Source organism: Megalobrama amblycephala, linkage group LG3, assembly GCF_018812025.1.
Source record: "Megalobrama amblycephala isolate DHTTF-2021 linkage group LG3, ASM1881202v1, whole genome shotgun sequence".
NCBI classification, from domain to species: domain Eukaryota; kingdom Metazoa; phylum Chordata; class Actinopteri; order Cypriniformes; family Xenocyprididae; genus Megalobrama; species Megalobrama amblycephala.
The window spans coordinates 784,440-853,955 of record NC_063046.1 but is presented as its reverse complement, the minus strand read 5'-3'; the positions used below and the strand labels follow the sequence as shown (position 1 = coordinate 853,955).

The following is a 69,516-nucleotide window of genomic DNA, read 5'->3' as shown; positions in this document are numbered from 1 at the left end:
AGGAAGCTTCGGAGAGTTATGAATCTTTTGTGTCGAATCATGATTCGGATCACGTGTCAAACCGCCAAACTGCTGAAATCACGTGACTTTGGCGCTCCGAACCACTGATTCGACACACTGATTCATAACGCTCCGAAGCTTCCTGAAGCAGTGTTTTGAAATCGGCCATCACTATATAAGTCGTTATTTTGTTTTTTTGGCGCACCACAAATATTCTCTTCGCTTTATAATATTAATATTGAACCACTGTACTCACATGAACTGATTTAAATATGTTTTTAGTACATTAATGGATCTTGAGAGAGGAAATGTCATTGCTGGCTATGCAGTAATTAATTACATTATTTTCACTTTTGGGTGAACTAACCCTTTAATCCTTCTGGCTTCTTTAGACGGCTCCTGGAGGAGAAATCCGAATGGTCCCTTGCGGAACACAACACGGATTCTTCCTGGGAAGAACAGCACTTTCTTCTGCATCTTGATCTACCAATAAAGGAAAAATAGAATTTTGAGTTTCATTTAAGAAGATACTTCAAGAACAAATAGCTTAAATTGCTTAAAAAAAAAACTAAACAGTGTTTTTTGCAGACAGTTTCCTGTGATGGGTAGGTTTAGGGGTAGGGATAGTGTAGGGGGAGAGAATATACAGTTTGTACAGTATAAAAACCACATATACAAGTGTGTGTTTGTAAGTGAGTGAGTGATTGTAGTGAAAGCCTACTATAATGGTAATAGCATTGTCCTGATAAAAGCTTAATTCTTAATTACTTTTAATTCATGGTTGAGTCTTGGTAGTCAAGCTATTTTGGTCAGTGGAGTGTATAATTTGTCAGACAGTAAGACAGTATCTGAAAAAACAAAACAAAAAAAACAATATAGTAATTGATAGTAAATATTATAGTATTTTTGAACCATAATATAGTAAAGTACTTAAAGTACTTAATTTGTGGTAATTCTGTAGTTGCTGTGGTAATATAACAACTATAGTAAACAAATTACTTTACCCAATACTACTAAGGTTTTCTACAACTATAGTACTACAATTCACTACAGTTTACTGTGGCAAAAAAAAAAAAAGTATTCTAGCCTACAGTATTATTTAAGTATAGTACAGTATTATTTAGTTAATCAGTTCACTATAGTTAATACTACAGTATGCTTTGTAGTATGGTTCAAAACACTATAGTAATAACTATAGTATTTTTTCATGTGAGCGTTGTTAACAAGTTATCAACACATTACTAATGAAATATATGCTATGCATTGCTTATTTAACTTCACGATATGAAAAGCATTCACATTAATGTAAAAAAAACAACAACCGTGTTCATTCATTATTTACGTTAGCCAAACGATTTATGCTGAGGTTATGTATTAACACAAGATCGCCAGAAACAAGATTATTTAACCTCATGGCATGAAAACTATATGAATATATAAAACGATCATTCATAACTTTGCGTGCAAATCATCCTATGACGATATGATTGTAAATAAAAGCTTTGGTAACGATCAATATACCTCAGAGAGCAAAGCTGGCTTTTTCAGTCAACATCGAATGCGATTTCAGCATTAAGGTAGGCTATTATGCACACATAAAGTAACTTACCTTTGATAGATGTGCTGAATACAACGAACGAGGCAGATCTCCACTGTACCAAAGAGCTCAGAACCCAAGAGGTGACACTCTGATAATTTTTGGGTAACAGCCACTAGATGGCGCTCCGGTAGCGCGGCCGCCATTATGGGGTGAAAATACTAACTGGACCATAGAATACTTCACATCTTACACACCCAAAATCGGTGAATTTCACTGCCTAATCAGAAGCACAATAGAACAGTTTTTTTGTTTTGTTTTGTTTTTTTATTAAGTCACCAGTACATTGTATGGCTCCTACAGTAAATGTTGCATTGTCTTATGTTTTATTTTACCAGTTGTGGAATCCAACCATTCATCCATCTAAGGTAACGTAGTTAGCCTACTTTATTGAGTATTTCCATTTTATGCAACTTTACACATTTATTAATAGTAAATTAATAATTAATACATTTAAGATCATCACGTTTGCAGCGAACAATATATTTCAGACCTAGTAATAGTAATAATATCTAGGTCTGAATTCAAATAAGCTATATTGTTCGTTTTAATGGCTCACACTACAGACATAATGATCTTATAATACATGATGCATTGCTGTGTCCATTATCCCATAATTCACACTTTTGGACACTTTTGCTTCAACGGACATTAGACAACACTGCAAAATCGTCCAACATTCCCAATTTTTCTGATGCATGTCCTTAATTTAATTTCATATGTTGGTAATAATTCAGTGTTTATAAGCCTTTTAAAGAATTTTAACCCAAACTGACTGGGTTTGAGCAAATGTTTTGTGAAAAAAGTGGAAGAACACAAAGGGGCGGTTTCCCGGACAGAGATTAAGCCTAGTCCTAGAATAAAATGGCCCTTTAAACCAGATTAACAGAAATCTGCTTTCTCTGTCATGGTTTAAAATAGTCCTAGACTTACTCTAGTCCAGAGGTTAATAAACTGATTTCCTGGAGGAAGACTAGAGCTACTCCAGGACAAAATTGAGGCTTAAATTAAACCTACCAGGAGGCAGGTTTAAAAGCTAACCTAACAGTCTTACTTTCTGTCTCTACAGTTATCTTAGTTTGATGTGTAGTAGGTAGCAGATTAAATGGGTTTGCCAAACGGTTTGAGAAGCATTTAGGCTTTCTAACCAAAATAAAACAGAAATAGAGAAAGCAACAGGCACACTGGGTTCCCGCTTATTCTGTAACATTTGACAAAGTCACTGTTATCATAGCGGGGACCCGACACACATCACTGAGAGCTGTTATCGGTTGTTTTTGGTTCACCTAGAACAGATGGAGGATGACGTGGGCCCTGGCGTTGTGGCAGGGGCCGAAGAGCTCTTGCAGGAGGAGGGGGAGGGCGAGCTGGGCCCACAGGCTTTAGTGGTTGCGGGGTTCGCCGCTTTTTTGTTGATATCTAAAGTCGTCCTTGGGTGCTGAATCTTGGAGCAGTTCTAACACGTCACTGTCTCTCGGTGAGCTCTGTGGGCAGGGCTCAGTCAGGATTGTGTCCGTGAGCAGTGGTTGTTGTGGCTGCGTGTTGTTATCATTGTCCTTGTAGGATGTGTCAACCGCATGTCCATTCAGGTGCTGAAATGAAGTCATGTGGTCAGTTTTACTCTGTCCAGGTGTGTTTGAGCCATTCAGGTTAAGTGGATTTGCACACGCTGCTGAAGAATGATGGAGGGAGAAGTAGATATTGTCCTTTAGCACTCTTGAGCCCAGTTTGTTTGGGAGCAGGCCATCATGAGTGAACAGTTGTCTCTGACTCCAGAAAAGATTGAAGTTGTTGATGAAATTCAGTCCCTTTATGTTGCAGTTGTTGTTTTTTGCAGCCATGTGTTAAGCCCAAGCAACCATGTAAATCTATTTGTTGCTCTTGCTGGGAGTGGTCCACTGATGAACGACTGAACTTTTAGTCTTCTAAGCATTTCAAAAAGTTAATTGAAATCCTTTTTAAGGAGTTCTGACTGCTCTTCCCGAAAATCATTCTTCTCCACATGAATGATTAGACGATTTGCAGTCTTATATTTCATCAGAATATTCTTAAGTGTTTACATCAGAAACTGTTGCTTGTGGAAGTGTAGTTGTACATGTAGTTGTATCCCTGCTGCTAATGTTTCTGATTATGGAGTCACCCACTATCAGAGTCCTGGGCTCGGCTGCTCTAAGAGCTGAGTGCCACTGTCTGCTCGACCTTGAGCGGCAGTTAGCATCAGTGTTAGCTGCTGGCTGATTTGATAAGTGTCTGATCATGTTTGGGGATTCCTCACCCACATACATCACATCTGGAGATTCCTCACCCATATTCATTAACACTTCAAATCTGTTCTCCAGATGTATTAGCAGTGGTAGGGAACCAGTGTTTGGGGATGCTACTGCATTAATATGTGATACTCGTGACAATCTGATGTCTCGAGTGCCTTTGGGTCTCGCTCCCTGTCTGTGCCATCGGTTAGTATGTTGATCAGTTACGGCACTCAGTATGGCCTGTTTAGGTGCACTAGATTCATGGGACTCACCGACTGTGTGTTGAGGACGTCCATGATGAAGCTCTGTTGTGTGTTCCGTCTGGTTTGGTAGTCCCACAAGTAACTTTGTTTCAAGAACTGCAATCCTTTGTAGACGTCTGTGGCAGTTTGTGCAGCAGATAGATTCTTCAACCAGAAGAGGCATATTATTTTACTTTATTTACTCTAACGTCAGTTGCTAGAGCATCTCTTGAGATCAGAGGAGTGAGGTTTACTTACACACAGCAACTAGTAGCTGGCGTCCGTTACACTCACTCCCCTAAACCTCACTCCCATTCGGGTCACAGCACCAATGTAACCCCTCTACTCAGGTCCTACTCGCTCTGCTCTGCACGGGCCTCGAACCTGGATCTCCAGCGTGGGAGTCGGAACGCTCTATCAAGGAGGCTAAAGGCTGCAACCTCCATTACAATTGCATGGACAGAGAAAACAGATAATATAAGTGTCTACAATATGCACAGTTCCAATGAATGATAAATGAAATTAAGAATGTCATTATACTGAATGTACGAAGGACACTGCTGAAATAACCACAACACTAGCACCACTGAAATAAGAGCGCGCGGTCAGATCAATCAGATGCGCATTAAAGTTGGGTTCGTTACTATAGCAACAGTAGACACACGGCGTGTTGTCTTTCAGAATCATCATGCAGAAAATGTTCTGTATAAAAAGAACAAAGAGGTCTTTTCTTACTATTCTGTAAAGAAAGGTTAGTTTAGGATTAGTTAGGAAAGTGCATGATATTCTAGGGTAGTCTCTCCATGTAAGCATTAGCATGTTTAATAACACTTTAATAAGATTGTGTAGCCATTAACACTATCCTAACAATACCTTTTAAAGCCTTTTAAATGCCAATTGTTATAGTATATTTAAATAAAGTTATGTACCATCATTAAGAACTAACTTGAACTTACAATTTTTTTCTTTTTTGCCCTTACTCTCTGTCCTCCTGAAGGCCGCTGTTTAATTTGCACCCTGACTAAGACATTTTGGGGGGGAAGCATTTCAATAACCACATGAATGCATATAAAATAAAGAATCAAATCAAACTCATCGAATCACACCAAACTGTAATGTGATTAGTCTCGAATCGCATCGTTCTAAATCTGCAAAAACTCATTCTTGAATCAAATCGAACACCTATGAATCGTGAATCGAGCTTAAAAAATACTTCTAAGCAATTTTCGTTGCAGAGCTTCAGTGTTTATGTCTGAACGCAGGCTCACGCATATGTCATGCTGCTCACATGACCAGAGCTGGCCAATACTGAGACCAATTTGTTGAATAAAGTCATTATTTTTGTTTTGTTTTGCACAAAAAGTATTCTTGTTGCTTCGTAATATTAAGGTTGAACCACTGTAGTCACATTGATGGTTTTAATGATATCTTTTAGTACCTTTCTGGACCTCAAAAGGTGCAATGTCATTGGTGCCTATATGTGGATCAGATACCCTCGGATTTCATCAAAAATATCTTCATTTGTGTTCCGAAGGTCTTGCAGGTTTGGGACAACATGAGGGTGAGTAATTAATGACAGAATTAAAACCATACATAATTTTGCACCCTACAATATGTGGTAACTTACAATTAACCAATTAACAGGTTTTTAGTGTAGAATTTTCAAGATTTTGTTCAGTAAAAATTGCAAATAGTGTGGGTATCGCATTCAGCATTTAATTTTCTCTGCCATCTTTAAGCCCCAGGTATACTTCACTTTCCGCGCCCGCGCATCTTTCAAAGTACACTAAACAAGGATGCGCGTGGATGACAGAGTTCGACACATGCGCAGTGCAATTCTTTCTATATTACCAGACAACCGAACATTGGCTGGGCAGGATCGGAGAAGAAAAATAGTGCAGCCACCTTTGCAACATAGTTCAGAATATACACCAAGAGAACAGGAATCAAAAACGATGGAGAAGGCATGCTTTTGAGTTTACCTGTCTTATTTTTGAATCGTTCTTTACACACTCTTCTTCGACGATTGCACATTGTGCTCAGTACTGTGCTGTCTGCCTCGATTGATTGCTCCTGTCTGCCTCGCTGCTCAGAGTGGTTTGCGGGCTACTGTATGCAGGCCACCAGGACATTATACAGACTTTATCAAAGAATTTGCTGATTTTCTATCGGAGTTAGTACTAGCTGCAGATAAAGTCCTTGTTGTTGGTGATTTTAATATCCATGTAGATAATGAAAACGACGCATTGGGATTGGCATTTGCAGACATTCTAAACTCTATTGGTGTTAGACAACATGTGTCAGGACCCACTCATTGTCATAATCATACTTTAGATCTAATATTGTCACATGGAATCGATATTAATGCTGTTGAAATTCTGCAGCAGAGTGACATCTCAGATCATTATCTAGTCTCGTGCATACTACATTTAGTCAAAGCAGCTAAACTGCCTCCCTGCCATAAATATGGTAGAACCATCACTTCTACCACTAAAGATCACTTTATAAATAATCTTCCTGGGGTCTCATTTATAAAACGTGCCAGTTCCCAAGCAAAGGTTGTGATATATAAAAACAAACTTGACGGGAGAATGTGCGCACCTTTAAGCAAACTTTGAGCCGTGCGTACGCACATTCTGGAGACAAAAGTGATATGAATTGAGATAGTAGATGTGTTACTTTCGATCACTTTTCCAGTGACACACTGTTTTAATGACAGCGAGGAGCGCTGGGAGCACAATAATTCCTCTTTAAACTAAACTGCAGATGGTATGACAAAATATTTTAGCGAGAACGATGATCAATGCACACTTAACTTCGATATTATGGAAGACACTGCTGGTCGAACGGTCCGTTGTCCAGTTTGAATAGGTCCAATAATAAGGTGTTGATGTCGTGTGAAGGATCTTCAAACAATTACCATTTGAAGGATATAATATGAGGAAACGACTGCAATAAATAAGTAGGCCGATCTGTTTCCACTAAAAATAGCCTATAAACTTCCTAAAAGATGTGTTCACCTTATCAGCAAAACTGTATAAATTTGAATTGTTTAAAACTATTAAAATACTATTTGGCCAGTGGAAATGAATGAATCAGCTCTATTCTAAAACCTTTATCTTAAGTATTTTATATAATTTAGTTTTTATCGATATTTTGATATATTTATTCTAAAACATAAAGAGGATATTGGATGATCTTTATCAATATAATGTGGCACAAATGGCATTTATAATCCATATCTAATATTTTCCATTGTCTTGTACCTTTGATGGCATGGTGTCACGTGGATGGGAATATGTATGGAAATGATATGCAGATGAGGTTATGCATAGTAAAACTAGGCGTCATAAGCTCCATATATGGTGATTTCGGGGAGGAGACACGGTGGAGATGCACGTACGCACAATCTTCTGCTGACTGGGATTTATAAAGGGATTTGTGCGCAGGTTCTGGCGTACGCATGGTTTTATAAATCTGATTTTTTTTGTGCGTACGCAGAATCTAGCTTTTGCACGTACGTACAATTTTAGTAGGGATCCTACGCACAGTTTTATAAATGAGACCCCTGATCAGTTTCATCACCTTAGCATACCAGACAGCTTAGAAGACCTCGATGTTGCAACAGAAACTATTGCCTCTGTCTTTTCCAGCACATTAGACTCAGTTGCTCCTTTGCGTTTAAAAAAGATTAAGGAAATTAATCCAATGCCATGGTACAATGAGCACACTCAGGCCCTAAAAATAGCAGCCAGACAAAATGGAACGCAGCTGGAAGAAAACAAAACTAGAAGTATTTCGCATTTCGTGGAGAGAGAGAATGATTGAGTACAGAAAGGCCTTAAAAACTGCTAGATCTGTCTATTTTTCAAAACTTTTAGAAGAAAATAAGCACAACATTAGGTATTTATTTGATACAGTGGCTAAATTAACAAGAAATAAAGCTTCTGATGTTTCCAAAGAGCACAGCAGTAACGACTTTATGAATTTCTTTACTTGCAAGATTGACAATATTAGAGAGAAAATTATAACCATGCAACCGTCTACTACAGTATCGCATCAGACAGTGCATTGTAGTGTCCCTGAGGAAAAATTCAATTCATTTACTGCTTTAGGAGAGGAAGAATTGTCTAAACTTGTTAAATCATCAAAATCAACATGTATGTTAGACCCTATACCAACTAAGCTATTGAAAGAGATGCTTCCAGAGGTCATAGATCCTCTTCTTAATATCGTCAATTCATCTTTATCACTAGGATACGTACCAAAATTTTTTAAGTTGGCTATTATTAAACCTCTTATTAAAAAAAACACAACTTGATCCTAGAGAATTAATCAATTACAGGCTGATCTCGAATCTTCCTTTTCTGTCAAAAATACTAGAAAAGGCAGTTTCATCACAACTATGTTCATTTTTAGAAAGAAATATTGTCTGTGAGGATTTCCAGTCAGGATTTAGACTGTACCATAGTACTGAGACTGCTCTCATTAGAGTTACTAATGATTTGCTCTTATCATCAGATCGTGGTTGTATCTCTCTATTAGTGTTACTGGATCTTAGTGCTGCATTTGACACTATTGATCACAATATTCTTTTAAATAGACTCGAAAACTATGTTGGCATTAGTGGAATCGCATTGTCATGGTTCAAATCATACTTATCTGACCGTTATCAATTCGTAGTAGTAAACGAAGAGAGGTCAAATCAGTCACAAGTTCAATATGGAGTACCGCAAGGCTCAGTACTAGGACCGTTGCTTTTCACTCTGTACCTGCTACCCTTGGGAGATATCATTAGGAAGCATGGCGTTAGTTTTCATTGTTACGCTGATGATACTCAGCTCTATATTTCTTCGCGCCCTGACGAAAATCACCAATTCACAAAATTAATGGAATGTATAGCTGATATAAAAAATTGGATGACCAGTAATTTCCTACTACTAAATTCAGAAAAAAACAGAGATTCTAATCTTTGGACCAAAAACTTCTTCACATAATAACCTAGAATACTGTCTAACACTTGATGGCTGCTCTGTTAAGTCTTTGTCGTCAGCTAGGAACCTGGGTGTGCTCTTTGATACCAATCTTTCATTTGAAGACCATGTTACTAGCATCTGCAAAACCGCATTCTTCCATCTTAAAAATATATCTAAATTACGACATATGCTCTCAATGAAAAACACAGAACAGTTAGTTAATGCGTTCATGACCTCAAGGCTAGATTACTGTAACGCTTTACTGTGTGGTTGTTCTGCTTGCCTGATAAATAAACTACAGCTTGTACAAAATGCAGCAGCTAGAGTTCTTACTAGAACTAGGAAGTATGACCATATTAGCCCAGTTCTGTCAACACTGCATTGGCTTCCTGTTAAACATCGTGTAGATTTTAAAATCTTGCTAATTACTTACAAAGTACTAAATGGTTTAGCTCCCCGAGTGAGCTCTTAAAGCATTATAGTCCTTCACGTCTATTGCGATCTCAGAATTCAGGCCAAATGATAATACCTAGAATATAAAAATCAACTGTAGGCGGTAGATCCTTCTCTTATTTGGCACCTAAACTCTGGAACAACCTTCCTAGCATTGTTCGGGAAGCAGACACACTCTGTCAGTTTAAATCTAGACTAAAAACGCATCTCTTTACCCTGGCATACACATAAATTTATATTTTCAAATCCGTTAAAGGATTATTAGGCTGCATAAATTAGGTCAACCGGAACCGGGAACACTTCCGATAACGCCAGATGTACTCGTTAAGAATACAAGAATGGCATCTACACTAATATTAGTCTTTCTGTTTATTCCGAGGTTTACCGTAGTCAACCAGATCCGGGCCGTATCCAGGTGAGACCGAGGACCGGCACCTTGACACGACCACAACGCAGCCCTGAAGTATCAGCAGAGATCGAGCCAACTAGATCATCCACTGTGAAGCCCTCATCGACAAAACAACCAGTGGCGCAGCTCCTCAACAACCGTTCATACCGGCGTGATGAATATGATCCTTAACTGGATGGAACTGAAATAAATACTTTGAATGTTGCGATCATATCAGACTTATGATAGCAATCTGAATCGTAACAAAGCACTCTTCGCCAGAGGAGAACTGGCCCCCCGACTAAGCCTGCTTTCTCCCAAGGTTTTTTTTCTCCATTTTAACACCTATTTGCCACCTGATGTCACCTGTAGAAGTTTGGGTTCCTTGCCGCTGTCGCCTTTGGCTTGCTTAGTTGGGGACACTTGACATTTGACTTGACATTTGATATTCAACAGTGCTTTGATCTGCCTGCATTGACACTATTCTATAAGAGCTGCTGTGCAGCTAAAATTATGTACCAGTTATCACTGTAAAGCTGCTTTGACACAATCTGCATTGTAAAAAGTGCTAAATAAATAAAGGTGACTTGACTTGACACTGTTCTTCAATGATTGCATTGTGCTCAGTACTGTGTGTATTGCCACCTAGTGGACTCTTTTTTTCCTGCTTGCGCATGCGCTGTTGCACGCGCACTGTCCACGTGGTCTTGAAATTTGGGCTGCTCGTGGACGTGGTGTGCGGTCAACCAGACCTTAACAATTCAGATTCGGAGGCATCTACAATCACAGACACCTTGTCAAACATGTCTTCAATAACAACAGGTCTGACAAACTCACCATCACAAAACAACATCAGCAGAGAAATAAAGGTTAATAAGTCAGAAAAAAGGCACCATTGTTTTTCTCTTAAACACACAGCAAGTACCAATGTTTAAAACTATTACCTTTAATCACCCACTGGTAAAACAAGTCACAATCATGACCACAGCGCCAAGACCATGAAACAGTCACACAAAACTACTTAAATGTGAAGTGTGCAATTCAGAGAGCTTATTTTTTGCTCTTTTTGTACATGACAAATGCAGTACAGCCAAGAGCAGAACTGTTAAAACAGAAAGAGATTGAGCATTTAAGCAATAAACTAGCTGAAATGTTTTAGTGGTTACCGAAAACACAGGAAGACTATGCCAATTATTTCAACATCATACAGATCATATGACTAAGTGCCTAAAGCAACCAAAAAAAAAAAAAAAAAAAAAACTGAAACAAAAAATAAGTGAAACGGGAAACACATTTTTAAGAACTGGTTTAATGTTGCATGAAGACTAACATTCATTTCAACAATATATCATATATGATAGTTTGTATCATATGTAGATACATTCTAATATATTTATTATTTACAGCACTGTTGTAGTGAAATTTTATATATAATATATATATATAAACCTGTCATGCAACACAGACAATGTAAAACTTTTCTATTTTCTACATCTCACCTTTGTTGTAACTTGTGTAATACACTGTAAATAAAATAATTTTTCAAAGTTGTAAATAAAACATTACTGGAGTATGTTTGACAAGAAAAGCACTTTATTTTACAGTACGTGCATTTTCCTGGTACATATATAGTAATTATGTTGTACATACAAGTAAAAGAGTGGTAACACAAGGTACTTACCTGACATGTATGTACATGGAAACTAATAAGTAACTACTAATATGGTATCTACTTTGTACCTATAGACAAGTGTTATTACTTATTATGTACTTACTAGTGGTATATATATGGTAACTATGTTGTACTTGCGGACAAGTGTGTAACAGATACTTACTTGCAGTGTGTGCATGTTAAGAACAGTGCAAAATACTCACCAAATAGTGTTGTTTTCTCACTGATGCCATTTAAAAAAAAAATAAAAAATTCTCAAGTAATTGTTTTGCTGCACTGTGTGTACTTTATGTAGTTTTTTATTAACTGTTAATGCTAAATTGCTCTCCACAACAATGTATTTTACAGTCCTTACTAGTTAATATGCTTAAAGGCAGGGTAGGTAAGAAATTTTGTTCCAAATTTGTTTAAACTTTCTATATATACACATGCATAATTAAAATGTAAGAACTCTGATAAAAAGAGTATAAAAATCGAGTGACTCTAGACCGTTTAATCTGTATTAAACACAGCTCATTATTTCCATCCGGGACGAAACATAGGATTGGCTTAGGCGGCTGTCACTCTCTCGCAACCATGGCAACCACCACCTTTTGCCACACATGACCTGCCCACTTGCGCGCGCACGTTTGATTTGGGGAATTCATGGCATGGATCCTAGGAATACCAAAACAATGGCAGAGAAACAGCAAGCAAAATTCACAGTACCGGCCTATGCAGTTAGTGAAGGCAAACCAGGCAAAAAAAGGAAGACAGTAACAGTACAAGAAAAGGCAATGAACAAAAAGTCTTTGGATAAACAAAGAAATAAAACGCGAGTTAATATCGGCGTGGCTCTCCAGCGATGGCGAGAACTGAGGGAACTCAAGGGGCTGAAAAGTGACTCCTTGATGGCTTTATTTCTGCTGGACAGGTAAATCTTTCTTTTTGTATTTTGATCATACATATTTTTTTGTTTATTTGTTCATGAAGCATGTGTCATTAGCACACGTAGCTGTGTAATATAGCTAACATAACATTACTTAGCGAGCCGTAGTAGAGACGATAAATAATCTATAGGCCTAGCTCAAGATGATAGCTATAGTGTTGAATTGTGCATAATTTTGCTTTAGATAACTAAATACATGTTTAACAGATAGTAGGCCTAACGTTACTCCGCATCTAGGAACTTTTCTTAGAACTATATTTACCCTCTGTCTAACTCTTTTACCATGTTCACCTATAAGTTTACCTGCACGTTTTTTTTCGCCTTTGTTTTGTTTTTATATTCTCTACCTATGTTTACTGATGTCTTTATCTTGTATCTGTGTGTGTCGTACACACTTTGTTGTATGTGTGTGTTATTATTTTGTGTCTGCAATGCAGTTGTGAGTTGATATTTGAGTGTATGTTACTCTGTTTATCTGTAGAACAACGTATACGTTATGAATCTTACACGAAATTCATCTTCATCACAGTGTAAATGATGGTAATGGAAAAACGTGTATCATGCAACCTGTTTTTAGCTTTGCCTTATAGATAACTAACTCGTTAGCGAATTAAATTATGTTTATCTTCATAATTATAAAGTTATTTTTATTACATGTGATTCTGACATGATGTCACTACATGCACTGTGCTCCTTCCTCTCCGCTCGTCTCAGGTAAATAATGCGTCTTCCAGCTCAGTGGTCGGAGTCGCACGTTCATGCGTTTTGGGGGCGTGGCTTTGGAAGGAGCCCAGAAGGGAGGGGGTGGAGTGAATGGAAATAATGAGCTGTCTTTAAAACAGTCGTGAGAGGTCTACAGACACTCGATTTTTATACTTTCTTTTTCAGAGTACTTACATTTTAAATATGTATTGATATATAAATAAAGTTTAAACAAATTTTGAAAAAAAAGTTTTTTATACATTTTTTACCTACCCTGCCTTTAAGTTTATTATTACAAAGGTTAAAGAGCTGGTAATTCCTATGCAATGCTTATGTACAAGGGTTCACTTTATTGTACAGTCCTAATTCCATGTACTTACTATAAATGTACTAGTGAATATACCAGTTAGTTAATGCGTAAGTTGCACATTACTTCTTGAGTACTGGATGATATACTATTGCGGTTCAACTTGCCTAATCTTTACTGGACAATGATTCACTTAACCGACTGGTATTTTGAAGACAGACATACATACCCTAATAATTATGTGTATGATGACAGATCAGTAACACTACAACTGTACTTGGTATACTCAGTTGTCATTTGTCAAAAGCCTTGCTTAAAAAGACTACTTGATAAGTATTAACACTAAGAAGTGCTGTATAGTTAATGCAGTGTATCATTTTGGTAAGCAAATTTGCTTCACGCTGATTAAGTAAGTGTCCATTATGTGTTCACATTTGTCTGTGAGTACAACATGTACATAAGCATAGTAATGTGTCTGTTAGTTACCATATACAGACACTATAAGTAAGCGCCTGTTATAACCCAACACTTGTCTATAGGTACAAAGTAGTTACCATGTATGTACCATTGGAATGTACAGCAGTGTTTTTTATTAGTTTTCATGTAGATACATGTCAGGTAAGTACCTTGTGTCACCAGTATTTTACCTGTATGTACAACATTACTATATATGTACCAGGACAGTACATGTACTGTAAAATAAAGTGCTACTGAAAAGGCTGTTAATTCAATGTGTTATTTGCGGTTTCTTTGTAATTATCTGTAAAATTGACTTAATTTACTAATTTCTTTATTTTATTTAAGTAAATCCAACATCCTTTTTTTCAATTTCTTGTGATTTTCCTAATTTGTAAAGTGCTTTGGATAAAAGCATCCACTAAATGAATAAATGTACAGTATGTCCGATGAAATCTTTGTTCATATAAAAAGCACACTCTACATTCCTTCAGCAGATAGATGGAGAGATATGCAAATATCTCACATGTAAGTTGTAGACATGAAGGGTTTGAGGATCAAAAGAATGAGTTAACATACCTGTGGAACAACTTTGAAGAATCAAAATCTGTCTTCTGGGAAAAACTCACATGAATATGATGGCTTGATAATATTATTATGAAAACCTGCACAACAGCTTTGCATGAGTTGTGATCTCAGTTATTCATCTCGACAACAAAACCACATGACCGGATGAATTCATACAGCAGTAATACTCTTCTTATACTCTCTTTCTTATGATTCCAAATTCTACATAACTTGATTTTACACCATCTTGGATTTTTCTTGTTTTTCTCCCCTTTTTCCTCTTCCCTTGTTTCTTCGTATCGCAACCAGCTCCTTCCGCCCTAATGAGGAATGATTTGCCAAAAAGTAAAAATTCTGCCATCATGTCATTCCAAACTCTCATATTGTACAATTTCTTCTTCAGTGTTCTTCAGTGTCAGTGTCTTCAGTGCAATAAATGCTCACAGACTTGGAAACACATATTTGACATTTTGAAATAGGTATTACATTACATGATTACTTAAATAATGTTGATCAGCAAATAGAACATACACAGCTCTTTAAAAGTGATAACACAGCTTACAATATTATGTAGTCTGTTTTATAAGTTTAATCATTTGATCTAAAGAACCTGCAAATAACTTAACAACGCAACACACCCTGATCACCTGCTCTTCCAATGAAATATATTTGTGAAACTGCATGCTTAGGGAGGAATGCATTGTTGTATGAGTGGGTAAATCCAGTTTGGTTAAGAATGGAAAGCAATAATGCCACACCACTCTATGCGATTTGTCATGTAACTCAAAGCTTATAAAAACGATGACTTGGAGGAGAGAATGACTTTACCTAAGTTTGTCAAGAGACTAGCAGCTTAACCTGTGTGTATGATAACATTCAGATAAGCAATGGATTGGGTGAGTTTGACGTTCAATATTACTACAGCCATACTTTCTTATTTATACTGATAATTAAAACCACCATACAGTATGGTATATTTTCTTAATTGAGCATTGTTGTCTTTTTGTTGTGTATAATGGGTTATAGCAGGTAGACCCAGGCAAGGGCCCGAGCTTGAGTATAAGAAGTCTACAAATGCAAGATATAAGTATGCTATTCATTTTATCTGTAAAAATGAGCAAACCCTAAGAGCTGATTTGATGGCTATGAAGCTGCTAAATCACAATATCACTGATTTTTGGAAAGAAGTCAGAACTTTTAATAGATGCAGAGTATCTCTTCCTTGCACCTTAAATGGAGTTTCTGGGGCAGAGAATATTGCGGAATTATGGAGACAGCATTACTGTAGTCTTTTTAATTGCATTCAAAATGAATTGTATAATGTGGATGATATTCAAGTTAATGATCCAATAGTGATTAGGTCATGTGAGGTGGATCATGCTATAAGAAAATTGCCTCAAAATAAAGTTAGTGGCCTAGATAATATTTCTGCTGAACATCTTAAATATGGAAGTAAGAGGATAGCCCCTTTATTAGCCGTTTGTTTTACTGGCCTTTTGACTCATGGTGTGTTAGCAGATTCAATGTTGTCTGTTTTATTAGTGCCAGTTATTAAGAACAAAACTGGAATGGTAGGTAACTTGGATAATTACAGACCTATAGCTTTAGCTAGTATCCTGTCTAAAGTGTTGGAAAAAATCTTGTTGGATAGGTTAAATGTATTTATTAATTCTACAGACAAGCAGTTTGGTTTTAAGGCTGACCTTGGTACTGATCTTTGCATCTATGCGTTAAAGGAAATAGTAAACAAGTATAGAGATAAAAACTTATCAGTCTTTATGTGCTTCATTGATGCATCTAAAGCCTTTGATCGGGTTAACCATGAAACATTTTTTAAAATGAGACAACGAGGGGTGCCAGAATATATTGTGAGAATCATGGTTTATTGGTATGCCCACCAGATGGTGCAAGTAAAATGGGGCAATAAAGTCTCTGCCCCTTTTGGGGTTAGTAATGGAGTGAGACAAGGAGGGATCTTGTCCCCGATTCTGTTTAATCTCTACATGGATGATCTATCTAAATGTTTGAATGCCTGTAAAACTGGGTGTATGATTGGAAATATTCTAGTGAATCATATTATGTATGCCGATGATCTTGTGGTGTTCAGTCCTAGCAGTGCTGGTCTTCAACAGCTTTTAACTGTGTTCTAATTATGGTCTTGATATTTCATATAATCCTGACAAGAGTGTGGTTATGATTTGCAGAACTAATGAGGATAAAAGTATAAAATTTCCAGTTTTTAAGTTGTCCAATAAGAGTCTCACTGTGTGTGCGAAAGTAAAATATCTTGGACATTTCAAGGTATCAAGGTATCAGTCAAAGCTGTGGAGACATTGGTATTGTTATATTTTGTAATTCTTTGTGTGGTAGATGCTGTGGGTTGTATATGTTGTTTTATTGTTTTTTTTTTTCTCCCTCTTTCTTTTTCCTTTTTAAATTTGGACCTTTAGTCTGTAATAAAAGATTGATTGATTGATATCATATAAGGGTTACAACAGAAGCAAATTTCATACTCCATACACATTGTAACAGCAATTATAATAAGTGATTAATTGAAGTAAAAATTGTTTAAATTTGAATAAGCCATTGGAGTGATTTTCATAAATTTCTCCAGACATTAAAGAAAAAACTATAGAAATGCAATAGGGTACAATAATAAATGCAAAATTATTAGCTATGAACAATAAGGATAGCATGAGGAAGTCCAACAATATTTTAAATCTTAAATTTATGTACTTATCTGCAATATTTAATTTTGCTGAATGTAATTTTTAGGATCACATTTAAAAACCATTGATGTTGGCAAAATGATATAATTTAATGATATAATTTATTAATTTTGGTCTTAATTTATGCTACCTTTCAAAAGTTTGGGATCAGTATGAATTTTTTTAGTATCAGTATGAGTAATTTTAAAGGATGCTGTCACGATCCCTGTGTTGTCTTGTGTTTTGTAGGACTTTTATGTTGAAGTATAATCTTGGTTTTCTTTGTTTCAATCTTTATTTCCTGTGTTTTGGTTCCTGTTTTGCCTTGTACCTTGTGTGTTGTTATAGTTACCCTCATTAGTTACCATGACATCATATCACTAACACCTGTCCTTTATCAGCCCATTGTTAACGTGTCTATTTAAACCTTTATGCTTCAGTTGTTGTTTGTTTTGGTTGGTGCTCTTGTTTATTTATTAAGATTGTTTATTTATTAAGATCCCCATTAGCCACTGAAACAACAGCAGCTATTCTTCCTGGGGTCTCCTCCATATTCATTACATATTTCACTCACATCTTTCTACACCATTCACACAACTACACACACAATAACAATATACAAGACATACAAGAGTTCAAAGCAGCTCAATGTCAAAGAAAAGAAAACTCAAAAACAGCTCACCCTCTGGCATCACCACACACCACAATACATACTCGCATTGCCGTATAACCACAACAAAACCAAAATCACCAGACTCAACCTCAATCTTCCTAAAAATCTAAATACACAATTATCAATAATCACTGTGCGAACAAGAAAAGTTTTAACTTCTTTTGAAAGCAGATTTTATTATTTTCCAGCAACAAAAATCCTGGTAATAAGTTCCATGCCACCATAACTCGATAAAACACTGACCGCTGTATTTGGTGAGTTCTGCATAAAGGCAACACACATCGCACCTCACCTGTTTGTCTAGTGCAATAATTATGAGTATCTGAAAAAAAAGACAACCTACTATAAATTATTTCTGGAGTTTTTGATACTATAATGTTTCTCATAAATGTTACTAAGAAATACTTAAGTCTAAATTTTACAGTTAACCAAGCCAAACTATCATGCATAGCAGTCACACTGGTTCTATATGGACAGCCCAAAACAATTCGGGCTGCTTTATTTTGAGCAACCTGGATTCTTGTGAGTGTGTTCTTGCCATTGCTCTCGTCTGCTGTCTGTGGATTACTCATGTTTATGGATTACCTTTTTGTTATTAAACGTTGGTGCTTGCATTTGGATTGTCACTGTCTCATGCCTGCACATTCGTAACAGAACGACCAACCAACAATGAATCCAGCAGCACAAATTTTGTCTCCGTCAAAGAGACCTGTCAATTGAGGAGTACGTGAGGAACTTTGTAGAGGTGACTCACTTGACTCATATGGATAATTTGTGCCTGATGATATTTTTCCGGGGAGGGCTATCTGAGTCGCTCAACTCCCTTATGCCATTGCATCACCCTAGCTGGACTCTTGAATATTATATTGACTTGGCATTACAGCTGAGCGGCTCGGCATTTACTGCGGGGACGTGACGTGACCAGAGTCCCGCTGATCGCCCAGAGGCACGTCACCTTTCTGGACCCGTTCGAGAACGGAGAGGATTGTTGTCCAGTGTGAACGATCCACCGCTGACTTCAGCACGAGCAGCTGGGATTCTGAAGCCTCCGCCGGCCGCTTCGCACCCGAGCCCGTCGCCCGCTTCGCACTCAAATCCAAGTCCGCCGGTTGCTACGCACTCAAGTCCAAGTCCGCCGGTTGCTACGCACTCAGTCCGGTCTGCGCCACCCTGGCCGACTACTCGGCTTGCGCCGCTTCGGCCACCTTTACTGCCTGTTTTGTTTCGGTTTCCTACCATACTTTTGTTTCTAGTCCTCCCTCAACTCCATGGTCCAGGCCCTCCATCTCACCCCCGAGTCCGCCTCCGCTCCACCGCCCTCCTGGATCTCTCGTTTATAGGTGCGTCTGGAAGCCGCACCTTTGAGGGGGGGCTATGTCACGATCCCTGTGTTGTCTTGTGTTTTGTAGGACTTTTATGTTGAAGCGTAATCTTGGTTTTCTTTGTTTCAATCTTTATTTCCTGTGTTTTGGTTCCTGTTTTGCCTTGTACCTTGTGTGTCGTTATAGTTACCATCATTAGTTACCATGACATCATATCACTAACACCTGTCCCTTATCAGCCCATTGTTAACATGTCTATTTAAACCTTTATGCTTCAATTGTTGTTTGTTGGTCGTTGCTCTTGTGAGTGTGCTCTTGCCGTTGCTCTTGTCTGCTGTCTGTGGATTACTCCTGTTTATGGATTACCTTTTTGTTATTAAACGTTGGCGCTTGCATTTGGATTCTCACTCTGTCTCATGCCACAGTGCACTCCATCTCCAGAGTACTGATCACACGCACCTGCACCTCATCGGCACGCCAATCAGCACCAGTACAAAAGACACTCACACGCACTCAGTCACTGTCCGGTCTCGTTCACATCTAGACTTACCTTCATGCTTACCTCAAGGATTCCTAGCGATCTTCTTACCTGTCTCCTGCTCCTGCGTTTCCAAGTCTCCTCCTGTGTTCCCAGTCTGTGTGTGAGTGTCTTCCGTCTCCAGCGTCATTCATCTTCACCATCATCCAGGATCTTCACCACTACAAACACAAAGGACAGTATCATTCATCTACGTTTCTTCATTCACTCCAAAGTTCACCTTATACTCACCTGCACTACTCTTATCTCTGCTGTGTGTCTAATAAACATCACTAACTGTTATCTCCAGTCTCTAACCCTTCTGTATTGTAACAGAAGACCGGACCTGACCATGAGACACCAGCATGAGTCACCCGGATCCCTTTCAAGAGCTCATTGACGCTTTGCGCCGAGCACTCACCATCAACCCGTCATCACCACCACCAGCGATCACCTCCGTCAACACAACCACCACTCCTTCACTGCCTGTGTATGCCAGTCCCATGGCCAAACCGGTGCCCTTCTCTGGTTCGGCAGAGGATTGCAACGGATTCCTCCTGCAATGTTCGCTGGTCCTGGAGATGCAATCACACTTATTTCCCACCGAAACCTCCAAGGTAGCGTTCCTAATTTCACAGTTAAATGGCAAAGCACTGCAATGGGCCGATTCCATTTGGTCTCAAAATAATCCTGTCACTCAGTCATATTCCGGCTTCATAGCTCACTTCAAGGAAGTCTTTGGGAAACCAGCCTGGGACTCTTCTATTGGTGAGAAATTGTATAATTTGAAACAAGGCACAATAACTGTGAACGAATATGCTCTGCAATTCAGAACGCTTGCTGCTTCAAGTGGTTGGAACGAACAAGCCCTGTTAACCACCTATCATCAAGGATTGGACCCTTGAGTGCGGTTGCATCTCGTTGCATACAAGGATTCCATTGGGCTAGAACGCTTCATCTAACTCTCCATACGCTTTGCCACTTGTATACAGTCGTGTCTCGAAGAGTACCAGGGCCAGCCACTGTTCAACACCATCCTCCGTCGACCAGAATCCGTCAGCCCTCCAGAACCAGCCCACGAACCCATGCAACTGGATAACTCAAGGTTCACTTCCACTGAATGGCAGAGACGGCTGATCCAGAATCTGTGCCTCTATTGTGGTTCCCCTGGGCATGTAATCTCCACATGCCCAATTCGTCCTCCTCGTCCCATGGTGATGGCCATCATTCCCTCTATAAATAAGATGAAACCACTCACCACCGTTGTAAACCTTACTGCTGCTGATGTTTCCATTCCAGTTGTTGCACTCCTCGATTCTGGGTCAGCAGGCAATTTCATCCACAGCGCCATCTGCCGTCAGCTCAAGCTCAAGACCTCGGCTTCACCGTCCACCTACTAGATCCACTCAGTAACGGGTAAACCTCTTAGTAGAAGATATGTACGTCGGAGTGTCGGTCCCATCCAACTGCAAGTGGGAATTCTTCACGCAGAGAAATTACATCTACTGGTTCTGGAGGAATCCACTGCTGACATGATCTTGGGGTGCCCCTGGTTGGAGCAGCACAACCCAGTCATCGTTTGGAAGACCGGTGAGATCCTGAAGTGGGGCGAAACCTGTTTCTCAAGCTGTTTTTCTGAGTTTCCTGTTCCATCGTCTCCACGTCCTGAACACCTCTCTGTCTGTGCCACATCCATCGAAAGTCCAGTAGAAAAACGCTCTGTGGATATACCACCATATTACGCCCCCTTCAGTGACGTCTTCTGCACTCAGAGAGCTTCCAAGCTGCCTCCACACCAGCCATGGGACTGTGTCATCGATCTTCTTCCGGGTGAGTCAGTGCACAGGGGAAGGATCTACCCCCTGTCGATCCCGGAGGAGAAGGCCATGGAGGATTACATCAAGGAGGCTCTGGTGCAAGGTTACATCTGCCCGTCTACTTCCCCTGCTGCTTCGAGTTTCTTCTTTGTTGCAAAAAAGGATGGAGGCTTGCGGCCATGTATAGATTACCGGGCACTGAACAACATCACCGTAAAGTTCAGATACTCCCTTCTTCTCGTACCAGCTGCACTAGAACATCTCCGTGGTGCCACTGTCTTCAGCAAGTTGGACCTCCGCAGTGCGTACAACCTCATCCGGATACGTGAGGGGGACGAGGGGATGACCACCTTCGTGACCCCTACTGTACACTATGAGTATCTTGTTATGCCGTATGGCCTGGTCAACGCCCCCTCCGTATTCCAGGACTTCATACATGAGGTGCTCCGGGAGTTCCTCCACAAGTTCATCTTGGTTTACATCGATGACATCCCTATCTACTCCCGGAGCATGGCCGAACATCGCCACCACGTTGCGGAGGTCCTGAAACGCCTGAGGGGATTCCACCTCTTCCTGAAAGCGGAGAAATGCTCCTTCCATCAGCCCTCAGTGCAGTTCCTTGGGTACAACATCGACAGCAGTGGCATCCGGATGGACGAGAGGAAAGTGGATGCCATCAGGAACTGGCCAACTCCCTCTACCATAAAAGAACTCCAATGCTTCCTTGGTTTTGCCAACTTCTATCGACGCTTCATCCAAGACAACAGCTCCATCACCAGTCCACTTACAAGCCTCCTCCACAACAAGCCCAAGTCTCTGTCCTGGACCCCAGCTGGTGGACGCCTCCACCACCGGAGTTGGAGCGGTGTTGTCTCAGCAGCAGGGGACCCCAAGTAGACTCCATCCATGTGCCGCCTTCTGCTGCAAGAACCTGAAACTATCCTCCCTGAGAAACTCATCGTCGGCCCCATCACCTGGTCTCCACGTCCTGAACACCTCTCTGTCTGTGCCACATCCATCGAAAGTCCAGTAGAAAAACGCTCTGTGGATATACCACCATATTACGCCCCCTTCAGTGACGTCTTCTGCACTCAGAGAGCTTCCAAGCTGCCTCCACACCAGCCATGGGACTGTGTCATCGATCTTCTTCCGGGTGAGTCAGTGCACAGGGGAAGGATCTACCCCCTGTCGATCCCGGAGGAGAAGGCCATGGAGGATTACATCAAGGAGGCTCTGGTGCAAGGTTACATCTGCCCGTCTACTTCCCCTGCTGCTTCGAGTTTCTTCTTTGTTGCAAAAAAGGATGGAGGCTTGCGGCCATGTATAGATTACCGGGCACTGAACAACATCACCGTAAAGTTCAGATAGAAAGTGGATGCCATCAGGAACTGGCCAACTCCCTCTACCATAAAAGAACTCCAATGCTTCCTTGGTTTTGCCAACTTCTATCGACGCTTCATCCAAGACAACAGCTCCATCACCAGTCCACTTACAAGCCTCCTCCACAACAAGCCCAAGTCTCTGTCCTGGACCCCAGCTGCCACCAACACATTCAACATCCTGAAAGAAGCCTTCTCCACCGCTCCTCTCCTCGTCCATCCTGATCCCGACAGCCCTTCGTGGTGGAGGTGGACGCCTCCACCACCGGAGTTGGAGCGGTGTTGTCTCAGCAGCAGGGGACCCCAAGTAGACTCCATCCATGTGCCGCCTTCTGCTGCAAGTTCAACCCGGCAGAGGTCAACTACGACATCGGCAATAGGGAACTTCTCGCCATCAAGTTGGCCCTGGAAGAGTGGAGGCTTTGGTTGGAGGGAGCTAAACATCCCTTCTTTGTACTCACTGACCACAAAAACCAGGATTACCTTCGAGTAGCTAAGAGGCTGAACCCAAGACAAGCGCTGGGCGTTAACTTCACTATCTCCTATCGTCCAGGTTCCAGAAATGTCAAGGCGGATGCCTTATCTCGTCTGTATGCCCCTGAAGAAAATTCTGAAGAACCTGAAACTATCCTCCCTGAGAAACTCATCGTCGGCCCCATCACCTGGTCTGAGGAAACCATGCCCTCCTCCAATGCCTCCGCCAACACTCCGTCGGGTTGCCCACCAGGCTTGCAATACACCACCAGGGCACGGCGCACTCCACTCATCCACACTGTCCACACGTCACTAGGCACTGGCCACCCGGGGGTCAATGAAACCCTCTCGCTGCTGAAGGAGCGCTTCTGGTGGCCGAACATGGCATCCAACGTCAGAAGGTACGTGCAGGGATGCAAGGAATGTGCTCAAAGAGTTCACGCCACCTTCCATCCGGCAAGCTCCTTCCTGATCACACCTAGGAGTTGACTTCATAACAGACCTACCTGCTTCCAATGACTGTACCTGCATCTTTGTGATTGTTGACAGATTCTCCAAGTCCTGTCATTTGATTCCCCTAAGGGGACTGCCCACTGCCATGGAGACCGCTGAACTCATGTTTAATCACATATTCAGATACTACGGAATCCCTGAAGACACCGTTTCGGATAAAGGACCTCAGTTCATTTTCCCAGGTATGGAGAGCATTTTTCTCACTCCTAGGTGTGACCATCAGCCTCTTGTGTGGTTACCACCCACAATCTAACGGGCAAGGGAAAGGAAGATCCAGGAGATCGGTCGCTTCCTCCATACCTACTGTCACGGCCACCAGGACTCTTGGAACCAGTACCTGGGTTGGGCAGAGTACGCACAGAACTCCCTGTGTCGACCATCTACTGGACTCACCCCTTTCCAGTGAGTGCTCAGTTACCAACCCCCACTGTTCCCCTGGTCAGGGGAACCATCGGACGTTCCATCTGTCGACTACTGGTTCCGAGAGAGCGAGAGGGTCTGGGACTCCGCACACCACCAGCTTCAACAGGCCTTGCACAGACACAGGATGACAGCCAACCTTCGCCACTCCAACGCCCCAGCCTACCAACCTGGACAGAAGGCCTGGCTGTCAACCAGGGACATCAGATTGCGTCTGCCCTGCCAAAAACTGAGTCCCTGGTTCATTGGCCCATTCACCATCACCAAGTAGATGAACCCGGTCACGTATCGGCTCCAATTACCTCCTCAGTACCGCATTCACCCCACATTCCACGTGTCTCTTTTAAAGTCTCACCACCCTTCTGTCCTTGTCTCCAGAGAGCCTGGCGTAGCAGTAGCTGAACCACCCCTTACACTCATCCTGGATGATGGTGCAGCCTATGAGGTTTGCAAGATCTTGGACTCCCGGCACCATTGTGGTAAGCTGGAATATCTTGTGGACGGGTAAGGCTATGGCCCCGAGGAGCGCTCTTGGGTTCCCAGAAACGACCCCAACCTGCTTCACACCTTCCATGCCACCCATCCTAACAGACCTGCCCCACGAATCAATCACAGCGCACTCCACCTCATCAGCACGCCAATCAGCACCAGTACAAAAGACACTCACACGCACTCAGTCACTGTCCGGTCTCGTTCGCATCTTACCTTCATGCTTACCTCAAGGACTCCTAGTGATCTACTTACCTGTCTCCAGCATTTCCAAGTCTCCTCCTGTGTTCCTAGTCTGTGTGTGTGTATCTTCCATCTCCAGCATCATTCATTTCCAAGTCTACAAACACAAAGGACCTCCTGTCTCTTCATTCACTGTTCACCTTATACTTCCTAGTCTGTGTGTGTCTAATAAACATCACTAACTGTATCTTCCATCTCCAGCATCATTCATCTTCACCTATTTTAAATGTATCATTTTATAATAATCAGTTATAAGTCGTTTAGAAATTATTAGTTAGGATCTTACAAAACACTATATATTCATAATGAATAAGTGATATGTTAACATTTTATGAATGTTTTATTACAGTTATAAACTTATAAGTTATTTGTTAACAAACCCCCGCTTTTGGACAAAAAAGACATACCCAAACTATCATTCATCTACATAAGTAAGGTCTCTTCATTCAGTTTATGGTAAACATAATTAATGATTGTCCAAAGTTCACTTGTGGCTTATACTCACCTGCACATGTTATATTTACTGTTATCTCTGCTGTGTGTCTAATAAACATCACTAACTGTTATTGTGTTTGTGGTGCTCTCCAGTCTCAGATTCTTTTCTTTTGTCTCTATTATAATTACCTTCTGATTTAATCCCTCATTTCATTATTCTAACCTTCTTTCAATAAGCCCTTCAGTGATTAAAAAATATTTATTTACATTACAAAATCTCTGGGCTCGTTACATTTTTTCAAAACACGACAGAACTTTTCTAGTCACTAAGGGGCATTTTTATTTTTTTATTTTTTACTATTTGAATTATAAAGATAAACCACATATCGCAACGTGTATTTTTCTCAAAAACGTTCTGTATGTTTATATATTTTAATGTCTGGTATGTATGGTATGTCACATGACTGCCTCTTGTTCATGATGTGTTATTTTATAATGCACAACGTTCAGTTATAAGTCGTTAATGACAACAGCGTGTTTTGGGTAAAAATTTAATAAATATTAATCATCTGTATAGCAAATTGACATAAACGTATGACAGTAAATCAATATTTCTCCAAATGTGCATGCTTTTAAGCTAAAAGCCCCGAGGGATGTTATTTTGTGGAGTTTTTTCATGATGATCGTACAGAGTTTTTTTCTCAATGGATGAAGCTGGATGGATGGATGAGCGTTCATATTTCAATGAAAAGGTAACGACTCAGTTTCTCATATTCATAACTCCCGACGCATATTAACAAATAACGGTCACTATACGATGTTGAGAATAAAATAAAGATTAAAAATTGAAGCTCGAGTCTTAGATCTTTTTAATGATGTATAGTTTGTCAAGGTAATTACATTAAATCTAACAGTAAATTTGAGCTAATTTAAACAAAGAAGCTTTGGTGCGTCGGCGTACCAGTGCTGGTTAACAGGTTAATGGTACCGACTTGTGTTCTGTGTGGAGCGTGTGGAATCTAGTGATAAAATGAACCTGTGAACTAGTTTTACCTTCCAATGAAGCTCACATCAGGTGCACAGAGTTAAACACTCCATGTGTGTAAGAGAAGACAGCTGTCTATACCCTCACCAGTCAGCACTCACACTGCAGTACACACTACAAAGTGTTCAACACCTGTTATAGATGATGTGTAAACGCATGAATAAATCATTTACAAAGCTTTCTGCATACCCTAATCTAAAGTGTATACTATTCATCACTTATAAATGTGTTACATATCATTTGCAGATCTTCCTGTTACATGATCCATCTCATTCTATCACTTTACCAAAGCCTGAACTTTACATTAAAAAAAATATAAGGAAGGGTTAGTATATAATAGGGTTAATATAACCCTAACCCTAACCCTAACCCAATAAAAAAAAATACTCTGCCACCATTTAATCAGCACTAAATAATTTCATTTTTATTTTGTTTCCTATGGGACATGCTGCTCACCATAACATGAAAACGTACCATAAACTGATCATAAATGTAGTCCATTATTTTGTGAATTTTATTCCAAGATTTCAGAAGTTGTACGATACCACTGTGTGAGGAAAAGATTCTTATTCTGTAATATAATCATTATACATTAATAATCGCACATATCAGTCATCCATTAAAACTTTCAAAATTGACGCTTCAAACACTGCAACACTGGTTGGCAGCAGTGACGTCAAACCTGGCTGTTACTCAGACTGTCCTCCAAAAAAACCCCAACTATATAGGTCGTTTTTCAAGCACCTTATTACAACCTATATTTACATTTTAAAGTCATGCGCCCTCTAGCTGGCATAAAAATAATTACAGTGTCATGTTACGTCTGTTGTCATGAAATGACATAGACTGTCATTACCAATTAAAATGTGTGTTCATTTAAATGCAATGTGGGGACTTTTTACACTATTTGTCCTATTTCCATTTAGCAAAACTCATTTTTTATTAATGACTACACCTACCCCAGCCCTAAAAGCCCTACCCAATACTTCATTTATTTATAAACAATAAATAATGTATCAACTAATAACTTATCAACCATCTATTAATGATCTGTTTGATTTATTTATACTTTAAGGTAACTTACAACACATTTGTAAATCGTTAGCATACCACTTATTTATCATTTATGAATGTATAGTCATGTTTTGTAAATATACTATGCTTTGGGACACAGGGTATATATTTATGAATTGGTCATTGAATCACTGTCTCATGTGATTCATAAAAAAAAAATTCTGATTCATTCAAGAACAAAACAACACTGTGTTGAGCGGAGATGCAAGTGTTCTGATTTGGAACTATTTTGGAGCAAAACCACTCAATATTGGCAATATTGGGTCTATAATGTAGGTTATATCACATAATATTAGCTTAAACTTAGCCTATTTTTTAATTTATTAACTATTTATATATTAATTATATACCAATGGATACAGTATGCTATAAAATAGGGGCAATCTTAAGAGGTGGACAAATGAGGACAGATGGCCACCCTATTTAACATTTTTATATTTTAAACAGTAGGCAAACATTGCCATATTCAGTCTTGTCATCTAACCTTGCATTCTTCAAGCAGTAAAAAGCACTGCACTGAATTACTGCTTGGGCTTGACTTATGTGAACAGTAAATCCTGCCTTCTTTGATTTGATTGGCCATCTCAAACATTTTGATACTGATGAGTGCTGTTAGACCACCGTACTGAGCCAGAGCATGCTAAATGCAGTGGGGTGGCATTCGCCTGGGCAGACGGAAATTGTAATAAGTAAATGTACTATTATTTTTTTCTTTATATATTTACGTAGCAACACGCCAGCCCACATTGTCCAGCGTCCCACTGGGAAAAATCCCTGTGCTTCAAATGGCCAGTCTGCCCCTGCTTGAATGTTTAAACTGACAGGACTTAAAAACGTTTAACTGTCAGAATTTTGCAATTAATCCGCAAATCACATGCTTTTTGAACTGCCCTGGTCCGTACGGATCCAGATCAACTACGATTTCTACTAACTTGACATTACACATCCTGTGATGTGTGCATCTGTGATAGTCAATGTAGAATGTTGATGATAAAATTATATATCATGCAGCCCTAAAATGCAGGTTTGGTAGGAAGAAGAGGCTAATCTCAAAAACATTTAAAACAAAAAAAAAAAATTACTGACACCAAACTTTTAAATAGTAGTGCAATTCTTCCCTTGTTTTCTTGTTATTTATGACAACTACTTTCATCTTCATTAATGTGCAGTACACTGTACAAAAAGACAAGTCATCACAATCATCACAGGTTCCTGTGCTGGAAAGAGGGGGTTTGTATTCCTAAGTTTTTTTGTTTTTTCTGTTTTGTTTATTTCACTGTCAATGACATGTCAAAAATGTCACAATAGCACATCTCAATATGTCTTTCCGTACGTATTTTCTGATCTTATATATTATGTGTTTATAGGTGAACTATTTGACAGCTACCAAGATGAGTAGAAAAGCACTGATCATTGCAGTGTTAAGTTTAGGTATGTAAATTACTGATCATGCAAATTCTTAATTTCTTTTAATACTTATTTAAGTGTCACAGTTGCATTATGATGAATGTTGCTTTGATTTTTTTTAACAACAGTATATTGTAGTGCTACTACAACAAATTCAACATCAACGAACACTACAACTACTGAAACTGCATCAACTCAAACATCTCCGGAGACTACAAATACTGAAACTGTAGTTGTACATCTCCGGAGTACATGCAGTTGTACATGTACATGTGGTAATACATCTCCAGAGACTACAACTACTGAAAATGCACCAACTCAGAAATCTCCGGAGACTACAACTACTGAAACTGCAACAACTGAAACATCAGCGGACACTTCAACTACTGAAACGGCAACAACTCAAAAATTAGTGGACTCTACAACCACTGAACCTACAACTACTGAAACCGTAGGTTTACATCTCCGGAGTACATGTAGTTGTGCATGTAGTTGTGCATCTCAGAACACTACAACTACTGAAACTGCACCAACTCAAACATCAGCGGACACTACAACCACTGAAACTGCAACAACTCAAACATCAGGCCACACTACGACCATTGAACCCGCAACGACTCAAACATCGGCAGACAATACAACCACTGAAACTGCAATAACTCAAACATCAATGGACACTACAATCACTGAACCAACAACAACTCAAACATCAGTGGACACTACAACTTCTGAAACCACAACAAATCAAACATCAACGGACACTACAACCACTGAAAGTGAAAGAACTCAAACAGCAGCAGACACTACAACTACTGAAAATGCAATAACTGTCACATTACTAGACAATGCAACTACTGAAACTGCACAAACTCAAACATCACCAGACACTACAACCACTGAAACCACAACAACTCAAACATCAGCAGACACTACAACCACTGAAACTGCAAAAACTCAAACATCAGCAGAAACTACAACAACTGAAACCGCAAAAACTCAAACATCAGCAGACACTACAACCACAGAAACTGTAACATCTCAAACATCAGCAGACACTACAACCACTGAAACTACAACCACTCAAACATCAGCTGACACTACAACCACTGAAACTGCACCAACTCAAACATCAGCGTACACTACAACCACTGAACCCGCAACAAGTCAAACATCAGCGGACACTACAACCACTGGAAGTGCAACAACTCAAACATCAGCAGAAAGTACAACTATTGAAACTGCACCAACTCAAACATCAGCGGACACTACAACCACTGAACCTGCAACAACTCAAACATCAGTGGACACTACAACCACTGAAAGTGCAACAACTCAAACATCAGGAGACACTACAACTATTGAAACTGCGCCAACTCAAACATCAGCAGACACTACAATTACTGAAACGGCACCAACTCTAACATCAGTGGACACTATAACTACGGAATCTGCAACAACTCAAACGTCAGCAGAAACTACAACCACTGAAACCGCAACAACTCAAACATCAGCAGACACTACAACCACTGAATCTGCACCAACTCAAACATCAGCAGACACTACAGCTACTGAATCTGCACCAACTCAAACATCAGCAGACACTACAACCACTGAAACTGCACCAACTCAAACATCAGCGTACACTACAACCACTGAACCCGCAACAAATCAAACATCAGCGGACACTACAACCACTGGAAGTGCAACAACTCAAACATCACTAGTCACTACAACCACTGAAACTGCACCAACTCAAACAACACTAGACACTACGACCACTGAAACTGCAACAACTCAAACATCAGCAGACACTACAACCACTGAAATCGCAACAACTCAAACATCAGCGGACACTACAACCACAGAAACTGCACCAACTCAAACATCAGCGGACACTACAACCACTGAACCTGCAACAACTCAAACATCAGTGGACACTACAACCACTGAAAGTGCAACAACTCAAACATCAGCAGACACTACAATTACTGAAACGGCACCAACTCTAACATCAGTGGACACTATAACTACGGAATCTGCAACAACTCAAACGTCAGCAGACACTACAACCACTGAAACCGCAACAACTCAAACATCAGCAGACACTACAACCACTGAATCTGCACCAACTCAAACATCAGCAGACACTACAGCTACTGAATCTGCACCAACTCAAACATCAGCAGACACTACAACCACTGAAACTGCAACAACTCAAACATCAGCAGACACTACAACCACTGAAACTGCAACAACTCAAACATCAGTGGACACTACAACCACAGAAACCGCAACAACTCAAACATCAGCAGACACTACAACCATTGAAACCGCAACAACTCAAACATCAGCGGAAACTGCACCAACTCAAACATCAGCAGAAACTACAACCAGTGAAACTGCAGCAACTCAAACATCACCAGACACTACAACCACTGAAACCTCAACAACTCAAACAACGGCAGACACTACAACCACTGAAACCGCAAAAACTCAAACATCAGCGGACACTACAACCACAGAAACAGCAACAACTCAAACATCAGCAGACACTACAACCACTGAAACTGTAACAACTCGAACATCACTAGACACTACAACCACTGACTCAGCAACAACTCAAACATCAGCAGACACTACAAAAACAGAAACAGCAACAACTCAAACATCAGCAGAGACTACAACCACTGAAACCGCAACAACTCAAACATCAGCAGACACTACAACCACTGAAACTGTAACAACTCAAACATCACTAGACACTACAAAAACTGAAACAGCAACTCAAACATCAGCAAACACTACAACCACTGAAACCGCAACAAGTCAAACATCAGCGGACACTACAACCACTCAAACAACAAACACTCAAACAGCAGCAGACACTACAACCACCGAAACCGCAACAACTCAAACAGCAGCAGACACTACATCCACAGAAACGGCAATAACTCAAACATCAGCAGACACTACAACCACTGAAACCACAAGTCAAACATCAACAGAAACTACAACCACTGAAACTGCAGCAACTCAAACATCACTAGACACTACAATCACTGACTCAGCAACAACTCAAACACCAGTGGACACTACAACCACTGAAACAGCAACCACTGAAACCGCAACAACTCAAACATCACCAGAAACTACAACCAGTGAAACTGCAGCAACTCAAACATCAGTGGACACTATAACCACTGAAACAGCAACCACTGAAACCGCAACAACTCAAACATCACCAGAAACTACAACCAGTGAAACTGCAGCAACTCAAACATCAGCGGACACTACAACCACAGAAACAGCAACAACTCAAACATCAGCAGACACTACAACCACTGAAACTGTAACAACTCAAACATCACTAGAAACTACAACCACTGACTCAGCAACAACTCAAACATCAGTGGGCACTACAAAAACTGAAATAACAACAACTCAAACATCAGCGGACACTACAACCACTGAAACCGCAACAAGTCAAACATCAGCGGACACTACAACCACTGAAACCGCAACAACTCAAACATCAGTGGACACTATAACCACTGAAACTGCACCAACTCAAACATCAGCAGACACTACAATCACTGAAACTGCAACAACTCAAACATCAGCAGACACTACAACCACTGAAACTGCAACAACTCAAACATCAGTGGACACTACAACCACAGAAACTGCACCAACTCAAACATCAGCAGACACTACAACCATTGAAACCGCAACAACTCAAACATCAGCGGAAACTACAACCACAGAAACTGCACCAACTCAAACATCAGCAGAAACTACAACCAGTGAAACTGCAGCAACTCAAACATCAGCGGACACTACAACCACAGAAACAGCAACAACTCAAACATCAGCAGACACTACAACCACTGAAACTGTAACAACTCAAACATCACTAGACACTACAACCACTGACTCAGCAACAACTCAAACATCAGCAGACACTACAACCACTGAAACTGTAACAACTCAAACATCACTAGACACTACAACCACTGACTCAGCAACAACTCAAACATCAGCAGACACTACAACCACTGACTCAGCAACAACTCAATCATCACCAGACACTACAACCACTGAAACTCCAACAACTCAAACATCAGCAGACACAACAACCACAGACACAGCAACAACTCAAACATCAGCAGACACTACAACCACTGAAACTGTAACAACTCAAACATCACTAGAAACTACAACCACTGAATCAGCAACAACTCAAACATCAGTGGGCACTACAAAAACTGAAACAGCACCAACTCAAACATCAGCGGACACTACAACCACTGAAACCGCAACAAGTCAAACATCAGCGGACACTACAACCACTCAAACAACAAACACTCAAACAGCAGCAGACACTACAACCACTGAAACCGCAACAACTCAAACAGCAGCAGACACTACAACCACAGAAACTGCAACAAATCAAACATCAGCAGACACTACAACCACTGAAATCGCAACAACTCAAACATCAGTGGACACTACAACCACAGAAACTGCAACAACTCAAACATCAGCAGACACTACAACCACTGAAACCACAACAAGTCAAACATCAACAGACACTACAACCACTGAAACTGCAACAACTCAAACATCACTAGACACTACAACCACTGAAACCACAACCACTGAAACCGCAACAACTCAAACATCACCAGACACTACAACCACTGAAACCACAACAACTCAAACATCACTAGTCACTACAACCACTGAAACTGCAGCAACTCAAACAACACTAGACGCTACAACCACTGAAACCGCAACCACTGAAACCGCAACAACTCAAACATCACCAGACACTACAACCACTGAAACCACAACAACTCAAACATCAGCAGACACTACAACCACAGAAACTTCAACAACTCAAACATCAGCGGACACTACAACCACTGAACCTGCAACAACTCAAACATCAGCGGACACTACAACCACTGAACCTGCAACAACTCAAACACCAGTGGACGCTACAACCACTGAAACCGCAACAACTCAAACATCACTAGACGCTACAACAACTGAAACAGCAAAAACTCAAACATCAGCAGACACTACAACCACGGAAAGTGCAACAACTCAAACATCAGCAGACACTACAACCACTGAAACTGCAGCAACTCAAACATCAGCGGACACTACAATCACTGACTCAGCAACAACTCAAACACCAGTGGACGCTACAACCACTGAAACCGCAACAACTCAAACATCACTAGACGTTACAACAACTGAAACAGCAAAAACTCAAACATCAGCAGACACTACAACCACTGAAACTGCAACAACTCAAACATCAGCAGACACTACAACCACGGAAAGTGCAACAACTCAAACATCAGCGGACACTACAACCACGGAAAGTGCAACAACTCAAACATCAGCAGACACTACAACCACAGAAACTGCAACAACTCAAACATCAGCAGACACTACAACCACAGAAACCGCAACAACTCAAACATCAGCAGACACTACAACCACAGAAACTGCAACAACTCAAACATCAGCAGACACTACAACCACAGAAACTTCAACAACTCAAACATCAGCGGACACTACAACCACAGAATCTTCAACAACTCAAACATCAGCAAACACTACAACCACTGAACCTGCAACAACTCAAACATCAGTGGACACTACAGCCACAGAAACTGCAACAACTCAAACATCAGCAGACACTACAACCACTGAAACTGCAACAACTCAAACATCAACAGACACTACAACCACTGAACCTGCAACAACTCAAACATCAGCGGACACTACAACCACTGAACCTGCAACAACTCAAACATCAGCAGACACTACAACCACTGAAACTGCAACAACTCAAACATCAACAGACACTACAACCACTGAACCTGCAACAACTCAAACATCAGCAAACACTACAACCACTGAAACTGCAGCAACTCAAACATCACTAGACACTACAATCACTGACTCAGCAACAACTCAAACACCAGTGGACGCTAAAACCACTGAAACCGCAACAACTCAAACATCAGCGGACACTACAACCACAGAAACTGCAACAACTCAAACATCACTAGACGCTACAACAACTGAAACAGCAACAACTCAAACATCAGCAGACACTACAACCACTGAAATCGCAAAAATTCAAACATCAGCAAACACTACAACCACTGAAACCACAACAAGTCAAACATCAGCGGACACTACAACCACTCAAACAACAAACACTCAAACATCAGTGGACACTACAAACACAGAAACTGCAACAACTCAAACATCAGCAGACACTAAAACCACTGAAACTGCAACAAGTCAAACATCAGCGGACACTACAACCACTGAAACCGCAACAAGTCAAAAATCAGCGGACACTACAACCACTGAAACAACAAACACTCAAACATCACCAGACACTACAACAACTGAAACCGCAACAACTCAAACAACAGTGGACACTACAACCACTGAAACCGCAACAACTCAAACATCAGCAGACACTACAACCACTGAAATTGCAACAACTCAAACATCAGCAGACACTACAACCACAGAATCTGCAAAAACTCAAACATCAGCAGACACTACAACTACTGAAACTGCAACAACTCAAACAACACTAGACACTACAATCACTGACTCAGCAACAACTCAAACACCAGTGGACACTACAACCACTGAAACCGCAACAACTCAAACATCACCAGACACTACAACCACTGAAACCACAACAACTCAAACATCACTAGTCACTACAACCACTGAAACTGCACCAACTCAAACAACACTAGACACTACAACCACTGAAACTGCAACAACTCAAACATCAGCAGACACTACAACCACTGAAATCGCAACAACTCAAACATCAGCGGACACTAAAACCACTGAAACTGCAACAACTCAAACATCACCAGACACTACAACCACTGAAACTGCAACAACTCAAACATCACCAGACACTACAACCACTGAAACTGCAACAACTCAAACAGCAGCTGACACTACAACCACTGCAACTGCAGCAACTCAAACATCAGCAGACACTACAACCACTGAAACAGCAACAACTCAAACATCACCAGACACTACAACCACTGAAACTGCAACAACTCAAACATCACCAGACACTACAACCACTGAAACTGCACCAACTCAAACAACACTAGACACTACGACCACTGAAACTGCAACAACTCAAACATCTGCGGACACTACAACCACAGAAACTTCAACAACTCAAACATCAGCGGACACTTCAACCACTGAAACTGCAACAACTCAAACATCAGCAGACACTACAACCACTGAAATCGCAACAACTCAAACATCACCAGACACTACAACCACAGAAACTGCAACAACTCAAACATCACTAGACACTACAACCACAGAAACTGCAACAACTCAAACATCAATGGACACTACAACTACTGAAACTGCAACAACTCAGCCAACTGAAACATCTACAGTTCTTGTTATGTTTTCCAGCAATGAAGATTTTGACCCACAACTGGAAAATCAAACTTCTGTTGCCTTTAATGAAAGAAAAAATCGAGTTAATGTTGAGGTACATACTTTGACACACTTTTAATACATATGCAATTTGCTCAGCAAGATAAATTGTAACAAATTACTTGCATTTTAATGTAAAAAGTATTTTATTATGCAACCTAATCTAAATATTAGTTTAAACTATTTGTACCCCACAATAATGCAATAATGCATGTTATTTTACAGCAGTGCAATTAATGTTCTATTTCATTTGTGCACTGGTATAAATATCACTACGGTTCTATTTTAATAATTATTAGTCTATATTTATCTTCCTCTGAAGTGTGTGTCATGCAGTATTGCTGGCAATTTGCGGTGATTCATTTTCCAAGACGTCCATCAAAAGCCCAAATTTAAAGTCACAGGTTAAGTCTGTGGTAGTTTTCCAAGACGCACCTGACTTAAGTTTACCTGTTCCTGGGGTGTCTCCTAATCGACACCCGAGCATCTCTTAATCGACACTCAATAAATTTCCTGATCTTTCGGAGCGTCTCCTAATCGACACTCAGTAATACACTTGTCATTTGACTTGACATTCGATATTAAACAGTATTCTTGACATTTATTCAACAGTGCTTTTGATCTGCCTGCATTGACACTATTCTTTAAGAGCTGCTGTGCAGCCAAATTATATACCAGTTATCACTGTAAAGCTGCTTTGACACAATCTGCATTGTAAAAAGCGCTATATGAATAAAGGTGACTTGACCTCTGACTTTATCTTTCAGAGCGTCTCCAAATCGACAATCAATAATATATCGGTCAACGTCGTGACCCTCTTAAACCTAGTGTTCCCTAACCTGACTTGCTGCGCAGCAATAACCAGAGACTCCAGTTGCTGTCCTTCAAAGCTTTAATCATGGCTGGGAGAGTTCCCATCAATCCCAGAGAATCTCTCTGAACAAAGGAATACAGCAGGTTTTATAGAATTTCAGGTACATTTCACAGTCAGTATAGCATGATCTATTACTCATTATCATCAATCTTAATATGATTGGTTCAGATTTAAGAAAAACATCTCAGTTCCCTTTCAAAAGCTACACTCTAAGCTGCACTTTATACAGTGCTGTGGGAACGTCTTTAGTCGTGATCAGCTGTGAATGTGTAAAACAACGTCAATGAAATTGACCTATATTTATAGCCTTGCGTGACGTCATTGGAATGCGTTGTAAGCGAGACTATAATTAGATGTGCCACAGGTGCATCGGTAGATCTTTGTCTTCAGAGGCACATATATGATATTATATATTTGAGAGAAAGTCATGGCTGAACAAAGCAAACGGTGTGTGTCTCCGTATTCACGTTTCATCTCCGAATCGGACACACACCAGTATTGTTTTGTTTGTTTGGGGAAGAGCACGCTGCCCTTGTGTTGTAACAGGGCGAGTGCGCGCATTGTGAATGTTCACAGTTGAAGTGCTTCACCTTCCCTTTGCTTATTTCAAAGGGGTAGCCCCTACAATGTGATTGTGGGGCTTGCGTGGCAATCTGGCTGAGGAGCAAGAGACGGGTTCATCCTTATTGCTCTCTCTCTCTCTCTCTCTCTGTCTGAATCGCGATGTCCTTTTACCGAGACCGAAACGTGCCTTGGCGCTTCTTCGGCTCGGGCAGAGGACACTGAAGTGTTTTCCATTGGAATGGAATGGAATACGAGTTTGTCTATCTCCGAGCGTTCCTCCCGTGATGATAAAGCGGAACTGCTCTGGGCGGTCATTCATGCAGTGAAACACAAGCAGACCCCAAACATTTCTAATATAAATGTATTTGGTACCCCTGACGTTGGCCCGCTCGACTATCGCGGATGCAAAGGCACGCGTATATACGATATTGCCTCAGATCGGAGAGACGCTTGCATGCTATCTCTCCCCTGGGAGCGCATCATCAGAGGCATTTCACAACGAGTCGGGCTGGTACTGTGATGTACACAATGGCTGTGTTACAGGCATATCAGACTGATCTATGAAAGATTTAAGCACATCCTTTCATTCAGACCGTGTTTACTTGTCTGGAAATTGGCTGCATTTAATTCTGAGGAATTTAATAAGTAAATTGGCCTTATAAATATATATGTATATATAATTATTTGATATATAATTTGTATATATAAGCAAAATAAATAGGTTCTCCATGACGTTAACTCGTTCATGGGGAAAACCTTATTTTTCATGTGCCTTTGTGCCTTCAATGTCAACTTATTCGACTATCGTGGGTGCAAGGGCGTGTGATTTATACAATGATGCTCCAGTTTGAGGAGATGCTTGCGAGATATCTCTTCTCTGGAGCTCATAGTCACTTAAAGAGACAGCACTCCCCACCAAGCTATGCATAATAACATCCATACTGGTGGGAAGGGCCATTTCGATCAGTGTGTCAGACTGGTACTGCTCTGCACACTATGGCAGTGTTGCAGGTGGACCAGGTTGACCTTCTAAGAAGGCTCAAAAGCAGACTGTGGCGAGTTGTGCTTCCCCTCATAAATCTGGGGACCAGCTCGTCATGCTCAGCAGCCTCATAATATCTAACACCCGCCCTTCTCAATATCTTCATGTAAACCCTCCTTCCCCGGCACCTCTGGTGCTTTGGGGTGGCAGTGGTTTTCAGTGAAATGTTAGGTGTTCCGTTGATTCCTGTAACACATCAGGATGTGGAACATCTAACATCCCCTCAAAGGGAAGTATCAAAATTAGTGCCCATTTCAGAGAACTTGGCAGCGTGGAAACTACTGCCAGGGATTTCTGTGTAGGTTCTAAAGACAGTAGAAAAAGTATACAGAATCCAATTTATTCATCGTCCTCCGCATTTGAACGGCGTGGTCTCCACTACCGTGAAGCCGGGGCAGACAACTTTACTGTCATAAAAGCTGCAATCTCTTCTGAGGAAAGAGGCCATAGAGCATGTTTCCCCCTCTAGAGAGAGAGTCAGCTTACTACAGCAGATACTTCTTAGTTCCCAAAGGACGAGGGGCTGCATCCAATCTTAGATCTTTGAGGCTTAAACCATTCAGTCAAAGCTCTCAAGTTCAAGATGTTAACCGTAAGAAGATGATTATGTCACAATTCATCATCACAATTGGTTCGTCACAATCGATTTCAAGGATGCATATTTTCACATAGAAATATTGCCACAACACAGGAGGTTCCTGAGGTTCGCTTTTGGGGGCGAAGCTTACCAATATCAGGTTCTTCCACTCGGCCTAGCCTTATTACCCCGCCGCACATACAAAAAAAGCATGAATGCAGCATTGGCTCCATTGTGACTCCAGGGCATTCGCATTTTGAATTACATAGACGACTTACATTCCAATGATGTCACGCAAGGCTATAAATATAGGTCAATTTAATTGACGTTGTTTTACACATATATTCACAGCTGGTCACGACTAAAGACATTCCCACAGCGATGTATAAAGCGCAGCTTCTCGTTCCCGCCTTTTCAGGGAACAGGGTTACAGTGAAGAAATCCAGGGCGTTACTCTGCCCCACTTACTGGCGGAGTAAATTTAGATTAGAACAACTGAATCACAAGATCATCAAGAAATATCACCGGGTTTCAATTTCTATTTCAAAGTTAGCTTATTAGGCCTGTAGAACAAAAACATACATTAGTTCATTATTAATTAGTTCAAAAATTCCATTCCAAGCCTCGTTAGCTATCTATCAACCTGGCTCATTGGTCACTCATCCTGGGGGGAAAAAAATAATAAATGTTTAGACCAAAAGTTATGATCTGAAAAATAAGTGAATATATATCAACAACAGAAATTATAGGTTAAAATAGGCTCAAATATATATTTTTTAATAATGATATAAACAGAATAAAGTTGAGCAAGACCTAAGGACTGTTAAACGTTAATATGCACTGGAATTTGGAATCAGCAACTGCGTATCATTAAAAAAAAAGAAAAAAGAATGACCAAGTTTCTTTCATGTTGTAGGTTTTTGACTGTGATTAAAACTAATAATTGATAACCAAATGTTGAACCTGACATTGTGAAACTGTTGTCCACAGATTAATGCAATCTTTAGAAGGACATTCAGTGGCTCCTATGTTGGACTGACAGTTATTCGGTTCTTGTAAGTATTTCTTTTTTACTTATAATAGGAATACATTTCATTTTCGGAAAACAAAAGTATTTTGTTTAGAAACAAATCAAGAGTGTATATATATATCTTAGTGTTATAGCTTTAGTGTGCAATTTAGAAACAGCAATTAAACATTATCAAACATTCATATTACAAATGTAATAATTCAGTGATATTTTTGTATGAACAAGCAGTCTTATAACAAATGTATGAACCACACTGAGATCTGATCCCACCATTATTGAGTCAGTTTTGAAGACATGGAAGACACAGAAGAAACTGAGGCTAAATCCTAAATCCATAGAAGAACTGTGGCAACTTCTCCAAGATGCTTGGAACAACCTACCTGCAACCTACCTTAAAAACTGTGTACACCTATGAAAGAGCTGTTTTGATGGCAAAGTGTGGTCACACTAAAAACTCACTTGATTTGCATAATAAACGTTATTTTTTAAACAGTACAGTAGATTGCTGGTAGGTTGTTTCAGGATCTTGGAAAGGCTTTGACAGTTGACTATGGCAGTCGGCTTATATATATATCAAGATTGTCAAGATTGTTCCAAAACTTTCAAAAGGAATTTGTGAATCTAAAATTGTACTGGTATACTAAGGCAAACGATATCAGTAACTCATCTATATTTTGTTAATAACAGCATCTGACAGATTTTTATAATACCACAAGAAAACTACAGCAAACCAAAAATAGGTGCATGAATGAACTCTTCACCAAATGCACTTATACATGTAAAAACTTATACATGTAAAAAAAGATGACAGTGTCTTTTTTTGTCTTCCCCATCCCTTCTGTAGTCGTGGATCAATCATCACTGAAATGAAAGTAATATTTATAAATGTACCCAAATCTAATCTGATCTCTGAAAGTATTTTAAATAGTACCACCACTCTTAACATCACCAGTGTAAATGGTAAGTCAAACAAGCAATATCTTCAATGCAATGTCATTCAAAGCTATTTAGAATGCTTTCTGTATTATTCTTTATTGTTATTAAACTGTTGTTTTTTTATATTTGTTTTTTATACACTGTTTCTATCTTACTGAACATTAACAGTTTTCTCAAATGTTATTTTTATTTAACTATATTCTACAAATTAATTAAACACACAACAGTTACAACCACAACCAGTCCTACTGCATCTACAACCACAACCAGTCCTTCTACAACAACCACAACCATTCCTGCTACAACTACAACAACAACCACAACCAGTCCTACTACAACTACAACCACAACCAGTCCTACAACAACAACCACAACCAGTCCTACTACAACTACAAGCAGTCCTACTACAACTACAACCACAACCAGTCCTACAACAACAACCACAACCAGTCCTACTACAACTACAAGCAGTCCTACTACAACTACAACCACAACCAGTCCTTCTACAACAACCACAACCAGTCCTACAACAACAACCACAACCAGTCCTACTACAACTACAAGCAGTACTACTACAACTACAACCACAACCAGTCCTTCTACAACAACCACAACCAGTCCTACAACAACAACCACAACCAGTCCTACTACAACTACAAGCAGTCCTACTACAACTACAACCACAACCAGTCCTACAACAACAACCACAACCAGTCCTACTACAACTACAACTACAACTACAACCAAACCAACGACCACACAAACAACAACAACAACAACAACAACAACAACAATAACAACGCCCACCACAACCACAACCACAACCACACTACCACCAAGACCTCTGCCATCAGTAGCCTTACAGATTGTCATTCTGGACACATATGTTCTAGAGCTTCTAATCCCGCAAAGTCCACAATTTATAACCCTAGCCACAAAGGTAGTGAGGGCGGTAAGTTTCAAATGACAAAATATCCATACATTCTTATGGACATGTATTTCCACTTATCTTCTGTAGGGTTGAGAGAAAAGCAGTACAATACATTTGCAAAGATAAGAATATTATGAATTTTAAAATGTTTCATGGTTTTAAATGCTTAAGGCCTGGTTTCACAGACAGGGCTTAGATTAAGCCAGGATTAGACCTTAGTTCAAATAGGGCAATTATGTGGTACACTTAAAAGAAAATGTAATTGTTTAATTCTCATGGAATATTTAGTAACATTCCTAAAACTGACTCACTGTTTTCACAGTTTGATGAAGTCTACAAAACAAAGTATGGGGATCTTTTCATCAAGACCAATGTGCTTGCATTCGTGTAAGTTAATAGTTTGCTTCATTACTTTCCTGCTTTCAATGTCAGACAGATTTTGTGACATTCTTAAAGCAGTGTTTCTCAACTCCAGTCCTCGGGACCCACTGCTCTGCACATTTTGTATGTCTCTCTTATATGACACACTCAATTCAGTTCATGCAGACTCTCCTAATGAGCTGATGATCTAAATCAGGTGTGTTAAGTCAAGTCAAATTTATTTATATAGCGCTTTTACAATTGGTAATTGTTTCAAAGCAGCTTTACATATTAGAAGCACAGAAAAAACGGAAGTGGTTAAAAATAAGCTGTACAAACAAGCGTGGTAATATGTAACATATACAAGATGGTGCTACATTAAGCCAATGTCGGATTAAATAAGGGATACATACAAAATGTGCAGAGCAGTGGGTCCCGAGGACTAGAGTTGAGAAACACTGTTCTTAAAGTATTAAAGAATGTCATATAAACTTATATTAATGCACTTGACAGACATTCATATTCTCATATATCTGGTAGCAGTTATAAACTGTGCTGTTTTTGTTTTGTTTTAGAGCTGTTTCCAAAACCCGGGCAGAACAAAATGTACAGGCAGATGTTGAGTTAGTGTTTAATGAAAAGTCAACTGAAACCATCCCCAGCAGCACTGCCATTGTGGAGACTCTGAAAGAAGCAGTTAGAGCTCAAAACTCAACCTTCAACCTTACTGTTGATTTCAACACTATTATTGTCGTTAGTAAGTTCAAATCACAGACAATTTACAGTTATCTGATATGACCAATTTCTATGAAATTTATCTGGTTAGCTTGCCTAGAAAACAGTAGTTTGTGATAATTTTTTTAATCATTTTTGTAGAATCACCACAGAAAATTCCAGTGACAATCCTGACTGAAGGAACCTTTGTGACTGCTCTTTCAAAAAAAAGTTCACCTGAATTTCAGAACAGGGCAATAACGATAAAAACAGAGGTAGGTGTAATGTGTCTTCTTTTTTGGTTATTTCAGGAAACATTCTTTTGCCAATTAAGTCTAAACAGCTCTCTCTTTTTTGTAGCTTGAACCCTTTTTCTTTGCTGATTACCCTGGATCATTCAGTACCTTAACCATAACAAACTTCAGGTATGTATATGCTGGCGTGTTCTTGAATATAGTTTATAATTTATCATTATACTCAGTTCTAATAAATGAATTTCGATTCACATTCCCTCTCTCCAGTGATGCAGGTGTAAGAACAAAGAGTGTGCCCGTGATCCGGAACTCCATAGATCTTACATTTACAGCGGAGGCCATTCTACCCAATAGCAACCAGATAGTGAACACTATAGTTAGAGCAGCCAAAAACAACTCGTTACCCTTCCATATCTTCACGTCGGAAATTGTGATAAATAGTACAGGTAAGTGATGCACTTTAATCTTTTACTCAGATGAGTATTTTTACTTTAATTACTTTGTTGATTCGAAAAGTATATTTGTGTTTTGAAAGTATATTTCATACTTGTACTTGGAGTCAGTGGATGTAATTTTTGGCCAGGCTGCCATACAAAGAAATTATGAACACATGCAAAAACAAAAGAAAACCAACAAAATATTAATAACTGATTATATTGTGGTCAATGTATGCTTTTATCTGTGAGATTTTTGTTTTTTTATATGCATTTTTTGCATAGTAAAATAAAACCTGTAGATGTAGTTTGCCCTTTTTTTTGACAATTTTGTCAGATAAATACCTTAATTATATGTATATTTTCCTCATACAGTATTTTGTTGGCCTAATCCAACTTGTAGGGTCATTAAAAACAAACACTTTTGGCCACTACTGTATTCCCAATAAAAAGGACTTTAAATCTTTGAATGAATGCAGATTATGAGCTTTGACACTGAGAGAGAAGTTCAAACTTGCCCTGTTACAACCCTACTCTGTCTACTAGATGAGCTTTAGGCACAATTCTGAATGGTAACTGAATGATAAATTCTGTCTGTTCTGTTTTCTTTGTAACGCAGCAGTTTCATCAGCGGAAGTCAGCAGCAAGATCAGTGTGTTGACTGCTTTAGTCCTGGTTACTGTGTCACTTCTGGTCCCATGGTTTGATTGACCATAACTACACATCCCAACATTACTGATTCAGACAGGTCTGAATGTCTCCATGCACTTCTGCTCAAGTGAAGGACTCATATATAAAGCTACTGATGCTACTTAATGTGTAGTAATGAATGTACTATTTTACATAACTCTATTCTGAAAACTACAAACTTAAGCTATAATGTATTCCATTTCAGTTATGGATCTGTGTGTTCCTACATGTTTTTATAGATTTAGATCAGAACCCAGCATTGTGCACTTTTATAAACATGTAAATTCACTACACTGGTTTGTAAACTCTAAAGTTTGCTGAAATGCACATTATCACTGGGATCATAAATGGGATAACACAAGTTCCACAACTACCTGTGATTAGTTTTTAAGCAACAGTTTTTCCTTTTTTTTTTTTTTTTTTTTTGATTAGTCAAATGTTTAATGGACCATTTAATTTGATTCTCAGTTTTATGAAATTGATGACCTTAAAATCAGCCATCCTCGGATCAAAACTATCTACTCAATTTAGATAAAAATACTCTACATATTAAAACTAAAGGAGGACAGAAACATAACTACTATGCATATTTAAAATAAACACTAATATGTACTGACAGAGGAAAAAAGGTTCATTTAAAAATGATATATCTCTTTATAATCACATCCAGACATTTGTCTCATGTACACATACTTGCAGCTCTTCTGAAATGCAACATAACCACTCTTTTGAAAGCGAACATAAGCCATGTAATGGAAAATCTGGGTCTCTTTTATGCAGGCTGACTTTGAAGAAGGAAGACCTTGAAGAGTCAGGAAATGAGCTTTGATGAGCAAAAGGATGAAGTATTTCAATGATTATGAAACCTGTAAAACAGCTTGGAAGAATGAAAAATATTTACAGGGTGTGACATCAGAAACGTCTGATGGAAAAACGCACAGATAAGAAGGTCTGATAATATTACATATAAAAACCTGTACAAAACAATACTTTGCCATAATTGGTTTTTCTCATTTTCTAAGCATCCTTCTTAGTTTCTTAGCTACATAATATATAACAGGCATGTTTAATGCAAAATTATCTGTATCATACCAGTATTTTCTAAATTATTTATTCTAGCAAATAAAATATCTATCCAATATTTCTGATGTTAATTTAATGCAAACCTAAAGGTCTTTTTCATGAGAAATGTATTGGGTAACACTTTAGAATAACTCACGCTATGAAGCATTAGTTAAGCATTAGTAAATAGTTAATTCATCATTAATAAAACATTAATAGACATTAGTAAGCCATTTATAAATACAGCTATAAATGCTTTGTTCTTGATTTATAAGCATATCTATAATGAGTTTAATAATTGTATTTTCATACTTTATTAATGATCAATTTATCATTTCTAAATTATGTATTGCATTATTCACAAACCAGTAATTTAGGAGTTGTCAGTGGTTCATAAGATCATTTAGGAAGTGTAAGTAAATGACTAATAAAATATTTAAATGTACATTTATGCATCTTATTATTTAGACATATAGTATTAGTTACTCAGTGTGTTAATAAATGCTTTATTAACATATTCCTAGTGTCAAAACTACCTCGGTACTAACTTTAAAACATTAAAGAACAGCAGTGCAGAAGATCACTGAACCTTTAAATCTCATTTATAAAAGCTTTACAAAGCATAAATAGTCCTCACTTTAGATGAGCTCACAAAAATAGTTAACTGACTACTTCTAAATGTTTTATAACTACCTGAATTAATCATGAATTGCAGTAGGAATATGTGTTAATAAAACATTTACTAACACACTAAGTAACTATTACTATGTGTCTAAATAATAAGATGTATAAATGAATGTTTAAATTGTTTATTAATCATTTACTTACACTTACTAAATGAACTACTGACAACTCCTAAATAACTGGTTTGTAAATAATGTAATACTTAATTTAGAAATGATAAATTGATTATTAATAAAGTATGAAAATACAATTATTAAACATATTATAGATATGCTTATAAATCAAGAATAAAGGAATTATAGCTGTATTTATAAACTACTTACTAATGTCTATTAATGCTTTATAAGTGATGAAATAACTATTAACTAATTCTTAACTAATGCTTCATAGTGTGCAGTTATTATAAAGTATTTGGATTGTTATATTGTTCACGCTGGATGTGGTAATTATTTTTCTATAACAGTTATGTATGTAGTAATATTTATCACTTTTCTTAGGACATGCTAAATAAACTGTGGTGACAACTATGATTATAATGGTGATAATAATAATAATAAAATTATTATTCTAGTTGTTAGTCGTATTATTTTTCTCTTTTTCTCAGAAATCAAATAAAATGATTACAAAACATTATCAATTGATAGTTTACCCACAAATGTCATAAATGTCACCCTGATGATTTTCTAAATCTGTATGAGCGTGAAACACAAACGCAAAAGATAATTAGTTTTTACATTCCATGCAATTAAAGTTATAACCCATTTATTGTTTCACAAAAGAAAGAAAGACAGAAAGAAAGAAAGAAAGAAAGAAAGAAAGAAAGAAAGAAAGATGTACAATTTGGCTGAACAATCACTTTGGAGACAAGACTGCAGCCTCCCACATTCATAATAAGTGATGTCCGGCCTAAAAAAAATTAACATCTTTAACCTTTTATTCAAATATTATTAAAAAAATGTTAAATATTTTGTGAGCATAGTTGTGCTTAGAGTCAACTGTGTTTGTTGTGATAACTCATTGCAAGGACATAATTTTTGGCCAAGCTGTCATACATAGAAATTATGAACACCTGCAAAAGCAAGAGAGAACCAACCAAATACATTTACATTTTACATTTATTCATTTGGCAGATGCTTTTACCCAAAACGACTTACAAGTGAGGAATACAACAAACAAGTCGTCATGAAGAGGCAAATAGACACAAGGAGTGCTCACAATACAAGTTTTAGGCAGTGCTCAGAGTATCTTAAGCTACAATAGAGAGGGATAAAAGGAAGCGAAAGGATAGGTATAGGATTTTTTTTTTTTTAGGATGAGGATAAGTGCTCACGAAAGAGATGAGTTTTCAGCTGTCTTTTGAATATTGCCAGGGATTCTGCAAATATTACAACCTGATTTCCAGAAAAGTTGGGACATTTTTTAAAATGCAAAAAATCAAGAGTCTGTGACTTGTTAATTCTCTTAAACATTTTTTTAACTTTCAAAAGTACAAAGAAAAGTTTTTAGAAAAGAAATGTTTTCATTGACCAACTTAATTCAGTATTGATTCATTCCGTTCTAAATATAATTAGTTATTAATTTAGTTAATGTATATACACAGCAGCTCTAGAGAAAACAGTGATGTCATTGTCCAGCTCATTCAGTTCAATGACAGAGGTGACAGCAGCAAGAACCCAAACTCCTCAGGTAACAAAATGGAGAAAAAAAAACCTTGGGAGAAACCAGGCAAAGTCGGGGGGCCAGTTCTCCTTTTGCCAACAGCGAACAGTATATAAATATGATTCAGACAGCATGACAGGTCATATGTCAGATTGGGATCTACTGCCTGCAGCTGATTTTGATATTCTAGGTATTATCAACTGGCCAGAATTCTGAGATCATAATAGACATGAAGGTCTATAGTGTGTTAAGAGCTCACTCAAGTACTGGTGATCTAAACTATTTAGTGCTTTGTAAGTAATTGGCAAGATTTTAAAATGTATACAATTAATAGGGAGCCAATGAAGTGTTATGGTTATGGTCAATATGGTCATACCATTTAGCCCAGGTTCGTGCTTATGTTTCCCCAAAAGATGCTCAATCATTAGTGCATGCTTTTATAACATCACGCCTCGACTACTGTAATGCTCTTTTTGCCGTATTGCCATTGCACTCTATTTCTCATTTACAATACATTAAAAATTCTGCTGAAAGAATATTAACCCACACTAAACGATCTGCTCATATTACCCCTATCTTATTTAAACTCCATTGGGTCCCTGTGTCATCTCGCATTACTTACAAAATCATTTGCTTACCTTTAAATTACTCAAAGGCCTTGCTCCATATCTCTCTGATCTACGGTCTCCTTACATTCTGCCTTGATCACTTCGATCTTCAGGGAGTGAATTTCTTACAGTACCAGGTAATTTTCTGTCATTGCACCTAAATTATGGAACTCTATACCACTAGCACTAAGGACAATAACATCACTCCCTGTATTTAAATCACAACTCAAAACCTACTTGTTTACCCAATACTATCAGTCATAACATGTTCTTTAGCCACTGTCCTCATCCTATACTACCAGCTGTAATTCTCTGTGAGTATTTTTGTCTGTGTATTTTGTTTGTCATTTATTGCCACTAGCGGCGTCACAGTATACTGGTATTGACGATAACTGTGATGTTCAAAGCATGAAATATTGATATCATGTTAATTTAGGGTGTGACAATATACCGGTATTGGCGATAACCACGATATTTAAAATAAATAGGACGCTTATGATACCGTGACATGTAAATACTCCAGCGCCAATACCTGGTTGAGCTCTCAGGTGGCAGTATTGCACCTTAACATTGACACCTCTCAAACAAGATGACGACGCAGCGCGCAGCTATTCCGAGCGGGAGACTGAGAGGCTCTGTCCACACCCAAAAAAAGTAAAGTAAGCTCGACAGTATGGGAGTTTTCAGCTCCTTAGACAGCCCAATCCGCAGGATTTGCCTAGCTACAGTCAGTGCAAAGGGTGGCAACACCACCAACTTTACCCACCTCCGTGTCCATCACCCTGCAGATTACGGCATTTTAGAGAGAGTAAGTTGCGATTATTTTACTAGTCATGGAATGGGAAATGTTATATTAACCTGTTAACAGCAATTTTCTGTGTTCATATATTTAAATAAAGGGTGATACCGCAGTACTTTTCTTTACTCATCTTATTCAGTGTGATGTAGCTATGCATGCAGCTATATGCCCTCAAAATTCAAGATACATGGGCATTTTTTGCCCCAATGAGTTTTTGTCATTATATCATATGATAAGATGTAGCTGTATCACAATATCACACGATCAAGTCAGCACAAATGCAATGTTCCTTCAACTTATTGTTAAATGAACAATGTGAGTTACATTTTAGACACAGTGTTGTTAATATTGTTTTTATTCCTTTATTTCGCCAACGAAAATTTCAAAATTATGAACAGTAGAGCCCCCGTGCAACAGTCAGAAATGTTTTTGTTATACTGACTGAATCTGCGTTTAGGACGAATGAATCCGAGCTTCATTCCTGAATGAATCAGTCATTTGAACAAATCGGTTGACTCACACACTCATTAAGAGTAGCTGCCATCACCTGGCAGTTTAGTTTCATATTTAAGGGACGTTTTAATTAAAAAGTAAAAATTAGGGGGGAAAAAAATCATATTTAAATATTGAATTAAATTTATGTAGACAAAAATACATTTATTTAAATTAAAAATATTATTATACTTCCTGTTTCTAGTAAGAACTCTAGCTGCTGTGTTTTGGACCAGCTGTAGTTTATTTATCAGGCGAACAGAACAACCACCCAGTAGAGCATTACAGTAATCTAGCCTTGAGGTCATGAACGCATGAACTATGAACTGTTCCGCATTTGTCATTGAGAGCATATGTCGTAATTTAGATATATTTTTAAGATGGAAGAATGCGGTTTTACAGATGCTAGTAACATGGCCTTCAAATGAAAGATTGGTATCAAAGAGCACACCCAGGTTCCTAGCTGACGACGAAGACTTAACAGAGCAGCCATCAAGTGTTAGACAGTATTCTAGGTTATTATGTGAAGAAGTTTTTGGTCCAAAAATAAAATCTCTTTTTTCTGAATTTAGTAGTAGGAAATTACTGGTCATCCAATTTTTTATATCAGCTATGCATTCCGTTAACTTTGTGAATTGGTAAGTTTCATCAGGGCGTGAAGAAATATAGAGCTGAGTATCATCAGCGTAACAGTGAAAACTAACGGCATGCTTCCTAATGATATCTCCCAAGGGTAGCATGTACAGAGTGAACAGTAACGGTCCTAGCTTTGTGGTACTCCATATTGAACTTGTGATCAATATGACATCTCTTTGTTTACTACTACAAACTAATAACAGTCAGATAAATATGATTTAAACCATGACAATGCAGTTCCAATTATGCCAATGTAATGTTCGAGTCTATTTAAAAGAATGTTGTGATCAATGGTGTCAAAAGCAGCACTGAGATCCAGTATAGAGAGATACAACCACGATCTGATGATAAAGGCTGATTTATACTTCTGCATCAAGTGTACGCGGCGTAGGCTGTTTGTACCACACGTAGCCTATGACGCAAAATGATACAACAAAATGTAACAATGCGTCAATTCTACGCGAACCCTCTTTGGCTTTTGTTTTGATACTCAACATGACCACGGACACTGCCTACTAGTGGTCTGCATGCATGTTGACGCGGACAACGACGCAGAAGTATAAATGTAAACAGACGTATAGCCTACGGCACATTTTAAGGTAAAGATGATGACATCAGATGAATGATTCTGTTTAGCAAAGTTTCCAGCAAGAGTTTTCTGCCAGTTCCTGTTCTCTTTATTGTATGTCTAATGAGTGATTACTGAGATTCTCACCTTTTGTCTTTAATGGCTCTTGGAGCCCCTGTCCCATTCTTTGAATAGGTATGCTAATTGTATTGGGACTTGCGATACTCTAGCATCTGGGGCGGGTTCCTATACCTGAATACTACATTTGCATGCTTTGTTTAAGGTTGTCTCCCTGGTGCTTTGTCTCTAGCTCTAAGCACGGTCCCCTAAAATGTATATAAACTTCAATGTACACTGCCTTAGTTAGACTTGATGACTGCAGCTACCAACAGCACATGTTCTCAATAAAGATTCCTGCTTAAGATACATCCAAGTCTCCTGGTCTTCACTTCTGAGATTTCCAACAATAACAAATCATTTGTAACTCTAATGAGAGCAGTCTCAGTACTATGGTGTGGTCTAAATCCTGACTGGAAATCCTCACAGATTCAATTTATTTCTAAAAAGGAGCATAGTTATGATGAAACTGCCTTTTTTAGTATTTCTGACAGAAAAGGTAGATTCGAAATCGGCCTGTAATTGATTAATTCTCTAGGACCAAGTTGTGTTTTTTTTTTTATAAAAGGTTTTTAAATAAGAGGTTTAATAATAGCCAGACAGATTTTGGTACGTACTGGTAAAACAAGTCACAATCATGATCACAAGAACATGAAACAATCGCACAAAACAACTTAAATGTGAAGTTTTCGATTTAGAGAGTATATGTTTCGCTCTTTTTGTAGTCAAGTCACCTTTATTTATATAACGCTTTTTACAATGCAGATTGTATCAAAGCAGCTTTACAGTAAAAACTGGTATATAATTGTGGCTACACAGCAGCTCTTAAAGAAAATTGTGTTAATGCAGGCAGATCAAAGCCCTGTTGAATATCAAATGTCCCCAACTAAACAAGCCAAAGGCGACAGCGGCAAGAAACCCAAACTTCTTGCCGCTGGTCAACAGGAAACATATTTTGAAGAACCGGTTTAATGTTGCATGAAGACTAACTTTCATTTCAACAATATATCAAATATTTATCCGTCTCTTCTTGAGCATTCATACAAGCCCTTGTCTATTACAACTGTTTGGGCTAAGGATCTTAATGAGGATGTGCATGTTTTATTTTCGGATAAGGTATGGGGGATGTTTAAGCTGTCTTCAAAGAACCCCAATAATCAAATGATACACTGGAAATTACTCCATAGGGTTTACATGACTCCTATGAAACATTTCTACATGAATCTATAGTAGAGAATAACTTAGGAGTAGAGAGCTCAACCTAACAGATAAAGCGTACTGTAGGCACAGAATCATGAAGGCCCCGGAAGGGGCCTGCAACATGACGCAAATTTTACATTGTGCAGAAATACCTCACAGCAGCCTTGCGAAAAGGGCAACATGTGAAACTACATGCTCAATCTGCTTAAGAACACCCATTTGTGTGTGTGTGTGTGTGTGGGGGGGGGGGGGGAATTGGACTTAAAGGGAGGCCTGTGAAGGACACACACCTAGCAAGATCCCACAAACATAGAACTCGCTCAGAATTAACCGAGTTTAACTAGCAGATAAGACTGCCCACATATTAGAGTCTACCTCAACACATTCCAACAAGCAGTGTATTCAGTAAAAAACACTTTTTACTCTTTAAGCAAAAGGAGTACAACTTACACCATTGTGCTCTAGAGGAGGTCCAAACAGTCAGATAACTAACTAATAACAGTCAGATAAGTATGATTTGAACCATGACAATGCAGTTCTAATTATGCCAATGTAATGTTCGAGTCTATTTAAAAAAAAAATTTGGTCTATAGTGTCAAAAGCAGCACTAAGATCTAGTAACACTAATAGAGAGATACAACCACGATCTGATGATAAAGGCTGATTTATACTTCTGCGTCGTGTGTACGTCGTGTAGGCTGTTTGTACTACGCGTAGCCTACGACGTAAAATGATACAACAAAATGTATCAACGAGTCAATTCTATGCGAACCTTCTTCGGCTTTTGTTTTGATACTCAACATGACTGCGGACACTGCCTACTAGTGGTCTGCATGCATGTCGACGCGGACAATGACGGAGAAGTATAAATCAGCCTTAAGAGTGTGGGATTACAAATTTAAGAATCTGTTTAAGATCTGATGATCCTATGTCCTGACATAACATCACATGAAATACCAAGGTGAAGTACATTATATTTAGCATTTTAAGGTAAAGATGATGACATCAGATGAATGATTCTGTTTAGCAAAGTTTCCAGCAAGAGTTTTCTGCCAGTTCCTGTTCTCTTTGTTGTATGTCTAATGAGTGATTACTGAGATTCTCATCTTTTGTCTTTAATGGCTCTTGGAGCCACTGTCCCATTCTTTGAATAGGTATGCTAATTGTATTAGGACTTGCGATACTCTAGCATCTGGGGCGGGTTCCTATACCTGAATACTACATTTGCATGCTTTTTTAAGGTTGTCTCCCTGGTGCTTTGTCTCTAGCTCTAAGCACGGTCCCCTAAAATAAACTTCAATGTACACTGCCTTAGTTAGACTTACAGAAGTGACGGGTGAAATTAGGGGCGGAGAGGACTGGGGCATTGCATAGAAGATCCTTGGCAGCCTTAAATGCCATCTCACAATCTGCATTCCAGCGAAAAACTCTGGATGAACTTAGCAAGTCTGTAAGTGAAGACACAACCGTAGCAAAATTCCTACAGAATTCCCTATAATAGCAACCATTCCCAAAAAAGACACAGTTCTCTCTTTGTTTTAGGGACAGGGAACTCCAAAATTGCTGTCACCTCGATGTCATCTCGGCATCGATGGGATGTACATGACCTTGGCCCACTTGTTTACCCAGATATGTGACCGTTGCTTTCCCAAACTCGCACTTAGCCAAGTTAATAGTCAGAAAAGCATTTGACAGACGAAGGAACACTTCCTGTCACGATCGTAAATGAGTCTCCCAAGAACTGGAATAAACCACCACATCATCTAGATACTCTTCACAATTTTACACACCGGACAATAGCTTTTGCATCAGGCGCTGAAATGTGGCTGGAGCGTTCCGCATTCTGAAAGCCATAACGGAATATTGGAGAAAATTATCCGGCATGGTGAATGCAGAAATTTCTGACGCACGAGCTGTCAGTGGTTTGCCTGGCAAGGCCAGACTGATATATCTTCTACAATCAGTCCGCTTCCTGTTTGCTCGGATTTGCTCCGCCCTAGAAATCGAATTGATTCAATGGCTGACCAGACTCATCCGCTGGTACAGTGGCGAGGCCGGATTTTCCAGGCAAGTCAGTGGCACCTGCCAGTAGCCTTTTAACAGGTCTAATTTGGTGACAAAACATGCAGAACCAACGCAGTCTATACAATCCTCTATCCGGGGTAAAGGAAATGAGTAGGGTTTGGTTACACTGTTTACCTTTCTGTAGTCAGTGCAGAATCTGAAGGTACGGTCCGATTTTTTTCGGCTTGAACTGGGTGTCGCAAGTCCCTGTTCTAATAAGTAATTTACTTTGTTTCTCATAATTTCTTTTTTCAATGGGTTTGCGCGATATGGATGTTGCTTGATAGGTGTAGCATTCATAACATCAATATCGTGAAAGAGAACATTGGTTTACGAGAGATTATCTGAGAATAATGAAGGAAATTCATGAATCAGCGATACAATGTTTTTGCGGTGTCCCTCAGAAAGATAATCCAAGTGATTTTCAATGTTTCAATGTACGTATGGTCCTAAAAATCTTGCCTGCAGCGGAGAACCAGGAATTGGGAGCAGAACAAGAACAGACTCACCAGGCTGAAAACTTCTATACGCACTCTGTGTGTCATAAGTACTTTTCATTTTGCTTTGCGCTACAGTCAGATTTTTCTTAGCGATTTCACCCACACGATGTAATCGCTCACGAACCTGACTTACGTATTCAAGCATGGATACTGGAGATGAATTCTCTTCCAGTATTTTCTCTTTTAACAATTTTAGCGGTCCATGCACAGTATGGCCGAACACCAAGTCAGCGGGACAAAAACCTAGCGACTCCTGCACAGTCTCACGAATAGCGAACATAAGCATTGGTAAACCCTCATCCCAGTCTGGACACGTTTCCACACAAAACGCGTGCAGCATGGTTTTTAGTGTTTGGTGGAAACGCTCGAGAGCGCCCTGACTCTCAGGATGATAAGCGCTGGACAATTGATGCTTAACTGCAAGTTCCCTAAGAACCTGTGAGAACAGTGTTGATGTAAAATTGGAACCTTGGTCCGTTTGGATAATTTTTGGCAAACCAAAAACTGAGCAAAATTTTATCAACTCCTTTACCACAGCTTTAGCTTTAATGTTGCGCATAGGAATGGCCTTGGGAAAACGTGTAGCCGCACACATAAGGGTTAGGATGTATTGATGCCCAGACTTGGATTTCGGCAATGGGTCTACACAGTCGATAATGACACGTTCGAATGGTTCTCCTATTACAGGTATCGGATGCAGTGGCACAAGAGGTATCTTCTGGTTAGGTTTCCCCACCATCTGACAAACATGACAAGAACGGCAGTAGTCAGACATGTCAGATTTTAATCCTGGCCAGAAAAAATGACGTAACACTCGCTCATACGTTTTTCTGATTCCTAAATGTCCTGAAAAAACATTATCATGCGCCAGCTCCATTATCTGATTACTGTAACCCTTCGGAATTACGATCTGACACACACTATCCTCAGCTTCCCATCTACGCATTAGAATTTAATTGTCCCAGAAATATGTTACCTTAGAGTCACAGCTTTGATTATCCGTTGCAGCAGCAATACAACCTGATAGTGTCGGACCAGCATTCTGTGTGGCTGCTAGCTGCTTGCGACCAATCTGCAAAGGGATTTCAAGAAGAAAGGCACACTTTTCTGGTTCAGACAACGATTCACTCAAATCAGGTGCAACCATAAATGAATCTGACAAGTTCACCACATCATTAAACTTACGAGCATTCACATACCCAGTTACCAAGTCTGAGCTCAGAACAAGTCAAGTCAAGTCAAGTCAAATTTATTTATATAGCGCTTTTACAATTGGTAATTGTTTCAAAGCAGCTTTACAACAAGTCTGTGTAGAGGAACTTTTATACAATCGGCACCCACGCCGCGGAGTAAAATGTCAGTTCCAGTATAAGTCTCTGGGGCCAGCTTTAGCACATTGCTTACAATGAGCGACTGGGCTGCTCCGGTGTCTCGTAACATAGAGATGTGTATAGCATCGTCCTCACTATTTGATGCTACACATCCATGTAACATAAACGGTTCATAATCAGACGAGGAAGAAATGGGTGAAACAGAATTTACAAAACCTACAGTTTTAGGCTTGCTTGACAGATTGTTCTTTTTCCAAGCTTCACAATCAGCAATCAGATGACCCCCATCCAGGCAGTAGAAACAGACTCGTCCATCACTAGATTGACTTTTTGCAAATCTGCCCCCTCCATATGCCCCACCACCTCGGCTATACCTGGCATTAACATCTCGTCTTCCCCTCCCCTGCATTTCAGCACCATGGACAGCTACTCTGTCAAACCTCCCCACTGAAGAAAAAACAGTTCGGTGGGCCACCAAGTTTTCATTAGCACAACCTTTAAAATCCTCCAATGAAATGAATTCTCTTAAGTTCTCAACAGTGTTTACCTTACTTGCCATACACCATTTGTCAAAAAGGGTTTATTTTTCCCTCGCAAACTCCACAAATGTTTGTCTGTCAAGTTTTTTTTTTTAAGGCCCTAAATCTTTGTCTATAGGTTTCTGGCACTAACTTGTAAGCACGCAGAACAGTTGCCTTGATCACATCATAGTCCAGACTTTTTTCTATTGGTAGTGATGAACATACTTCTTGGGCTTTCCCAGCCAGCTTGCATTGCAATAGCAGAGCCCACATCTCTTTAGGCCATTGTAATATAGCGGCGACATGCTCAAAAGCTGTGAAGTACGAATTGACCTCAGCTTCTCGAAAAGGGGGTACCAAATTAATATGCTTACTCACATCAAATAAGGGAGAACTACTCACATCTGGAATTGGAGCGGGACCAAGAGAACCTGGCGCAGCGCCGGAAGGCAGCTGAGCGAACGAGGGAAAAGCAGGTGAACCCCCCGGTGAGCTTACAGTCGGTTGAGGTCGACCGCGAACCCCACGAAGTTGCGCATCCTTTTCCATTTCCAGCTCTAGTTCTCTCAGCCGGAGCTTCTTAGTCTCTTTCTCTTCCATCTTTACTCTTAGCTCTAATTCTTTTAGTTTTAACGTAATTAGTGGATCGGTGACTGACGTTGCTGCTACCAATGGGGTACTTTGAGGTACAAAAAACGGATCGCTGGGGCGTACAGGAGAAAGCAAAACAGGAGAGGGCTTCTCGTCAGCCTCCGCCAGCGCAGCAGCTCCCTCCTGCACATTTCCTAACCCTGACTCCTCAGATAAAATTTGTTGCTGCACCAATTCGTTATACAATAACGTTTTAACCGCTTGCGAGGAATTTCTATTTTAAAGAAATCATCAATTTTAAAGAGATCATCTTTCCTACAGTGATCAAACCAGGGCTTAAAAACGAAAAAAAAATTCAATCGTTCCACTCCGAGCAGAATCGATATTTTAACGTTTCTGTTCCAGCGTTCCTTCGCATTATAAACGTTCCGAAACCGGTTTGATTAGAAAAAATAACGGTTACGTTATTTATTTATTTTTTTGCGTGTAGCCTACATAATAATAATAATAATAATAATAATACGTACAGCATTTTATTTATTAAAAAACAAAGAGTGTATTGCCGTCTTAGCCAATAGGCCTACAATTATCTTTTATAACAAGATTCTGTCCAAATGTAAACCTATTAAACGAAAGGAAAAACTATGGTTTATAAATTAAAGTATTTTTTTCAAGATATATGTTTGCTGCATGGTTAAAAATACCGACGCTATTCCTGAGAGGAAAAAAGTCGCATAGGCCTATACGTCGCATTTTATTATTACATTACATTATTACATGCATATCTTTGTTTATAATGTTTGTAAACATAAATTATGAACAAAACTGCCCTATATTATTTATGTACTCCACAACAAAACCTCTAAAATTAACAGTTGGACTATTCAGGCTATATAAACGTCAAGCCAAAACAAAAAAAATCTTTTATTTTTTAATGCCATTCCAGCTTCTATTGATATTCAAGGTGAGAAACGGGTTTATTTATTGGAAATAAAACTAAATAAGATGCAAAACGAATTAATTTAAAGTGAATCTGTAGCCTACCTTTCTCATTCGGCACGAATCCAACTGTTTTCATTTTCGAGACGAATGCTAAACTATTATTTATTATATGAGCTTTGTACTTCACTCGCATTATCGATGTAAAACAGCATCCTTCACACATAACAGCACAGTGAGGCGGTGGTCACGGGTGGTAAACGGCAGATTGTATTACAGAATTAAATTGAGCAGTGTAACGTTTGGTTGATTGTATTTTATTTTAATATTTAACAGGCTGCGATATCAAGTAAGCAATGCAAGAATTAGTGTGCGTGCGCGTGAGGCGCCGGCGCAACCACTGGATTTGTTTTCCTTCTATAAGACAGTAAACTGTCTCCGTAATTTATGGTCATAGAGGTAAAAGCAAGACATAATTCATACACTTACAAAAGACACAAATAACGAAAACAAGCAGAATGTTTACTTTTCTAGATCTTTGGACTGCGCCACAAATAACCACTTTCGTTTTGTTAATCTGTAGACCTAATTATTTAAATGAAATATTTCGCGTAGCCTATAGGCCTAAATATTCCCTTTTATTTTATATGTGTTATGTAGGTAGGCCTAGTTTTCTCCGTTCAGAGAAGCTGCAGATGCGTGATGTGACGTTGAAAATTGTACTATCCTGCAATTTTCGCTGGTTTCAAAACGCACAACAAGCTGCATATTACTTGACATTCATTTTCACTTAAATGTAGGCCTACTACTTGACGGTTGGTTACATATATCATTGGAAAAACTAATGCCATTGTGACTTACCTAACCTATAATGACTTGACAGCTGGGCTGAGCGAGTCAGTGCGGGAATTTCACTTTAGAGCGTGAGTGCGGGCATTTCACTCACGTTGGATGCGTCAGCGTCACATTTGCATAGGCTGTACTATTTGAATTCGTGATTGGTTGACTGCCAAATCAAAATGTTAAACGGAACGATAAAATAACGTTATTAACCGGTTAATGGCCATTTCAAATTAGCGTTTCTGTTCAGAACAATTAAATTTGATTTCGTTTCCGTTTCTGGTTACGTTCCAGTCAAAATTTCGTTCGTTTCCGGTTTTCGTTTTCGTTCCTTGAACCGGTTCAGAGCCCTGGATCAAACTGTTCTGTGCTTGGAGCTAGCGTAAACGCAGTCAAATCAAATTCCATATTCCCACTTACTCTCTCCCACACCAAAAAGAAAACATCTCAATAAAGATTCCTGCTGAAGATACATCCAAGTCTCCTGGTCTTCGCTTCTGAGGTTTCCAACAATAACAAATCATTTGTAACTCTAATGAGAGTAGTCTCAATACTATGGTATGGTCTAAATCCTGACTGAAAATCCTCACATACAATTTATTTCTAAAAATGAGCATAGTTGTGATGAAACTGCCTTTTTTTAGTATTTTTGACAGAAAAGTTAGATTCGAGATCGGCCTGTAATTGATTAATTCTCTAGGACCAAGTTGTGTTTTTTTTTAATAAGAGGTTTTTTAATGAGAGGTTTAATAATAGCCAGCCAGATTTTGGTACGTACTGGTAAAACAAGTCACAATCATGATCACAAGACCATAAAACAGTCACACAAAACAACTTAAATGTGAAGTTTTCAATTTAGAGAGCTTATATTTCACTCTTTTTGTAGTCAAGTCACCTTTATTTATATAGCACTTTTTACAATGCTGATTGTGTCAAAGCAGCTGTACAGTAAAAACTGGTATATAATTGTGGCTGCACAGAAGCTCTTAAAGAAAATGGTGTCAATGCAGGCAGAACAAAGCCCTGTTGAATATCGAATGTCCCCAGCTAAGCAAGCCAAAGGCGACAGTGGCAAGGAACCCAAACACCAACTCTGCAAACTCTGTATATGTACATGACAAATGCAGAACAGCCAAGAGCAGAACTGTTAAAACAGAAAGAGATTGAGCATTTAAGCAATGAACTAGCTGAAATGTTTTAGTGGTTACCAAAAACACAAGACTATGCCAATTATTTCAACATCAGTCAGATCATATGACTAAGTGCCTAAAGCACCCAACAAACAAAGACAGAAACTAAAACAAGTTCAACAGGAAACACATTTTGAAGAATCGTTTTAATGTTGCATGAAGACTAACTTTCATTTCAACAATATATCAAATATGTATCCATCTCTTCTTGAGCATTCATACAAGCCCTTGTCTATTACAACTGTTTGGGCTAAGGATCTTAATGAGGATGTGCATGTTTTATTTTCGGATAAGGTATGGGGGATGTTTAAGCTGTCTTCAAAGAACCCCAATCATCAAATGATACACTGGACATTACTCCATAGGGTTTACTTGACTCCTATGAAACATTTCTACATGAATCTATAGTAGAGAATAACCTAGGAGTAGAGAGCTCAACCTAACAGATAAACCGTACAGTAGGCACAGAATCATGAAGGCCCCGGAAAGGGCCTGCAACATGACGCAAATTCTATGTTGTGTAGAAATACCTCACAGCAGCCTTGTGAAAAGGCCAACATGTGAAACTACTAGGGCTGGGCGATGTATCGAATGCTTTTGTCACGCGCATTTCTTCAATAAAGCCGGTTCCCTGATTACTGCTAAATCGCCATCACCTGCTTTCAAATGGAGCGGCATTTAATAGACAGAGCCGTAGATCACTGATAAGCCACGCAATATCGCGTTCAATATCGATATCAATATCGCCGTCGATATTGAACGCGATATTGCGTGGCTTATCAGTGATCTACGGCTCTGTCTATTAAATGCCCACATATTACAGTCTACCTTGACACATTCCAACAAGCAGTGTACTCAGTAAAAACACATTTTACTCTCTAAGCAAGAGGAGTACAAACTTAAGCCATCATGCTCTGTAGGAGGTCTAAACAGGACCTGCGACCACAGAATGACATGGGCGTCAGCCAGTGGCAGTTTAAACTCTAAGGGAGCCAAATCTGAGAACCAAACTATCCAGTGAGGTTAACTAGTTTACCTCAACCTGAGCTAATTTTATCCACACATTCCAACAAGCAGTGTACTCAGTAAAAACACGTTTTACTCTTTAAGCAAGAGGAGTACAAACTTATGCCATAATGCTCTGAAGGAGGCCCAAACAGGGCCTATGACTCCAGAAAGACACGTGGCGTCAGCTAGTGGCAGTGTCTAAGCTCTAAGGGAGCCAAATCTGAGAACCAAACCATTCAGTGAGGTTAACTAGTTTAACCTGTTAGCCAGCACCCCCGCTTTTGGTAAATGCCAAGAAATGACATACCCAAACTAAAACAGATACTATTCATGAACCCTTAGCACTAAAAGCATAAGTATATTCTCATTTGAAAGCAGACACGTTGCAGTTTATTGTAAAGTCATAATTATTGTCACAATGAAGAAAATAGTTAAAAATTGTTTCAAAGTTTTGAAAAGTTATTAGAAATTTATTTTTATGAAATATCTTTATGGAAATAAAGTGAAGTTGGCCTTGTAGCAATTTAGAAATGCACTGCAGCTGAAGCCACATGTCTGACCATGTTATATTTCAAATCTGAAGATGACAAGTCTAAAACTGAGTTTTATTAAATGTTTTTCAAGACCATGTCATGTAATTTTATTTTGAAAAGACTCTAAAATGTTAACTGATCTTTATTGTCATCATCTAAGCATCTATTCAAGTGCATTGTCTCGTTTGTTATGTGGTGCAAACTGCCCCATTCGGTTTCAGTCTCCCCTGAACACATTCACACCTCTCCGGCCTGCTTATGGGTCTAATTATTCTTTTCTTTTGTCTCTATTATAATTACTATTCAAGAGATTTAATCCCTCATTTCTTTCACCAAACTTCTTACTTCATCTTCTTTCAAACTGTATCTAATGCCCTTCTTGAAAAAAAAAAAAAAAAAAAAATCATCATTGAGCTTTACAATTATTTATTTGCATTACATTTGCTCTGAACAAGTGCATCTCTGGGCACGTTAGAATAGCTTAGCACACCAACAAATCACGACAATTTATAAGATTAAACCATGTTTTTGCTCCAAACTTACAAGTCAAGTGTTTTAAATAACCTTCTGTGATGTGATTTGGCTTAGGATCAAAAATCAGACAGAAAATATATAATTTTATGATATTCTGCACAATGAGAAAAGCTATCTCGATTAGCATTGCATTATCAATATAATCTATTATTATGACAGATAAACCACATATCGTCAAAATCGTGTATTTATTATCTTCAAAAGTGTCAATCTGCATCTTATATCCATGGATAAACGATCTCTGGAAGCCAGTCAGTTCCTGGAATGTCACATGGTATGCCTGTTCTTCACTGAGTCATTTGTGGACTAAATGTGCACAGAGTGGCCTCCGGCTCGTGGAAGGCTGGAGCAGGCTCGTGGGCTGCTGGAGTGGGCTCGTGGACAACTGGAGCGGTCTCGTGGGCAACTAGAGCAGGCTCGTGGATAACTGGAGCTGGCTCATGGATAATTGGGACTAGCTTGTGGAGAATTAGAGCTGGCTCATGGAGAACTGGAGCTGGCTCATAGAGAATTACAGCGGGATCATGGAGAACAGGAGCGGGGTCTGGAGTTGGACTCCAGGACATGCCCTCATATTCAACTAATTATCCCAGGGGTACTGGTGTAGGAGTCGATTGGAGCGAGGGCTCAGGCTTCGCGGCGGCCATTTTGCCTTGTGGCCCGGGTGCGGCATCGGCAATCTTGCCTTGTGACTCTGGTGCGGTCATCTTCCTTGGTGGCTTGGGCTTTGCGGCGGCCATCTTATGGCGTGGCTTCGATACGGCGGCGGCCATCTTCTTTGGCGGTTTGGGCTTCACGGTGGCCATCTTCTTTGGTGTCTTATGCTTTGCGGTGGCCACTTTGTTCAGTGGCTATGGCGCGGCAGCGGCCATTTTCATTGCCGGTGTGGGCTTTAGAACAGGCAGGACAACATGGGAAGACCCACTGGAGGGATATGGTCCAATGACAGTATAGAGGAGCTGAAAGGATGTTTTCTTTGTACAGACTGGGACATTTTTTATCAGGATGCAGACATAGATATGGTAACTGCATCAATTTCTGCATATATTTCCTTTTGTATGGACTCAATTATACCTCAAAAAGTTTTGAGGACATATCCGAACAATAAACCGTATATAACATGGGGGATTAAAGATTCTATAAAAATGAAGAAAATTGCCTACAAGTCGGGGGACACTGTGGGACTTAGGTCAGCACAAAAAGACCTTAACCGGCAACTGAGGTCAGCAAGGACGCAATATAAAGAACGGGCTGAACAACATTTGCTAAAATCAGACACAAAAGGACTGTGGAACTCAATTCGGGGAATGACTAACATGACTTCAAAAGGAAAACCAATGGTAGCCTGCAATGAATTGGAAAGGGCAAATGAACTGGGTAAGTTTTATATGAGATTTGAGACTGATACTTTTAAAGAATGTGGTGAAATATTAGGTAAAATAAATTATAATAGTTGTAATGATAGAATATTAATAGATTCAGGTGCTGTTATGAGGGTTTTTAAAAACTTGCATTTTAACAAAGCAACGGGACCTGATGGAATGTCATGTTTTCTTTTAAAGACATTTGCTGAGGAGCTCACACCAGCCTGGCATAGCCTCTTCCAGCTCTCACTTGATTTGCATAAAATACAAGAGCTCTGGAAAAAATCGATTATAATTCCAACTCCTAAAAATTCTTCTCCTCAGGACAATAATGACTATAGGCTGGTGGCCTTGACATCTAATGTCATGAAATCATTGGAAATGATTATTATAGGAGAGCTGCGAAGACAAATGGACCCATCTTTAGATTATTATCAGTTTGCTTATATGCGTAACTGTGGTACCAACGATGCTATTTCAACATTAATGCACCTTGTTTTGAAGCATCTGGAAAGCCCAGTTGCCTATGCTAGGTTGCTTTTTATAGATTTTAGTTCTGCGTTTAACACGATTCAGCCACATATTTTGTTGGAGAAATTATTTAATTTAAATGTTAATTCTTCTTTAATAAATTGGTATTATTCTTTCTTGACAAACAGGACACAAAAAGTAAAAATCAACTTGATGTTATCTGATGTTGCAGTAAGTAGCACAATTTTCTTAACTGAAAGAAAGATGTTTTCATGACGCTGTTAACTTGATGATCAAAGCAAATATCAGAATCCAAAATTACTCCAAGATTTTTCACATAACTGTGTATATTATTGGAAAAAGGTCCATAACGTTCAACCAGGTCATTACCAAGCTGTTTGCTTCCAAACATGATAAACTCAGTCTTATCCTTGTTTAGTTATAAAAAATAATTTGCTAGCCATCCCTTTACCTCAGTCAAACACTCATAAAAATTATCAAAAGACGTACAGCCATCACACTCCAAAGGAAAGTACAGTTGTAGATCATCAGCATACAAATGATTATTAACATTGTATTTCCTAAAAATTTAACCCAAGGGTAACATATATAACGAAAACAAAGTAGGACCAAGAAATGATCCCTGAGGAACACCCCAAGAGATAGTTACAGATGCAGAAACATTATTTCCAATTTTAACAGAGCATGTTCTGTCATGAAGATAACAATCAATCGTTAAATACTGGAGATTATTTGAAAAACCTACTTTTGCGAACTTGTTTTAGGTTTTCGCCCGATCTGGACGAAACCAGTGCAGCGAGATTCACTGGAGTCTGATAATTATATTACTGATAATTGTCAATAATTATCAAAAAAATTCAAAATGTCGGTTCACGTCTGCGACGGGACCTCAAAATGTTTGGAGTGGGTGGGGCCACTGTTACTAAAACAGCTATAACTTGTCAACGGAATGAGATAATTTCACCAAACATGGTACACATGTGAAATGGCTCAGTCAATGTGAATTTGAATGTAAAATTTGTTGCTGCACCAATTCGTTATACAATAACATTTTAACCGCTTCCTTGGATGCATAGCGAGGAATTTCTATTTTAAAGAAATCAGCAATTTTAAAGAGATCATCTTTCCTACAGCGATCAAACTGTTCTGTGCTTGGAGCTAGCGTAGACGCAGTCAAATCTAATTCCATATTCCCACTTACTCTCTCACACACCAAAAAGAAAACATCTCAATAAAGATTCCTGCTGAAGATACATCCAAGTCTTCTGGTCTTCGCTTCTGAGGTTTCCAACAATAACAAATCATTAGTAACTCTAATGAGAGTAGTCTCAGTACTATGGTACGGTCTAAATCCTGACTGGAAATCCTCACAGATACAATTTATTTCTAAAAAGGAGCATAGTTGTGATGAAACTGCCTTTTTTAGTATTTTTGACAGAAAAGGTAGATTCGAGATCGGCCTGTAATTGATTAATTCTCTAGGACCAAGTTGTGTTTTTTTTTTAATAAGAGGTTTTTTTAATAAGAGGTTTAATAATAGCCAGCCAGATTTTGGTACGTACTGGTAAAACAAGTCACAATCATGATCACAAGACCATAAAACAGTTGCACAAAACAACTTAAATGTGAAGTTTTCAATTTAGAGAGCTTATATTTCGCTCTTTTTGTAGTCAAGTCACCTTTATTTATATAGCGCTTTTTACAATGCAGATTATGTCAAAGCAGCTTTACAGTAAAAACTGGTATATAATTGTGGCTGCACAGAAGCTCTTAAAGAAAATGGTGTCAATGCAGGCAGAACAAAGCCCTGTTGAATGTCAAATGCCCCCAGCTAAGCAAGCCAAAGGCGACAGTGGCAAGGAACACAAACTTCAACTCTGCATTTGTACATGAGAAATGCAGAACAGCCAAGAGCAGAACTGTTAAAACAGAAAGAGATTGAGCATTTAAGCAATGAACTAGCTGAAATGTTTTAGAGGTTACCGAAAACACAAGACTATTCCAATTATTTCAACATCAGTCAGATCATATGACTAAGTGCCTAAAGCACCCAACAAACAAAGACAGAAACTAAAACAAGTTCAACAGGAAACACATTTTGAAGAACCGGTTTAATGTTGCATGAAGACTAACTTTCATTTCAACAATATATCAAATATTTATCCGTCTCTTCTTGAGCATTCATACAAACTCTTGTCTATTACAACTGTTTGGGCTAAGGATCTTAATGAGGATGTGCATGTTTTATTTTCGGAAAAGGTATGGGGGATGTTTAAGCTATCTTCAAAGAACCCCAATCATCAAATGATACACTGGAAATTACTCCATAGGGTTTACTTGACTCCTATGAAACATTTCTACATGAATCTATCCTCCTCTCCTAAGTGTAATCTACAGTACAGTCCAAAAGTTTGGAACCACTAAGATTTTTAATGTTTTTAAAAGAAGTTTCGTCTGCTCACCAAGGCTACATTTATTTAATTAAAAATACAGTAAAAAACAGTAATATTGTGAAATATTATTACAATTTAAAATAACTGTGTACTATTTAAATATATTTGACAAAGTAATTTATTCCTGTGATGGCAAAGCTGAATTTTCAGCATCATTACTCCAGTCTTCAGTGTCACATGATCCTTCAGAAATCATTCTAATATGCTGATTTGCTGCTCAATAAACATTTATGATTATTTTCAATGTTGAAAACAGTTGTGTACTTTTTTTTTCAGGATTCCTTGATGAATAGAAAGTTCAAAAGAACAGCATTTATCTGAAATACAAAGCTTCTGTAGCATTATACACTACCATTCAAAAGTTTGGGGTCAGTAAGAATTTTTATTTTTATTTTTTTGAAAAGAAATTAAAGAAATGAATACTTTTATTCAGCAAGGATGCATTAAATCAATCAAAAGTGGCAGTAAAGACATTTATAATATTACAAAAGATTAGATTTCAGATAAACACTGTTCTTTTGAACTTTCTATTCATCAAATAATCCTGAAAAAAAAATATTGTACACAAATATTTTGTACAATTGTACACATTAAATGTTTCTTGAGCAGCAGATCAGCATATTAGAATGATTTCTGAAGGATCATGTGACACTGAAGACTGGAGTAATGATGCTGAAAATTCAGCTTTGCCATCACAGGAATAAATTACTTTGTCAAATATATTCAAATAGAAAACAGTTATTTTAAATTGTAATAATATTTCACAATATTACTGTTTTTTACTGCATTTTTAATTAAATAAATGTAGCCTTGGTGAGCAGACAAAACTTCTTTTAAAAACTTTAAAAATCTTAGTGGTTCCAAACTTTTGGACTGTACTGTATGTAAACCTGATTTTTAAAATTTATTTATTTATGTATTTTTTATTAATTTATTCATTTTGTCTTCCTTCTGTGTTTGTATTATATTTCTACTTTCTTCAAGTCTACCAGGGGTGGGTTCTAGATTTGTATAATTGTATTCTTTAATTTATTTGCCTTTTAACAAAAAAGAAAAAAAGGAAAAAAGAAAAAAAAAAGATAAACAATTCATAAGGAAAATGTTCTGTATAAAAAGAACAAACTTACCTTAACAATGGGAAAAAAGTGTTTTTTTTTGCCCTTACTCTCTGTACTCCTGAAGGCCGCTGTGTAATTCACACCCTGACTAAGACATTTACCTCAGTCAAACACTTAATAAAAATTATCAAAAGACGTGCAGCCATCACACTCCAAAGGAAAGTACAGTTGTAGACCATCAGCATACAGATGATAATTAATATTGTATTTCCTGAACCCAAGGGTAACATATACAATGAAAACAAAGTCAGACCAAGAATTGATCCCTGAGGAACACCCCAAGAGATAGTTGCAATATATCAAATATGATAGTATCATATGTATAAATATTCTAATATATTTATTATTTACAGCACTGTCTTTGGTTGTAGTGATATATATTAAAACCTGTCAAGCAACACAGGCAATATAAAACTTTTCTCTTTTCTACATCTCACCTTTGTTGTAGCTTGTGTAATACACTGTAAATAAAATAAAATAAAATACGGTAGCACTTTATTTTTCAGTACGTGTATTTTCCTGGTACATATATAGTAATTATGTTGTACAAACAAGTAAAAGAGTGGTAACACAAGGTACTTACCTGACATGTATGTACATGGAAACTAATAAGAAACACTGCTGTAATTTCCAGTGGTACATACATACATGTACTTTATGTAGTGTTTTATGAACTGTTAATGCTAAATTGCTCTCCACAACAGTGCATCTTATTTTATAGTCCTTACTATTTAATATGCTTAAGCTTATTATTACAAAGGTTAAAGAATGGTAATTCCTATGTAATGTTTAGGTACAAGGATGCACTTTATTGTACAGTCCTATTTCCATGTACTCACTATGAACACACTAGTAAATATACCAGTTAGGTAAGTTACACCAGGAAAGAGCTGGTAATTCCTATGCAATGTATATAAGGGTGCAATTTATTTTACAGTAATAATTCAATGTACTTACTATAAATATACTAGTGAATATACCAGTTAGTTAATGTGTAAGTTGTACATTACTTCTTGAGTACTGTATGATATACTATTGTGGTTCAACTTGCCTAATCTTTACTGGCCAGTGATTCACTTAACTGATTGGTATTTTGATGACAGACATACATACCCTAATAATTATGTGTATGATGACAGATCAGTAACACTACAACTGTACTTGGTATACTCAGTTGTCATGTATTAAAAGCCTTGCTTAAAAGGACTACTTGATAAGTATGTA

The 69,516-nt window shown here is 38.8% G+C and overlaps 1 protein-coding gene across 1 annotated transcript; it reads left to right on the top strand.

Moving 5' to 3' along the window:
* The first annotated feature begins 14,267 nt into the window (after nucleotides 1–14,267).
* LOC125263941 (mucin-2-like) lies at nucleotides 14,268–46,236 on the top strand. Its single transcript, XM_048183141.1, has 15 exons — nucleotides 14,268–15,436; nucleotides 29,017–29,080; nucleotides 29,185–31,242; nucleotides 31,324–34,433; nucleotides 34,869–36,638; nucleotides 40,631–40,695; nucleotides 41,515–41,630; nucleotides 41,834–42,558; nucleotides 42,860–42,924; nucleotides 43,473–43,654; nucleotides 43,774–43,886; nucleotides 43,972–44,036; nucleotides 44,133–44,311; nucleotides 44,919–45,047; nucleotides 45,770–46,236. The coding sequence occupies exons 1-14, from the start codon at nucleotides 15,428–15,430 to the stop codon at nucleotides 45,008–45,010; spliced, it is 8,613 nt and encodes a 2,870-aa protein (XP_048039098.1). The 5' UTR covers nucleotides 14,268–15,427; the 3' UTR covers nucleotides 45,011–45,047; nucleotides 45,770–46,236.
* The last annotated feature ends 23,280 nt before the right edge of the window (nucleotides 46,237–69,516 follow it).

Excerpts from the sequence above, each read along its gene's own strand:
- LOC125263941 (XM_048183141.1), top strand. Across the intron at positions 42,559-42,859 it reads CCACAAAGGTAGTGAGGGCG|TTTGATGAAGTCTACAAAAC; the intron begins GTAAGTTTCAAA and ends CTGTTTTCACAG. Across the intron at positions 44,037-44,132 it reads TTAACCATAACAAACTTCAG|TGATGCAGGTGTAAGAACAA; the intron begins GTATGTATATGC and ends CCCTCTCTCCAG.